Consider the following 72,089-nt stretch of genomic DNA (forward strand, 5'->3'; position numbering starts at 1 on the left):
TCGAATTATTACTTTAATTTCCTCCTCATTGGTGGTGAGTTCACCTTTTTTATTTATGATACTAGCAATTTGATTTTCTTCTTTCTTTTTTTAATCAAATTGACAAGAGGTTTATCGATTTTATTGGTTTGTTCATAATACCAACTTTTGGTTTTATTTATTAATTCAATAGTTTGTTTTGCTTTCAATTTTATCTCCTTTAATTTTTAGAATTTCTAATTTGGTCCTTAATTGGGGATTTTTGATTTGTTCTTTCTCTAACTTTTTTAGTTTCAAGTTTAGTTCATTGATTTCCTTTCTCCAATTTATTCATATAAGCATTTAGAGGTATAATATATCCCCTGAGAGTTGCTTTGAATGAATCCCATAGGTTTTGGTATGTTGTTTCATTATTATCATTATCTAGGATAAAATTGTTAATTCTTTCTATAATTTGTTTTTTGGTCCACTCATTTTTTAAAATGAGGTTATTCAGTTTCCAATTTGGTCTGGGTCTATATCTCCTTGGGCCTGTATTGCATATAACTTTTATTGCATTGTGATCTGAGAAAGATGTATTCACAATTTCTGCCTTTCTGCAGGTGATCATTAGGTTTTTTTGTCCTAGTACATGGTCAATTTTTGTATAAGTTCCAAGTATTGGAGAGAAAAAGGTATTTTCCTTCCTATCCCCTTTCAGTTTCCTCCATAAGTCTACCATATCTCATTTTTCTAACAATCTATTTACCTCCCTAATTTCTTTCTTGTTTGTTTTATGATTCTATTTATCTAGATCTGATAGTGGGAGGTTGAGGTCTCCCACTAGTAGAGTTTTGCTGTCTATGTCTTCCTGTAATTCTTTCAGCTTCTCCTCTAAGAATTTTGTTGCTGTCCCACTGGGTGCATATATATTCAATATTGAAATGACTTTATTGTCTATGGTACCTTTTAGGAGGATAAAGTTTCCTTTCTTATCTCTTTTAACTCTATCTATTTTTGCTGCTGCTTTGTCTGAGATAAGGATTGTTACTCCTGCTTTTTTTACTTCAGCTGAAGCAAAATATATTTTCTCCAACCTTTTACCTTTACTCTATATGTATCTCTCTGCTTCAAATGAGTTTCTTGTAAGCAGCATATTGTAGGATTCTGGTTTTTAATGCACTCTGCTATTTGCTTACGTTTTAAGGGAGAGTTCATCCCCTTCACATTCAAGGTTATGATTACTAATTCTTTATTGACCTCTGTGCTATCTTCCCTCTGTTTGTATTTTCCCCCTTTCCCCCCCTTTCTCCATATTCCCCAGTCTTTTGTTTCTGAAAACCACCCCCTTCAGTGTTTTTGCCCTCCTATATCACACCCTCCCCTTTCTTTCCCCCCTTTCCCTTTTTCCCTTTTCCATTCCCTTCCTTTTGTTATTTCCCCTTATTTCCCCCACTCCCCTTCCCTTTCTCCATCCCCCCTCCCCTTTTCCACTTTTAATACTTGAAAGGTTAAACGTTTTATAAGTTAACTGAGTATGTGTAGGTTGACTTTAAGCCAAATCTGATGAGAAGAAGATTCAGGTGTTTCTCCTCTGCTCCCTTCTTCCCCACTATTACCATAGGTTTTTTGTACCTCTTAGTGTAATGAGATTTTCCCCATTCAATCCCCTCCCTCCTCCCATCTCTTTCCTGTCCCCCTTTTTATGGAGGTAGTGTTTTTTTTTTAGATCCTTCTGTCTAAGTCATAGAAAATTCTGAGTGTCTGTCCCTTCTAGTTCTGTACATTCTGTCGAATAGAGTCAAAATTCCTGAGTTATTAGAGTCTTTCTCCCAAGTGGGATTAAAGCCAGTTACATCCTATTGGATAGTAGTCTCATGGATAGCTCATGAATGTCCATAATTTCTGGCTAGGTGTATTCTCTCTGTAAGAGTTACATTTCTCAAGGTTTATGAGAATCTTTTTTTTACCCCCATACTGGGGTTTAGCCAATTTCAACTTACTGTATTGCACTTTTTTCTTTTACCGCCACCCTGTTTTTTTTTAACCTTTCCATGTGTCTCTTGAACCTCCTGTTTGATGTCCAAATTTTCTGTTTAGCTCTGGTCTTTTCATCAGAAATTTTTGGAATTCTTTCATTTCATTAAATGTCCTTCTTTTTCCCTGGAAGAGGAGCCTCAGCTTTGCAGGAAAGTAGATTCTTGGCTGCATTCCAAGCTCCCATGCTCTTTGAAATATCTCCTTCCAGGCCCTTCCATACCTTAAAGTTGATGCAGCCAGGTCCTGCATGATCCTTACTGTGGCTCCTTGATATTTAAATTGTTTCTTTCTGGCTGCTTGCAGGATTTTCTTTTATCTGATAGTTCTTCAGTTTGGCCTCAACATTCCTTGGTGCTTTCATTTTAGGATCTTTTTCTGGTGGGGATTGATGTACTCTTTCAATAACTACTTTGCCCTCTGATTCCATGATATCAGGGCAGTTTTCCATCACTAGATCCTGTAATATTAAGTCCAGGCTTTTTTTTCTCTTCAATGTTTTCAGGAAGTCCTATAATTTTCAGGTTGCCCCTCCTCGATCTATTCTTGAGGTCAGTGGTTTTATTTATGAATTGTTTTACATTTGCTTCTATTCTTTCTATTTTTTCATTTTGTTTAACTGACTCTTGCTGTCTCATGGAGTCATTAGTTTCTGTAGCCTCCGTTCTTTTTTGGGGGGAGGAGTTTTCTTCATTAACCTTTTGCAACTCCTTTTCTAATTGGTCAGTTCTACTTTTGAAAGAGCTTTCCATTTGACCAATTGAGGTTTTGAGAGAATTAATTTCTTTTTGCATTTGTCCAATTGAGGATCTGAGAGAATTATTCTCATTTTGTAATTGTCCAATTGATGATCTGAGAGATTTTTTTCACCTTTTGTGTTTGTCCAATTGTACTTTCTAAGGTATTAATTGTCTCCCCCAAATTTTTAAGCTCCTTCCTTATTTCTTCAAGGAAGTCTTTCTGTGCTGGAGACCAGATTGTATTCTCCTCAGAGGTTCCAGGTATCTCTGAGTTGGGATCTTTCCCTTCCAGGAATTTTTATATGGATCTGCCTTTCCGCCGACCCTTCTTCATTATGCTAAGACCTTGAGTTGGGGGGACTGGTTCACCTGGGCTTGGGATCGCTAAGGCTTTACTGAGTGCAGTTTCTCTGACTGGCCAGTAGGAGGTGCTGGTTGTTTTCTCTGGAGTGTCTGTGACCTTGATTGAGGCCTTCTCCCTTTCCTTGAAGGCAGGAGTTGGAGCTATTGAATTCTTTTGCCTTCACTCAATGGTGGGCTTTACAATGGCCTGAGGTCATTCCTCAGCTGGGCTGGTTCTTCTGCTCACACACCTGGGCCTGAGGCAGTAGTTTGCCTTTGTTTGAGGAGAAGCCTCTGTGCAATGGAGATGTGCCCTCAGAGTTTCTCAGACCCGAGAAGCCGAGGGATGGTGCCTTCCGTTCTCCTGCACCAGAATACTTCCCCCAGCCTGGTCCTGGAGCTCCAGGGGGACAGCAACAACACCAGCGCCTCTGCTTCCCCTCGGACCCAAGCCCCTTTTGTCCAGCCCCACCGCTGATCCAGCAGGTCCTCTCTTGGGCCCTCAGACTCCCGGTTCCAATTCAGCTATTAATCTGGCTGATCAGGGCAGATCCTCCCTTGGAGCCCAGACTCACACGCTCGGATTCGTCCAAGGCTGCTCTGGGAGACAAATCCTGAGGTAGCTGTTCTTCTGGCTTTTCTTTCTGGGTTTTCTGGTTCGGAATTCTTTTAAGAGGTTTGTTTCATATGATAGATGGGGAAGAGATCAGGAAACTTTAGAACTGTGCCTGTCTTCTCTCCGCCATCTTGGCCGGAAGTCCACAATGTAATTGCTAATGCATATTTTTTTCTCTTGGTTCTGCTCCGTTCACTCAGCATCAGATCCTGTAAGTCATTCCATGCTTCTCTAGAGTCCAAAAATTTATAATTTCTTGTATAACAATAATATTACATAATATTCATGAACCATAACTTGTTTAGTAATTTCCTTAATTGATGGGCATCTCCTCAATTTACAGTTCTTTGCCACTACAAAAAGAGCTGCTCTGAATATTTTGGAACATGTGGGAATAAAAATTGTTATTGCTTTTTGGACATAGTTCCATATTGTTGTCCAGAAAGGTTGAATCCATTCACAATTTCACCAACAATGTATCAATGTGCCTGCTTCTGTTTCAAGTGAGTTTACTGTAAACATTTATTATATCATTCTGATTTTTAATCCATTTTCTTATTTATTTCTCTTTTATGGGAGAATTCATACCATTGCCATCCACACAAATTATTAGTATCTGTGTATTTCCCCCCTTATTTTATTTTTCATCCTGATTTCTCTCTCTGTCCTTTTACATTTTCTTCTTCATCAGTCTTCTTTCTACCCCTCGCTTACATTTCCCTCTCCTGACAATTTTCTCCCATCCCCTTTATTTAATCTTCTCTCCTATTACTTCCTTATTAGGTAAAATAGATTTCTATAGTCATCTGAATGTCTATATTAGTTCTTCTCTGAGTCAATACTGATGAGAGTAAGGTTCAAACACTGTCTGTACCCCATTCTACTTCTCCATTCCTTTCACACCCAGTGTATTCTTTCTCATTTCTAGTTATTTTTTGTCATTCCCTCAAATTTATCTTATATCATTTTTCTTTGTCTATATTTTTTCTTCTAACTGTAATTATTAGTGATGCAATCTTAAAGAATTATGAGTATCATGCCTTATGTTTTCTTTTTCCTCTTTAACCTGCTTATACTTATCTCAGATTTTGATTTTGGAGAGCAAATTTTGGTTTAATTCTAATCCTCTCTTCATGAAAACTTGAAGTTCTTCTACTTTATTGAGAAACCATTTTTCCCTTTTGATATATTATGCTTAATTTCACCGAGTAAATGATTCTTGGTTGAAGTCTTGCCTTCTGGAATATCATTTTCCATGACCTTTGATCCTGTAATGTTGTAGTTGCTAAGTCCTTTGCAATCCTGATTCTAAATTCCTGATATTTCAATTCTTTCTTTCTGGTCATTTGCAGTATTTTTTCCTTGATTGGATAGTTTTGAAATTTGGCTATAATGTTTTTTTGAATTTTTATTTTGGGATCTCTTTCCTGAGATGATCAGTGAATTATTTTATTGCCTCTGATTCAAGGATATCAGGGAAGTTTGCCTTGATAATTTCTTGAAAGATATTTCTTTTGATTGTGGCTTTCAGGTAATTCAATTATTCTGATATTGTCTCTCCCGGATCCTTTTCCAATTCACTTGTTTTTTTCAATGTTGTATTTTACATTTTCATCTTTTTTTCACTTTTTAATTTGTATGATTGACTTAATGTTTTATTGTGTCATTAACTTCCACTTACTCAGTTCTAACATTGAAAGTATTGTTTTCCTCAATCAGTCCTCTCATATGGGAGATTTACAATAATTTAGTGCTAATTCTGCCAGGAGTACTATTTTTTTAATATTTATTGATGTCATGGAATCTTTGGAGTCTGGTGGCTCTATGGACCCCCACTTATGAATCACATTTTTGATAATAAGGGAAATGTTTGCAAAAATAAGTTGTGTTTTTTTATCCAATTACATAGACTAAATCTTTTCATGAACCTCAGCTTAATTATCCCTCCTGTAGATTGGCTTCCTACCTTCAGTCTCTTCAACCCATTTTGCACACTGCTGCCAGACTAATATTCCCCAAAACACTGATATTTTCATCATATGCATCCCTCAACTTAACTTACTCTTCCTCAGTATGTCAATTTGTCTGGTTTTCACAATCTTTCTCATAATGTGAACTCAACTTACTGATATTATCTTAACTTTTTTACCGCCAAATATGTTTTTTTTTATCCAATTAGGTCTCCAATGATCTTAATACATATTATGTTTTTTCCTGTTCTTTAATCTTTGCTTATGCTGTTCTCCCTGCTTAGAATGATTTCCCTTCTTTCTCTTCCTAGATAAGTTCCATTAATTTTTCAAGATTCATCTTCAAACTGGTATCCTTTATGAAGTCTTCCTTTTTAAAAGATCCATTCCAAATTATATTGTACAGTTCCTGAATTCTTAGGATATTTTCTAGGAGCATTAAAAAGTTGAATATTTAATCAGTGTATAATTTTACATATTTGCCTCTATAAATAGACTGTAAGTCTTTTAATAGCAGGGGTCATGTGATACACATACTTTCATTAAATTAATTTCCATAGCACCTCTTACCTATCTCAGAATTAGTGGTAACATAACATAGAGGGAAACACTCCTAGAATTTTTTGAGTGAAATACCAGTCTCTTACTAATTATTTTAAAAAATTTAATTTTCTAAAGTATAAAATAAATTTGTTGATGAGATATTGTCTAAACTTCCTTCCAGCTATCAATGTGTGATCATAGTGGTTTCTGATAAAGATAGATGTGAGATGGCACAATGGATAGAGCACTGGACTTGGAGTCAGGAGAATGGGAGTTCAAATCTGGTCTCAGAAATTTGATTCTTGATTGCCTCACATCCAGGGTCATCTCCAGTAGTCTTTATTCATATATAATCATTGGACCTAAATGGTTTTGGAGGAGAAAGTGAGCCTGGTGACTTAGCACATCACTCCCTCTCTGAAATCACCTCCCTGATGTCATAGTCTTCTTTAAAAAGGAGTGACAAAATATTAGAACCTACTAAATCTTGCTATTCTAACTGTAGCTTCTGTGAAATTTGAATTATTCTTTGAAATATTTTGTTCTTAACCTGTGAGTTATAAAATTTGACTAAAATATTCCTGGAAATATTTATTTTGCAATTTATTTTAGGGGTGATCAATTGAGTCTTTTAATTTCCATTTTATACTCTGATTTTAAGATATCAGGGCAATTTTCCTTCATAATTTCTTTAAAAATAATATCTAGGCATTTTTGCTTTTTGATCAGCTTTCAGATGGAGGGAAATACAGCTAGTAACAGCTAGGGAAAATATGATGAAGCAATTTTGTGATGAACTCACAATAAAGAATGCTATCCAGTCCAAAAACAGAGCTAACAGTATCTGAATAAAAACTGAAGCATACTTTTTTCTCCTCTCACTTTATTTTTCTGGAGGTTTCTCTTTCTTTGTGTGTGTTGGGGGGGGGAGAGAATTATGTTTACTCTTTCAACAAGACTGTTGTAGAAATGTGGAAAAAATAAAAATAATAATAGTAAATTATCTCTCCTTAAACTATATCCAAATTAGTTGTTTTCCAATGAGATATTTAATTTTTCATTTTAAAAATTCATTCAAATTTGTTTTATAATTTCCTTTAGTGTCAAAAAATAATTTACTTCCCTCCTATTGTTATTTTTTAAGAAATTATTTTCTCCATTGATTGTTTATACAATTTTTTAAAATTGACCTATTTTACTTTTTTGAAGAATTTCTTTTCTTAAGTGAATTTTTGTACCTACTTTTACATTTATCCTGTTCTGCTTTTAAAAGAATTCTTTTCTTTAAAGAATTTGTGTGTCTCTTTTAGCATTAGGCCAATTCTGTGTTTTAATGTGTTATTTTCTTGAGTATGTCTGTGTCTCTTTTACCAAGCTGTTAATTTCCTTTTTAAACTTTCCTTGTACCAGTCTTCTTTCTTTACACTATTTTCTGCTACTATAATCCTTAAATTTTTCTGGAATTCTTACTGCCTTTGTGTTCAACTAGTATTTTCCTTTGAGACTTTGCTTGTAATTATTTTCCTATTTTTGTCTTGTTTTTTAAGTATATGTCTTGGTTTTTCCCTGCTACCAAAATTGTCTTTTTATGGCCAACTTACCTATTTTTCTGTTGTTTGTTCATTTTCCCAACCACTTTTTTGACTTTGCAATTTATATTAAAGTTGAGCTCTTCTCACTTGGAGTTGAGGAGACACTGTGCCAAGTTTCAGGATTTTGGGGTGGTTGTTTTCAGAGCTAATTCTGGATATCTGCAAATTATTATGCTCCCAAGGTAGTGTTAGCCTAGGAAAGGTGTGGGTTACTATTTTTCTGGTCTATGAACTGGTCTTCACACAGGAGTTACCCCTGCTCCCATGAAACCTCAATAACTAGTTTACCTTTTGTCCCTAGGACTATGACTGGAGCCCTTGCTCCTTTGTGACCATCTAGAAGCAAACTTCTCCTTCCTGGAAGATCAATGCAGAGTTGTTTATAAGCAATAGTTTCAAATCAGTACTGGCTGCACCTATGGCCAGTAAAGGGCCCCCTGTAAACTCTATCTGACCATTTGTCTGACTTCCTTATTATCTATAAACTTAGAACTCCTAAAGCTCTTTTGGCTGTTTATGCTGCTGCTGCTGCTGCTGTTGTCTTGGCTGCCCCCAAAGTCAACCACTGATGCTCTTGCTGCACTTTTGGCCTTAAGATGTTCTGTGGATCATCTAAATTGTCTTAAGCTGGATAAATATTAGCCTCTGACTTTTTGTTGGTTCTTTGGCTCCAAAATCTGATTTAAGGCCTGATTTTAATTTGTCAGAAGAGGAGTGTTTGGGTCATTCAGCTGGGTCCTAGCCTGTACCCTGACATATTGGCTATACTCCCATGTTCTGTTTTATAAGATATTATTTTCTTCACTATGTATTATGCCTCTTTTATCAAGCTGTTAATTTTGTTTTCATAATTTTCTTCTTTCATTCTCATTTATTTACCTATTTTTTTCTCTACCAATTTATTTTTTTTAAGTCCCAATCACTTCCTCCTACCCCCAAGGCTTTAAAAATGTTGATTTCATTGTTTTTTTTTTTCTGAATTTGTGTCTTGAAAACTACGATGTAGTGTTCATGATCCACATTGTTTGCTACTGCTTGCTCATTTTCTCATCCTAATTCTTGATTTTGAACTTTATTGTAAAAGTTTCCACCATGGATAGAGTGGGGTGAAGAAGAAATCCTGTCTCTAGCTTCTAACTTTTTTTCACATAGTTGTTTTCAGAGCTAGTTCTAGGAATTTAGAAATTTGCAGTGCTTCCAATGTGTGTGTAATCTGGGAAAAGATGTGGTTACTGTTCTGGTCTGTGCTCTGGTCCTGTGGATCTTTTGGGATTACAATCAATACTGCTCCTCAGCATCCCTGTTCACTTTTGGCCAGAAGTGTTACTCCTCCTGCTCTCCTGGGACTATTAGTGATACTGCTCATCAGGAACCCTGATTCCTTGTGATAGAAAGCAGTCCTGCTCCTGGGGTCTTTGTTTCTTGATTGAATGAGTTTCTTTCTGCTCTTGAACTGTGTCCCATAAGTGGATATAGGTAATAGAGTTCTGTTCACTTTACATTTTACACTTACACTGCAAATATTTTCATACATTTCTAAGGTCAATCAGTTCATTTCTATTAGCATTGTATACTCAATAAAAAACCATAAACCACAACTCATTTGGCTATTTCCCAATTTTTGAGGATCCCTGTAATTTCCAGTTCTTTGTCACCACAAAGAGATCAGCTATACTCTGCTATACTATATCACATTGTACCATACCATAATATACTATACTAGAATAATTTATAATCCTACTCTACTATTCTATTTTCATAGAAGAGCTGTGTCCCTGAAAAAGGCTACATTTTTGGCTCTAGATTTACCTTTGAAGAGTCAGGGATGATTCTTCTCTTACCTAATTAGCTTGAATTTCCTTTCTGTTGAGTATCATTTGACAGTTATTAGCATCCTGATTTCATTTTAAACAGGTAACATATATTATTTTTTTTTAAAAATGGGCATATAGAGAGGAGCTTTAGCAAGAATATAAATACAAACATTTTCCCCCAAACATTTGAGGGTAAATATTCTCTTTTATGCCACCTAGTATTCTCAACATGGCAACAGTATTCACTCAACTAAATTTATTTCCTTATTTGCCATTGCCTTTGTAATGACTTACTACTGCTACCTCTTAACCACATTTAGTCACGTTTCATGCTGAGTCAAACTGTAAGTTGAGGATCTCACTCTATGTTGGGCTTCGCTGTTTGCAAAATCTATCAAGCACTGTATCTCTCAAACCTTTTGGAAGTTTGTTTTCCCCAATATTTTTTTGAAGATTATAAGATTGCAGCTTACTTCACCTCATAGTAAAGATCAGACTCAGTGATGAAGAGAACAAAGACCTGCATTCTAGGGACTAAATGTTGGTAACTTGGAAGAAAATATAAACATATGACAGTCAGCAAGAGGCTGTTGTGATCACTCTACTACCTAACTTAACAGCAGCTACATATAATCTGGGCTTTATGGAAATTTTGGATTCAAGAGGGGTAAAGGCTTCTCTCCTATCCAGAAGAGATTAGTAGAAAGTCATCTTGTTTTATTCACTAATACAGGAAAAAATAGATTCTTCATTATTCTTTTACATCTATACCTATTCCTCCTTCTGACTCAACAGTCAATTAAATGTTTGTCTACTTACCATATGGTTAAGAGAATAGAAACATGGGGCAGCTAGGTGGTACAGTGGATAGAGCAGGAGAACCTGAGTTCAAATCCAGTCTCAGACACTGAATAATTACCTGGCTGTGTTACCTTGGGCAAGCTGCTTAACCCCATTGTCTTGTAAAAACCAGAAAAAGAAAAAAAATAGAGAGAATAGAAACAGAATTTTTGTGCATGTTCCAAAGTTCACATAGCTGATTATTTTAAACTGAACTCACTGTCTGCATTCAAAATATATCAGTTCTCATTAGTCAATATTTCTCAAAAATATAGATAAATATGAATATTTATTTATATATGTAAGAAAGTTGTAGTCCTTCTTAGAATATAAGCTTCTTGAGGGCATAATTTCTTTCACATTTGTCATAACTCCAACATTTAGTACATAATAAACTCAACTTTTTTAGATGATTGTTGATTGATTAGTTGGTTGAAGGAAAACTGGGACCCTAAGAGGTGGAAGTGAGAAGTTAGTGCTTGTATTTATTCATTAGTCATAGTAGTATGAAAGGAAAAGAAAGTTTAGATTTGGTACCAATTTCATGGGAAAAATAATATGGCCTTTTAGTTTTTCTGGATAAATCCTAAATTTTCTGATCTAGTAGACAGCTATATACTTTTGAGTGTTGTTCATGCCTTATTTTTGGGTCATATAAACTATAGGTACTATTCTATTGTATCACCAAAACTAAGATTGAACTCTAGGTTAGTGAAGATGTACTAAACCAGTAGTCAATAAGCTGTGACCCATAGACTAAATCTAGTCTACCACTTACTTTTTATGCTTATGAACTAAGAATTGGGATTATTTTTACATTTTTCTTGGTCCACAAATCATAGTTTGTAAAATACAAATGAAAGAAAACCTTTTTTGTACTAAATAAATAAATAATTGCCTGGAATATAGGAGATTCTTGGGAATGATATTCTTTGGTGACATCTATATACTCAGAGGAAATCAGAATGCAGAATAAATTTTAGCACTTTAGGTTTATAATGCAATTAATTACATAGTCCTCTGTTTTCAGTGTGACAGCATAGTGGTAAATAATTATCATACTCATTTACACTTGGAAATCAGGAAAATAATAATGATAACATATATTCATATATCATTTTAAGAATTACTGAGCAGTTTCCACACAATAACACTGGGAAAGAGATAATGTAATTATCTTCATTGTCCATACGGGGAGAGAAGGAGCCAAGGAGTAATTTCCTGTGTTCATGTTATAGTACTTGAACCCTGAATCTCAAAACTGGGTTATAACTTAGGTGTTCTGATTTTCAAACCAGACATTTTCCCCACTAACATAATAAGTTCTGTTTCCCAAAGAAAACTGTTTTAATCAGAACCTTCAACCTTTAAATAACTACATGATCTCAGTGTTGTGTCCTTGTTGCTCTTTCATCCAGAATATTGGTCTCCTGGCTCTTAAATCCTAAAATAAGAGAATGATTTAAGACTAGCAGTGAAGTTGATGCAACTAAGCTACAGGAATTGTAAAGGAACAGCTGTTGTCAATAGTCTAGATACTTCTTTAAATTTACAGACCCTAAATCTTAACAGAAGATGTTTGTAAACAGTATATAAAAGCCATAAGAAATCCAGAGGAAAAGACAATGCTAAGGATCAGGTATAAAGAGCAAAAGAAAACATGGTCCTTGCTCTAGAAGAGCATACATTCTAGAAGTGAAGGGATAATACATGTAGACAATTTCCAGGGCAAGTTAGATAAAAAGGTCTCATGATCCCTTGGATTTGGTGACAAAACTTATTGTAATGCCTCTTCTTCAGTGTTATTTCCATTGACAAAACCATGTCTATACCACTTTAAGATTAGCAAAGCACTTTATAGGCATCATCTTATTAGGATCTTCTCATAGCAGCCCTCTGAGATATAAGCTATAGGTTTTATCTCCTTTGCACATATGCAAAATTTAAAAGACTTGTTTATGACCTCCCAGATAATTGTCAGAAGCAGGATTTGAAGCTGAGTTTTCCTGATCCCTTATACCTCAATTTAAGGAACAGGAACTGTTAAGATTTGTGGGGATGGAATAATATGAAAACATCATACCTATCTCTATGGCAGTTTCTACAACATTGTTTTTCAATGTGCTCAATCTTTTGTCTTCACCCATGTTTTAGAGTGAAGTAGGAGCAACCATTGGTATTCTAGATCAATTTAAACTGTTATTTAAGACATAAACACAAATCATTTCATTAAAATCAATTAGGGTGATCTGTGTGCTTGTCCTGTTCTTCTCATGGAAGACATGCCTCCTAACTTTTTACTTTGTGATGCATAATTCCCAGGGAGTTCTTAGATACCCAAATCACAAGTTTTATACATCACAACAGTGATAATCCTAGGCATTTGGCAAAGAAAATAGGTATTGATAGTACACATCAGTTCTATCTGTTAATTATGGTATAAGCTCATATGACAAAGTTTTGATGGAATTTCTGATTCAATTTAATTCATTATAACAAACATTTAATAATACACATTTTTATTAGGATTATTACTAAGCACTAGAGACATAATGCCAAAATATACATACAACACAGGAGTTTACAGTCTGTTAGAGACAAATAAGTATAAGACATTTGAAGATATTGTGGGAAAGATCAAGAAAAGGTACAAGAGGTGACACCTATTCTCAAATTTAAAGAAAGGGAAAGATCCCAAATGGCAGAGATAAAAAGCTAATCAGTGGAAAAAGGAACAGAATTTCAAGTTCAAATATCAATCTTAGGCAAATCTAAATGGCACAATAGATAAAATACTGGTCTGGAGTCAGGAGAACTCAAGCTCAAATCCCAGCTTCAGACACTTACTAGCTATGTAACCTTATTTGCCTCAGTTTCACTACATATAAAATGAACTGGAAAAGGAAATGGCAAACTAATATCTTTGCCAAAATAAGAAAATCCCAGTTGAATCATACTTAACTAATTTACTCAACAACTGAGTAACAGTTCGGTTTGTTTAGATGACTATAGAACCTGAAAGGGGAAATGAAGTTTTTGGAAAATTGAATAGATGGCAGATGGTGGATGGCTTTAAATGTTCCATTTTGTATAGTGAGAATATTGATTTGATAACTTTGTAGAGAGTTTTAGAAAGCCTTGGTGTGTAATTCAGAATCTATTGCAATAGTCCACAGGTGATGGAAAATGGGGATAGACTGGGGATTATGACAATGGAGAGAAGCAAATACAGGAGATGTGAAAATAGAAACAATATTTGTAGGTGGTTGAATATAAAAGGAGACAGAGGGAGGGAAGAGGCAAGAGTGATTCTAATGTTTTCAAAGTGGAAGCATTTTGGAAATTTAGAGACTTTGACTGACATGACTGAATGAGAAATTCTGGAGGCCCTTGAGCAATTATTTGGAAAAGATGATAGAATCAAAGATTTGGAGTTCTAAGGGTACTCAAACTATTTTATAGATGAGACCAAAGACGTTAAGTGACTTGCTAAAGGTCACACTGACGATATATGATAGAGGCAGTAACTAAAGCCAGACCCTCTGATTTGAGACTAAATCTAGGGCTTTTTCCACTTTACTCAGAAGTCACTCATGATGAAGTCATTATGTACCCAATACTTAGTGGAACCCCTAGCCATTCTCCAAGCAAATTTTTAGAACAAAGTCTCTAAGTAATAGGTCTAATTGAAGAGACTAAGTCTAAGTAGAATATTATGATGAACTGGGAATTTTTTTCCCACTGCAACACCCCCTTCTCTCCTACTGCCCACACATATACTATCAAGAAAGTATATTCCTTAGAAGCTGGTTATCACATTTAATTTTGAATCACTTAACTGAATCAGACATTCTTCTTAGGCTATTTTGGGGGAAATGTGACACAGAAGGAATAGTGCTAGGAAATGGGGTGAATACAATTTTGAGTGACAGAGTATGACAGATTATTCAGCTATATAACCATTGAGAGAATGAGAAAGTGGGAAAGGCTTAAAATTGTGAAGAATACCTCCGAATCACAAGTATATTGAAGAAGTTAGAGGTTAATTGAAACTTTTTATTTGCCAGAATAACCCAAAATAATCCATGATAAGTGGTTTTATTTGTAATAAATATAAACTCTAGAGCTATTATCTGAATACCTATTCATGCTGGTATGTAGTTCATGTTCCTATATCTCAAGTGATGCAATTCCCTTTAGGATTTTAGATTACCCTTAGGGTTTGGGATAATATTTTCTTGTATTATAGCTCACAATCTCATATTTATTTTCTTCTTCAGATGTCACTGATCAGCAAAATATTGATTATTGTCTCATTATAAATTACAATTCCTTAAGATAATGGATAACCAATTAGATAAGGAATTCCTTTTTTTTAAGTTTTTTGTTTGGGTTTTTTTTTTTGCAAGGCAATGGGGTTAAGTGGCTTGCCCGAGGCCACACAGCTAGGAAATTATTAAGTGTCTGAGACCAGATTTGAACCCAGGTACTCCTGACTCCAAGGCCAGTGCTTTATCCACTACGCCACCTAGCCACCCCTAGATAAGGGATTCTTAAACTGAAGAGAAAATAATTTTCAGTAATCCATAAAATTTGATGCGAAATGTGAATCTTTATTTTCACTAAGCTCTAAATGAAATTTGACATTTCCTTTAATTATGACTTTTTAAGAAAATTTGAGGCAGTTAGATCTCACCAAGAATCTACCCTTGCAAAGAGAGGAGAATGTTAAGAGTAATAAGAATGATGTATGATACTGCAGATGAAGGAGATAACCTGTCCCCTCTTGTACTTTCTTTGAAAGTAGTATAAAAACACCAGTATCACACTAGTGAGACATTTCAAAAAGTGAAATAGATATAAGTTTGTCTTTGGGCCTGGTTTTGCATACCAGAAAAAGATCAAAAGCTGGGGAAATTTCACTCATGGAAGAACACTGAGTATATTAGGTGAAAGGAAGCAACTTTTCAAGGAGTTCTTTCTCTCTCTTGCTCATTGAAGGGACAAACTAGGAAAGAAAAAGAGAAAACTATCCTACTCTGTTGTAGCTAGAATGCTGGTCTTGGAGTTGGTCAAAGCGGTGTCCAGATCTTGTCTGATTTTTATTAACTCTGTGAACCTGATGAGTGACTTAGTCTCTCAATATTTCAGGCTTATCTCTAACACAACTTCAGAGTGGTTGCAAGTCTTCATTCCTCAACAACAGATTACTTTGCAAATAGTGAAGTACAATATGAATACTAACTCTTATCCATTTCTTTGTACTGGATCTATGATTTCATTGGTAGAAAAAGGAAGAAAATGAGCATTTATGACTTGGTGACAGGGTTGCAAAGAAAGGCAAAAGATAGACCCTGCCCTCAAAGAGCTCTTATTCTAAAGAAGGGGACAACATGAAAACAAAAAAAAATATTTACAGGATATATTGAAGATAATTGTTGGGGGAACAAATGAGGAAAATCTTCTTATCAAGGGGCAATTTTTGCTGAGATTTGAAGGAAGTCAGCGAAGGCAAGAGATAGAAATGAGAATGGAAAGTGTTCCAGTCTTGAGACCACCAATAAAAATGCTCTGAGTTTATGATGGAGTGTCTTGTGAAAGGAACAGGAAAGTGGCCAAAGTTGCTGGATCACCGACTATATAGAGGGAAATGCAGTTTAAGATGTTCGAAAAGGTAGGAAGGGACATTAAAATCCAAAGAAGTTTTTTTTTTTATTTGATCCAAGAAGTAGTAAGGAACCATTATAATTCTGAAAAAGGTATAGGGTCAGTATAACAAGACCTGCACTTTAGACAAATCAGTTTGAGTGGGGTAACACCTGAGGCAGAGAGACCAATTGGCAGGCTATTATAATAAGCCATGTGGGTAAAAGGCCTGAACCAGGATGACTGTGTTGGAGGAAAGGAGGAATGTGGAGGAGAGATGACAGTAAAATAGAGTAGAGAGGATGTGGTGATGTATTGATTGTGGGAGAGTGAGAGAGACTAAGAATGGCAAAATGACATCTAGATTTGGAGCTTAGATTACTGGGAGAATGGTAGTGCTCTCAGCAATAAAAAGAAAGTTCATAAGGGAGTTTAAGGGGGAAAGATAAATGAGTTCAGGTTTTAATATGTCTAAGATGTCTACAGGACAAATGTTTTGAGATATCCAATAGGCAGTTAGAGAATTCAATTGGAAAACTAAGAGAGAGTTTAGGGATAGATAAACACATTTGAGAATATCTCAAATTATAACTGAATCTTCCACATTAGCAAATCTACATGGGCCATATCAAGTTTCCTTGTGGTTAAATCTTAGTTGTTTCAGGTGCTTCTTCTTTGGCTACAGAAGCCTCAAAGCGTGAGAGTGATGGACTTATTGCTCAGAGCTGAACTAATTCTTTTCTTCCCTTGTAATCCTGCCATGCTCTGCTCTACAGGGAGACAGGGTTATAGGAAAAATACATTTCACTTTATAAGGGAATCCCAAAAGTCTTAGTGCACATTTAAATTCTAATAGCTTAAATCTGCACCAAGACTTTTGGAACAACCTGTCGAAAAGATATGCTCTCTTAAATTACCTGGAAATAGAATTTAGGAATATAGAATCCCATTTTCCTATTGACTTTCATTATGCAGTTGAAAATGTGCCACTAAAAATGGTTTCCAGTTTGTTTTTTTTTTCCTCCTCTTAACATAAAATCACATAGGAAAATGCATCAGACTTTTTAATAGTCTCTAGTTTAAAGGACAATTTGTAACTTTCTGATAAAATATTAATCACATTCAAAATAAGTCACAAAATACCAATGCAAAGGACAGAGGGTTATTTTTATTCAAGGCACAGTAGCTGGGGACAAATGGCAACAGTTTAGCTGAGCAGAATGCATTGGAGTGAATGTTCCTTAGCCACTTCAAGGAAACTTATTTCTTACAGCAGGTTTATGTGTTACTCTCTTGATGGTTTCAATACTATTTCCTGGAGTATAGTAGAACCAGTTTTTGATTTTTTCAAATGCACAAACTGATCTGGGTTTAAAGGGAATGAACACAGTAGAGGAATTTTTCAAAATATACTTAGATGCACACAAACTTGAATCACCGCTGAGCTACCTTGATGTGTCTTCTAGAACATTTTAAAGCCATTTTACTGCTCTTTATTGTGTTGCCTTATTGTCTATAGTTAGTAAAACCATGAAAGATGACTCTGCAGAAAGATATCAGAATAGCACATAAGAGGGACTTAGAGAAAAATGGTTCTTTTATGAGCAAAATAGGTAGTTAGGTGACTGGACCTGGAATCACAAAAAAGTGTATTTAAATCTGGTCTCAAACACTTTCCAGCGCTATGACCCTGAGTCAGTCATTTAACCACGTTTGCCTCAGTTTCCTGTAAAATGAGCAGGAAAAGGGAATGGCAAACAACTCCAGTATCTTTGCCAGGAAAACCCTAAAAAGGATCATGGTTTCAGAAACAATTGAAATTTGGTTGAAAAATCATTGGATTATATATGTCACCATTAGTCATACTGTTCACTTTTAATTGTAGACTCTATATTGAGAGAAAAGATGAACTTACCTAAACAATAACAACAAAATAAGAGCATCTCCCTAAATTTTGTGAGTTAAGATTGTTCATTCAATCACTGTCATATATGTAAGAAGCAATGAGTTTTAGCCTGAAGGTTAAGGGATCAGAACCAGGAAAGTTGGGTCAATTCTGGGAACACTTGAAAAGAGTAAGTTATTGGTATGGTACTAGGTCTAAGAAGGCCACAATAGAACCAAGTGAACATTCTAGTTTGGATCTACACACAAAGAACTATCAATGCCCAGAAGATTTGAACTCGTGTTCACTACTATTATTTAACAAAATGTGTCACCTGTCTCACCAGGTTTCTGTTCCCTAATTTGTAAAGTGATAGTCTTGTAATAAGTAATCTCAAAGGAGGTGGCTTTCACCTCTAATCTATAGCAAGAGCCTGTGTGATTCAAGGCCAGTTGAGTACTTTGGGGTCGGTGATCATTCAGCATAGCAGAAGTGGAAGCTCCACTTTGTCCTCATCACAAAGTTAGTTTGTTTTTACTTCATGTAGGAATGGGCTATTTCTCATTAATTTACATTTGTCCCCAAAAGTAGATTTTAAATGATCCAAATATATGTGAAAAGTAAATCATTTTTCCTGAATTTCATCTCACTGAAGATATTAGATCTTGCTTCAAATCATTAAAATACAATAGGATACATTTGCTACATATCTATTGGACTCATCCCCCTTACCTGCCACCCTCATTACACTCAACTGAAGTGCCATATAAAAGTTCCAAATATATAAACATATATACATGTATATATGTATACACACACACACACATACACACTCACATATATACATGTCAATGAAAGGGAATGTGAGTTCTTGAGTAGAAGATTTTGCTAGAAGAAGGTGACAGGGGAAGGTAGCTGATTAATTGCAACACTCACTATGAAAGATGAATGGGAACTCTGCAGAGACCATCTGGGTTTTATCAGTATGGATTAAAGTCGCTTCATTACCTTCATGCTGTGATAGAAACATCTTTGCTGCACCCACGGATTTTCCAGAATGAAAATGTTCCTGACATGTATGAATGTTATGATATCAAAGTTAGAATTTTTTGATGGGGGAGGGGTCAACTTTATACAATAACAAAAGAAATTAGATTAGTAAGGTTGCTGTTTGTCTAGGAAATAAACTTAGACTGATTTGTGTTCTGAATCTAGAGCCTAATTTTAAAAAAATAAAGAAATAAAATACATTTTTATCAGGCAGAAGGCAGCTGGGTTTGAATTAATTAATATCCCAGAATTAATAACAAGAGGATAATCAGCTTTTGTTAACTTAGAACCTCTTGGGATAGAAAAAAACAAATCTCAACAGTAAGTTGTCAGTAAGATGTCTTTAAACTAGTTCACACTGCTGCATTCATAATTTACTTTAAACATGCATTAGTTATCTAAATTTGAATCTGCTCAAGTGCCTCAACCAGGTTCTTTCTGAAGTTGGTGGCCCCTTTTTCTTCCCTGCTGTTCTTTGGACCCTTTTCTGTTCATAGCCTTCACCTAGCCCCACCCCATGTTTTTAACCGCATTGCCTCTGAACTCAGTCATCATTTCCTTTCTATATTCAGTAAAACTACTACTACATGGATGTTTTCCTTTGGAACTAGCAAATAACTTATTATTTGATCTCTTTATTGAGACCATGTTCTCCCTCTTTCCTGAAGCTTGATAACTCTACTATTTATCATATGCCAATCTATAGCCTTCTCTAGAAGCCCACAGAAGTATACATATACCCATGTTCTAAGAGAACACACTTTGTAGAAGTCTTTTTCATCAGATATGCATTGTCCCACATTGAGAAGCTAGCTAAAAGAATATAAAGTATTGGATTTGGATTTATTAATCCTTGAAGTAAAATACCATCCTAGACATTTGCATAGCTGTATGACCTTGAACAAGTCATTAATCTCTCTCAGTCTCAGTTTCTTGATCTGCAAAATGGAGTCACCTCCTACACAGGGTCATTTTGTTGATTAAATAACATAGCATATGTAAAAAGTTTTGTAAACTTAAAATACTGTTTAAATGCTATTTTTATTACAGTTGACTGTAAAAAGTATAACTATAAATAATATAAAATAAATTTAAGCAATTTTAATTTTAAATAACCATAAACAATATAAAATACTTGGAAGTTTACTCATCAAGACAACTCAGAAACTATTTCAACCCAATTATAAGCCACTTTTCACACAAAAAGTCAGATCTAAATAATTGGAAAAAATATCACTTGCTCATGACATATTGAGTAAATATAATAAAAATTATAATTCTGCCTAAGTTTATTTCAGTGCCATTCTAATCAAACTACTAATATATTACTTGATAGAGTTAAAAAATAACAACAAAATTCTTCTGAATGAACTAATGGCCAAGGATATCAAGCAAATTCATAAAAAGATATAAAGGCAGTATCCAATTTCAAAAAATACTATAAAGCAGAAATTAAAACTATCTGAACTTGACTAAGAAATAGATTAATGTATCAGTAGAACAGATTAGATACATAAGACACAGCAATAAATGACCTCAGTGTTAGATTAAATAAAAGACACCAGCTTTTGAATAAGAACACTATTTGAAAAGAGCTCCTAAGAAAGTTGGAAAATATAGTACACAAACCAGTATAGACAATATCTTACACTGTGTACCAAGATCAAAAGGGATACATTATTTAGATACAAAGAGTGACATGATAAGCAATTTAAAAGAGCAAAGAATAGTCAGATGGTGCAGTAGATAGAGGACAGGAGTTCAAATACAACCTCAGACATTTACTAGCTGTGTGACCTTGGGCAGGTCACTTAAAATTGCCTTGGACCTGGTCACTGGATATGGATAGCTCTGGAGAAGAAAGTGAGACTAGTGACTTAGCACAGCATCCCTCACTCAAATTCCATTCATGTGCTTGTCATGGCATCGCCTTCCTAATGTCATGGTCTTCTTCAAGAATGAAAGACAAACATTATTATCATGGAGGAGTTAAGAATCCATGTCCAAACAAGAGAATTGTGAAATACAAAGCAGATAATTTTGATTATATTTAATTTAAAAACATTTTTTTTTGCAAACAAAAACCAACGCAACCAAGATAAGAAGGAAAGAAGAAAGCTGGGAAACAATCTTAACAGCAAGTATCTCTGATAAAAGCATTTCTCAAATATAGAGAGAACGGAGTCAAATTTATAATAATACAAGCCATTTTCGAATTGATAAATGGTCAAAGGATATGATCAGGCAGTTTTCAGATGAAAAAATCAAAGTTATCACTAGGCATAGGAAGAAATGTGCCAAATCAATTTTGATTAGAGAAATACAAATTAAACAACTCTGAGATACCACCTCACACCTACCAAAGGCAAAAAAAGGAAAATGATCAATGTTGGGGAGGATGTGGGAAAACTAGAACATTAATGCATTGTGGGTAGAACTGCAAGTTGGTCCAATCATTCTGAAAAACAACTTGGAACTTCACCAAATATTTTTATAAAATATTTATAGCATCCCTTTTGGTGGTAAATGAATATAATGGAATACTATTGTGAAATAAGAAATAATGAACAAGAAGATTTCAGTTAAACCTGGAAAGACATAAATGAACTGATACAAAATGAAATGAGCTGAATCAGGAAAGCAATACACAGGATCACAAACGTGTGATGTTTAATTGTGAATGACCCAGCTCTTCTCAGCGACACCATGAGCCAAGACATTTACAAAGGAGCCACAAGGACAATGCTATACATTTCAAGATAAAGAACTGATAGACTCTGAATGTAAACCAAAGCTTTTTTTTTTTTTCCCAATTATTTATGTGTGTTCTTTTCCCCTTTGGAGTGGTTTTTTTCTTTCACAATTTATGATGATAGGGAAATATGTTTTATATGATAGTATATGTATAAACTATATCAAACTGCCTACCATTTTCAGAATGGTAGGAGGGCAAGGACAGTGGGATAAAAATTTGAAATTCAAAAATATTGTAAAAATGAATGCTAGAATTTTCATGATACGTAATTGGTGGAAAAATAAGTGCTATTAAAATAAAAGAAGTTATGTGCAATGGATAGGTCTGACTAGGACCCTATTAGTAAAATTAAATCACTTTTAATAAGCTAAATAAGTAATTAAATATATTATCGTGATCATCATCATCATCATTCTTTTATTATGTATGACTCCTTAATGGGGATATAATTTCTAAGAAATAGCCCATTATGAAGTGGAGAACTTAAATGGAAGCACTGAAATGCTATGTTGGAAAATTATACATTTTTTTCTCTTTTAAAAATTTATCTCAATGATATTTTTTAAAAAATATAAGTAGCCCCAAGAACTTATATCCATGAAATCATAACAACTTGATAGCTAAAGAATTCCTATGAACAAGCCTCATTCATTTGGGGTAAATGGATTGCTTTCAAATTTACATTTTCTGTCCTGCCCTACACTTCTCCAAACTCATTCACATTCATTAAAAGTAATGAAATTGAGTACTCTAGTCGAAAATGGGGGAAAGGAAGAAAACAGGGTTAGAAAGTTAAAAAATAGACTTTAATGATTTTATGACTACATCACTGACTTTTAGACACTCTTTTAACTTTATTTAAATTCAAACCAGTTTTTCAAAAGAAACCTTTGGAATCTAATTGGCACCAGATGCTAAAGTGCCTTGAGATTCTTATAAAGGTTCAGATAAAGAAAAATGGAATAGGGGTGGCTAGGTGGCATAGTGGATAAAGCACTGGCCCTGGAGTCAGGAGTACCTAGGTTCAAATCCGGTCTCAGACACTTAATAATTACCTAGCTGTGTGGCCTTGGGCAAGCCACTTAACCCCATTTGCCTTGCAAAAACCTAAAAAAAGGAATAGTATGAATTATTCTGTAATGAATAAGGGGAGTATTGAAGTGTAAGGGTAGTATTGAAGAGATAGGAAAAAAGAAGATTGTTAAAAAAAAAAAGAACACCACACTAAGCAATCTTGAGACTTGAATTCTATCCTTGGTTTTAACATTGAATGTCTGAGGAGACAAAATTCATTTTTTTTCAGTCCTTTCAGTCATATCTGATGTTTTGTGACCCCACTGGGGGGTTTTCCTGGCCAAGAAACTGTAGTGATTTGCCATTTACTTTGAAAGTTTATTTTATAGATGAGAAAACTAAGCCAAACATGGTTAAATGATTTGCCCCAGGGTCACACAGCTGGTAAGTATCTAAACACATTTGAAGTTGGGTCTTCCTAACTCTAGGTCTAGGCTGTATTCACTGGACCACTGAGCTATCTTTGAAATTCAATTTTAATAACCCTCTATTTTGTGAAAGACACAGCACTAGGCAATGGGATTATGAAGAGATAACGAAAAATAGTTGCTGACTTCAAGAAACTTATTGTTCTACTGGAATTCTGATAAGTCAGGTATATGTTTTTTAGAAGTCTCATTTCAGCTCTAGCATCTCTTACTCTGTGATCAAAGTAAGGAGAACCAATTCCATGTTTGTAAATGTGAACCTGATGAAACACTGAAAATATGTCAATGTTATAGCTGTGTCCCTAAGAACATGATTTGATACCCCCAATATATATTCTCTACTCAGATTCTTATTTGTGCTGAATCATAGAGATATCTACTAGAAGAGGTGGTACACTTCCTTGACAAAATATTGGTTTATTTTCTCTATTAAAGAAATTGAGGACTCTAAGGTCAACAATATAGTAACGTTGAGGAAAAGTTCATGATCTTGTCTGAATCTTGAAATTTCCTATTATACAAACTTCCTCATGAGACAATGTATTTTAATTTACTTGACTTCATATTTTTCATTTGACTTCTTTGATAATTTACAAGTTTACAAAAGAATTAGAATTGAAAAAAGTGACTAAGAAAAAAGACAACACAAAAAAGGAGATCTTTGCTAGTAACATATTGAACTCAGATTATCCCTCATCTACAAATCACTTACTAGTTTTGTAATTCCAGAGACAGTTGTCACCATAGATTTAAAAATGGAAGTGACCCCCAAGGTTAACTAACCCAATATCTTTACTTTTTCAAATGAGGGAATAAAGATAATAGTAATTAAGTGAGACCAAATAGGTTAAGTCTATGTTCAAAAAAGGAATACGTTACAGGATTTGACACAGTTTTACTGAGTCTAAACCTGGCCTTCTTTTACTAAACTTCACTGGATTTGTCTAAACTTGACAGTATTTGTGACAGCAAACTCCTGGCTTTTCTTAGATTGGTTGTAACACCAAAGAAGCTATTCTAACTTTAAATAAGAAGAGCTTTCTCAGGCGGAGCCAAGATGGCTACATGAAGGGATCAAGTCTTAGGAGCTCTCTGATAAAACTCATAAGCTAAGGACTCTAACTAAACTTTCGAGAGACAGAACCCACAAAGGGACCCAATGAGGCAGTTCTCCTACTCAAGGTAACCTGGAAAAGAGCAGAAAGGCTCTGCTCCCCAAGGTTGGAGGGGCGGCCCTCCAGAGGGGTGGCCAGAGCGAAAAGAACTTCTTCAGCCTCCCCGAGGCAGCCCCAGAGAGCTGGGAGCTGGGGCTCACAGCAGCAGGGAAGTCTCCTGAACTGCACTTCAGGGAGCACCACCGGGCACAAAGTGGGGGAACAGCAGGGGACCTCTGCCAGAGCAAGCACTTGGAGCCCAGCCCTCAGGGCATACAGCAAGCAGCATGGTCTTTCCCCAGCCCTGATCCAGGAAACAGAAGCAGGCTGAGCCAGTAAGCGTAGCCTCCAGGGCATGAGCCCATTGAGCTGAGGGAGGGGAATGAAGAGAGAGAGACTGCTGAGCTCAGTCCTCTGCCCCTGGAACAGTACTCTGGGGCTCTGACCACATTCAGATCCTGATCACAGTCTAGGCCCCCCCATAGAACAGCAGCACCCCCCCCAACTCGGCCCCATGGCAGAGGGGGGCACTTATGATCATTCACAGACCAGGAGGGAGGACAGAACCTCACACACTGAGACCCTTGTGGGAGTGCCCCAAAAGCTCAGAAAGCACCCCCAAACCAGGCCCAGACTGGGAAAATGAGCCAGGAGAGAAACAAAAGGAAGACTATTGAGAAATATTTTGCAAATGAGCCCAAAAAGGAACAAAATACTCAGTCTGAAGATGAGGAAGCACAAGCTCCTGCATCTAAAGACTCCAAGAAAAACAGAAATTGGGCTCAGGCTATCACAGAGCTCAAAAAAGACTTTGAAAATCAAATGAGGGAGTTGGAAGAAAAACTGGGAAAAGAAAGGAGAGAGATGTAGAAAAAACATGAAAATGAAGTCAACAGCTTAGTCAAGGAAATCCAAAAAATTGCTGAAGAAAGTAGCATGCTAAAAACCAGCTTAGGTCAAATGGATAAAACAGTTCAAAAAAGTTATTGAGGAGAAGAATGCTTTAAAAAGCAAAATTGGCCAGATGGAAAAAGAGATAAGAAAACTCTCTGAGGAGAACAAATCCTTCAGACAAAGAATAGAATTCAGGGAGAGTGATGAATTTACCAGAAATCAGGAATGAATCCTTCAAAACCAAAAAAATGAAAAATTAGAAGAAAATGTGAAATATCTCATTGAAAAAAACAACTGATATTAGAAAACAGACTTAGGAAAGATAATTTAAAAATTATTGGAATACCTGAAAGTCATGATCAGGAAAAGACCCTTGACATCATTTTCAAAGAATTACTACAGGAAAATTGCCCTGATATTCTAGAAGCAGAGGGCAAAATAGAAATGGAGAGAATCCACCGATCCCCCCGAGAAAGAGATCCCAAAAAACTAACCCCTAGGAATATCATAGCCAAGTTCCAGAACTCCCAAGTCAAAGAGAAAATATTACAAGCAGCCAGAAGGACACAGTTCAAATATCATTGAACTGCAGTCAGGATCACCCAGGACTTAGCAGCAACTACAATGGAAGCTCGTAGGGCCTGGAGTACAATATTCCAGAAGGCAAAAGAGCTTAGAATGCAGCCAAGAATGAACTACCCAGCAAGGCTGAATGTCCTCTTCCAGGGAAAAAGATGGGCTTTCAATGAACCAGGGAAATTTCAAATGTTCCTTTTGCAATGTCCAGACCTGAACAGAAGGTTTGATCTTTAGATACAGGACTCAGGTGAAGCATGGAGATTGGAGAAGAGGGGCGAAATATGAGGGACTTAATGAGGATGAACTGCATATATAGAAAAATCATGCTGATAATATTCATATGAACCTTCTCAGTTAATAGAGCAGGTAGAGGGAGCTTTTATAGTTGAAGCACAGAAGAAAGCTGAATTTGAAGATAAAATATGGTGTAAAAATGGAGTCAAAAGAAAAAAAAGGGAAATGGAATGGGAGAAAGAAAAAGGAGAGGGGGAATAGTCCAAGATATTTCACATAATAAGATTTTTTTTATTACAATGAGCTATTGCAATGATATGGAAGAGGGGAGGCAAGGGGTAGTGAGGGAACCTTTGCTCTCATCAGAGACGGCTAGGAGAGGAAACAGCAAATATACTCAATGGGGTATAGACATATGGAGTAAGAAGGAGCCGGGAGCAGGGGAAGGGGTGGGGATGTGAATAAGGGAGGAGAGGATGGACCATGGGGGGAGAGTGATCAGATATAATGCATTTTCTTTTTTACTTCTTGCAAGGGGCTGGGATTGGAAGGCCTGCCTAGGACCATAGGGCCAGGTGGATTCTGGGCCTAAGGGGTGGTATGGGGGCTCAGGGCTTCTTGGCCCCAGGACCAGGGATCTGTCTGCGGCGCCACTCAGCAACCCTACAGCAGAGTCAGAGTGAAAGGAGAGAGAAAATATAGTACATGGTAGTGGAAAAATAAGAAAGGAGGGAGTTGAGATCAGCAATGGCAACAGTGGAAAAATATGGAAGTAACTTTTGTGATGGACTTATCATAAAGAATGTGATCCACCCGTGACAGAGTTGTTGGTGTTGGAACAAAGACTGAAGCACATTTTTTGTTATTATTATTTGGGGGAGGGTGCAGGGCAAGTGGGGCTGGGTGGCCTGCCTGGGGCCACATAGCAGGGGGGATCTTTGGGTGTCTGGGGCCAGATTTGGACCCAGATGCTCCTGGCTCAAGGGCCAATGCTCTGTCTGCCACCCAGCCACCCCTACTATTATTACTATTTTATTTTATTTTGGGTCTTTTTTTCTCTTCTTTTTGGCTTTTGCAGGGCAGTGGGGATCAGGTGGCTTGCATGTCACATGGCTGGGTGATTGCTGGGTTTACGAGGCTGGATATGGACTCAGGTGTGCGTGGCTCCAGGGCTGGTGCTTCATCCATTGCACCACCTGGCCATACCTACAATTATTACTATTATTTTTTTTTATTTTAATTTTTTTTCTCTCCCCTTTACTTTTTTCACCCAAGCAAGTCTATCTATATTCATGGGGGGAGGGGTATTTTGTTTACTTGTAAACAAGAATATTTTATTAATATTAAAAAAATTTGTACAAAATGAGAATAAAATTTTTTTTAAAAAGAAGAGCTTTCTTTGATTATTGGAGGCAAAGTGCATTAAGTTCTTGATTTGTTTTAATTAATTAATTTATTATTCTAACTACCTGAGAAGATAATTATCAACATTCATTGTTTTTTAGGTTTTTGCAAGGCAAAGGGGGTTAAGTGGCTTGCCCAAGGCCACACAGCTAGGTAATTATTAAGTGTCTGAGACTGGATTTGAACCCAGGTACTCCTGACACCAGGGCCAGTGCTTTATCCTATGCCACCTAGCCACCCCCAACATTCATTTTTAATAAGATTTTGAGTTCCACATTTTTCTCCCTTCCTACCCTCCCTGCCATATCCCACTTATATCAGGTGATTTGATATAGGTGATGTACGTATAACTATATTAGTTATGCCATGAAAAATGAATCAGAAAAAAGGGGGAAAAAACCATGAGAGATCAAAAATACCTCAAACCATAAAGCATAAAACTAATTTTTGAAACAGAAGATATTATGCTGTGGTCTGCATTCAGACCTCATTTGTTTCTTTTCCTCTGGTTGTGGGTAATATTTTCCATTACAAGTTCTTTAGAATTGTTGTTGATTATTGTAATGTTGAGTAGAATAAATCCATCACAACTAATCATCATATAATGTGGCCAATAAAGTATGTAATGCTTCCTAGTGCTGCTCACTTCACTTCCCAGCAGTTCATGCAAGTCTTTCCAGAATTTTCTGAAGTCTGGCCAGTCACAATTTTTTTAAGAATTGTCTATCATACCACAATTTGCTCAACAATTTCCCAATTGATGGACATCCCCTCAATTTCCAATTCATTGCCACTACAAAGAGTGCTGCTATAAATATTTTTGTACATGTGGGTCTTTCCCCCTTTTTATGATCAATTTAAGATATAGCTGGAATAGTGGAATTGCTGGATCAAAGGTTATATGCATAGGCTTATAATGCTTTTTTCATAGTTTTAATTGCTCTCCCAAATGATTAGATTAGGTTACAACTCCACCAACAAATGCATAATAAATGTCTCAATTTTACCACATCCCCAGCAACACTGATCATTTTCTTTTTTGTTGCATTGACCAATATGCTAGCTGTTAGGTGGTTCCTCAGAATTATTTTAATTTACATTTTTCTAATCAATAATGATTTGAAACTTTTTATATGCCCTATTGATAGCTTTAATTTCTTCATGTGAAAACTGCCTGTTCGTATCCTTTGACCATCTATCGAATGGGGAATGATTGGTATTTTTATAAATTTGAATCATTACTCTAAATATTAAAGAAATGAATCCTTTATCAGAAATACTAGTTCTAAAAATTATTTCCCAAATTGTTGCTCCCCTTTCCATAGATCTGCCAGATAAACTATTCCTTGTTTTCCCAACTGATTTTAGGTATCATCTTTTATGTCTAAGCCTATGCTCATTTAGACATTATCTTGCTATGGAATGTGAAATGGTGGTCTTTGACAAGTTTCAGCTAAACAGTTTCTTGGTTTTCCCAGGAGTTTTTGTTCAAAAATGAATTCTTATCCCAGAAGCTGGAGTCTTTGGGTTTATCAAGCAGTAGATTTCAAAAGTCATTTATTACTGTTTCTTTTGTACCTAATTTATTCCATTGATCCACCACTCTGCTTCTTAGCCAGTAACAAACAGTTTTGATGGCTGCTGTTTTGTAATATAATTTTATATCTAATATGGCTAGATCACCTTCTTTTGCATTTTTCATTAATTCCCTTGATATACTTGTCCTTTTCTTTCTTCAGATGAATATTGTTACTATTTTTTCTAGCTCAATTAAATAATTTTTTGATATTTTAACTTCTATGGCATTGAGAACATAATTTAATTTAGGTACAATGATCATTTTCATTATATTAGTGTCGCATACCCATAAACAATTGACATTTGTCCAATTATTTATATCTTATTTTATTTGTGAGAAAAGTGTTTTGTAATTGTTTTCTTATAGTTTCTAGGTATGTCTTGGCAGGTAGACTTACAGGTATTTAGTGTTATCTGCAATTACTTTTTTTCTAAGGCAGTGGAGTTAAGTGACTTGCCCAAGGACACACAGCTAAGAAAGTATCAAGTATCAAGATTGGATTTGATCTCAGGTCATCCTGCCTCCAGGGATGATGTTCTATTCACTGTCCCATAACCCCCTGCAGTTACTTTAAATTGAATTTCTTTTTCTATCTCTTGTTGCTCTGCTTTGTTGGTAATATATAAAAATACTGATGACTTATATGATTATATTTTATATCTTGAAGTTTTGCTAAAGTTGTCAATGGCTTCAAGAACTTTTTTAAATGGATTTTTTATAACTCTCTAAGTATCCATCATATCATCAGCAAAGAGTGAGCTTTGTTTTTTCTTTGTTTATTCTAATTCCTTCAATTTTTTTCTGCTTTTATTGATGAAGTTAATATTGATTTTTTATTTTAAATAGTATTTTATTTTTCCCCAATTATTTGTTAAAATTATTTTACCTTTTTGTGCATTTTATTTTATTTTATTTTATGTTTTTGTCAGTTACATGCTAAATCAAGTTTCAAAATTCATTTTTAAAATCTTGAGCTCTGAATTCTCTCCCTTCCTCCCACTCCAGTCTTCCTCATTGAGAAGGAATTTATTAAAATATGTAGTCATGTAAAACATTATCACAATAGTCATGTTGTAATAGTAAACATAACCCTCTCCCCAAAAAAGAAATCTCAAGAAAAATAAAGTAAAAAATATGCTTCAAGCTGTATTCATACATCATCAGCACTGTCTTTTTGATGGATAGTATTCTTTAAAAGTCCTTCTGAGTTCTCTCTGGTCACAGCATTACTAAGAAAAGTTAAATCATTCAAGCTGATTATCCTACAAATTTGCTGTTACTTTGTATATGGTATATTTTCTCTTACATCTGCAAGCTTTTTTCTGAGAGCATCCTCCTCATTATTTTTTATAAGACAAAAGAATTTCATCTTAATCACATATCAAAATTTGTTCAGTCATTCCCCGACGAACATCCCCTCAGTTTCTAGTTCCTTGACAGAAGAAAAAAGGTCCTATAAATATGTCCTTTTCCTTCCTGTTTTTATCTTTTCTGAGAGTAACATTGCTAGGTCAGAGGGTAGAAATGGTTTTATAGCCCTTTGACCATAGTTCTGAATTGCTTATAGAAGTGTTGAATCCTTTCACAGCTCCTCCAAAAGTGCATTAATATCTCATTTTTGCTACATCCCCTCCAACATTTGCCATCTTCTCTTTCTGTCCTATTAGTCAGTCCAATAATTGTAAGGTAGTACCTCAGAAGTGTTCAAACCCACATTTTTCCTCTCAATAATAAGTTAGTCATTTCTTTTAAATGATATAATATCATTATTTATAACATCATTTGAAAACTTTTCATATATTTTGATCACTTATCAGGTGAAAATAATTTAGTTTTTATATATTTGACTCAGTTCTCTGTGTTTGAGAAATGAGATCTTTATCAGAGAAAATTGCTTCAATATTTTCTCCTCATAGTTGCTATTGCTAACTCTATTTATTTCTGTCTTATTCCCTTCACCCTCATTTATTCTATTCTTTCTCTCCTTCCACCCACTGCTTCCTCAAAAGTATGTTGATATTAATATCCCCTCCAATATTCTTCCCTCTCTTCTATCACCCACCCCCAACCCTTTCCTTTCCTCTCCCACTTTCCTCTAGGGTAAGATAGAGTTCTATACTCAATTGACTGTGTATATTATTCCCTCTTTGAGCCAATTCCAATAAGAATCACTCCCCATCAATGATGGCCCTTCTTTCACTCCACTGCAATTTTTTTTTCTTGCTTCTTTTATGTGAAATAACCTGCCCCATTCTACTGCCCCCTTTTCCTTTCTCCCAGTACATTTTTCCCTCAGCCATTAACTCCATTTTAAAATATATTATCCATTCAAATTCATCTCCTACCTATGCCTTGGCTATATGTGCTCCTTCTAATTGCTCTAATGAATGAAAAATTTCATTTGAGTTGTCAGTATCAGTTAGCAGGTCAACATCAATAAATCCCTTATGACTTGCCTTTCCTATTCATCTTTTTACACTTCACTTGAATCTTGTATTTGAAGATGAAATTTTCTGTTTTGTTCTGAATGTTTCATCAGGAAAATTTGAAAGCCCCTTATTTCCTTGACTGTCCAGCTTTTACCCTAAAAGAGTATGTTCAATTTTGCTGGGTAACTTGATCTTTGGTTATAATTCAAGCACTTTTTATTTTTGGAAAATTATATTTCAATCCTTTGACCCCTTATGTAAAAGTTGAGAGTCTTGTATTAACCTGACTGTGAGCTCTTCCACAGATTGAATCTAATTCATATTTTTCTCTTTTCTTTAATATTTATTCTCATTTTGTACAAATAATGTTTTTATACATTAATTTTATTATTTAAGAGTAAACAATATACCCCCCCCAAAAAATATAGACTTGCTTGAGTATAAAGTAAAAGGGAGAGAAAAAATTAAAATTAAAAAAATAATAGTAGGTATGGCCAGGTTGCACAGTGGATGGAGCACCAGCCCTGGAACCAGGAGCACCCGAGCCCAAATCTGGCCCCATACACCCAACAATCACCCATCCATGTGACATGCAAGCCATGCCAACCCCACTGCCTTGCAAAAACCAAAAAAAGAATAAAAGACACAAAATAAAATAAAATACTAAGAATAGTAGGGGTGGCTGGGTGGCAGACAGAGCACTGGCCCTTGAGCCAGGAACATCCATGTCCAAACCTGGCCTCAGATATCCAACAATCACCCTGTTATGCGTCCCCAGGCAGGCCACCCAGCCACATCTGCCATGCACCCCCCAAAAAAATAATAATAATAAAACATGTACTTCAGTCTGTATTCCAACACCACCAACTCTGTTGTAGGTGGATCACATTCTTTATGATAAATCCATCACAAAAGTTACTTCCATATTTTTCCACCTTTGCCATTGCTGATTGCAACTCCCTCTTTTTGCATTTCTCTACTACCATGAAATATATTGTCTCTCTCCTTTCACTCTGACTCTGCTGTAGGGTAGCTGAGTGGCACAGCAGACAGATCCCCAGCTCTGGGACCAAGAGGCACCGAGCCCCCATACCACCCCTTAGGCCCAGCATCCACCTGGCCCTATGGTCCTGGACAGGCCATCCAATCCCAGCCCCTTGCAAGAAGTTAAAAATAAAGTGTGTTATATCTGACCACTCTCTCACCCATGGCCCATCCTTTCCTCCATCATTCACATCCTCACCACTTCCCGCTGTCCTCCACCTCTCCTTCTTACTCCAGATGTCTATACCCCATTGAGTATATATGCTGTTTCCTCTTCTAGACACCTCTGATGAGAGCGAAGATTCCCTCATTCCCCCTTGCCTTCCCCCCTTCCATATCATTACAATAGTTCATTGTAATAAAGAAAAATCTTATTATATGAAATACCTTGCCCTATTCCCCTTCTCCTTTTTCTTTCTCCCATTAAATTTCCCTTTTTTTCTATTGACTCCATTTTACACCATATTTTATCTTCAAATTCAGCTTTCTCCTGTGCTTCATCTATAAAATATCCTTCTACCTGCTCTGTTAATTGAGAAGGTTCATATGAGTATTATCAGTGTCATTTTTCTATACAGGAATACATGCAGTTCATCATCATTAAGTCCCTCATATTTTCCCCTTCTCCAATCTCTATGCTTCACCTGAGTCCTGTACTTGAAGATCAAACCTTCTGTTCAGCTCTGTCCATTCCAACAGGAACATTTGAAATTCTCCTGGTTCATCAAAAGTCCATCTTTTTCCCTGGAAGAGGACATTCAGTTTTTCTGGGTAGTTGATTTTCAGTTGCATTCTAAGCTCTTTTGCCTTCTGGTATATTATATTCCAAGTCCTACAAGATTTTAATGTAGTTGCTGCTAAGCCATGTGAGATCCTGATTGCAGCTCCACTGTATTTGAATTGTGTCCTTCTGGCTGCTTGTAATATTTTCTCTTTGACTTGGGAGTTCTGGAACTTGGCTACAATATTACTGTGGGTTGTTTTTTTGGGATCTCTTTCTCGGAGAGATCAGTGGATTCTCTCGATTTTTATTTTTCCCTCTGATTCTAGGATATCAGGGAAATTTTCCTGTAGTAATTCTTTGAAAATGATGTCAAGGCTCTTTTCCTGATCATGACTTTCAGGTATTGTAATAATTTTTAAATTATTTTTCCTAAATCTGTTTTCCATGTCAGTTGTTTTTTCAATAAGACGATTCACATTTTCTTCTAATTGTTCATTCTTTTGGTTTTGAAGTATTGAGTCCTGGTTTCTCATAAATTCATCAATCTCCCTGAGTTCTCTTCTTTGTCTGAAGGATTTGTTTTCCTCAGAGAGCTTTCTTATCTCTTTTTCTATCTGGCCAATTCTGCTTTTTAAAGCATTCTTCTCCTCAATAACTTTTTTGAACTGTTTTATCCATTTGACCTAAGCTGGTTTTTAGCATGCTATTTTCTTCAGCATTTTTTTGCATTTCCTTGACTAAGCTGCTGACTTCATTTTCATGTTTTTTCTACATCTCTCTCCTTTCTTTTCCCAGTTTTTCTTCCAACTCCCTCATTTGATTTTCAAAGTCTTTTTTGAGCTCTGTGATAGCCTGAGCCCAATTTCTGTTTTTCTTGGAGTCTTTAGATGCAGGAGCTTGTGCTTCCTCATCTTCAGACTGAGTATTTTGTTCCTTTTTGGGCTCATTTGCAAAATATTTCTCAATAGTCTTCCTTTTGTTTCTCTCCTTGCTCATTTTCCCAGTCTGGGCCTGGTTTGGGGGTGCTTTCTGAGCTTTTGGGGCACTCCCACAAGGGTCTCAGTGTGTGAGGCTCTGTCCTCCCTCCTGGTCTGTGAATGATCATAAGTGCCCCCCTCTGCCATGGGGCCGAGTTGGGGGGGGTGCTGCTGTTCTATGGGGGGGCCTAGACTGTGATCAGGATCTGAATGTGGTCAGAGCCCCAGAGTACTGTTCCAGGGGCAGAGGACTGAGTTCAGCAGTCTCTCTCTCTTCATTCCCCTCCCTCAGCACAATGGGCTCATGCCCTGGAGGCTATGCTTACTGGCTCAGCCTGCTTCTGTTTCCTGGATCAGGGCTGGGGAAAGACCATGGTGCTTGCTGTATGCCCTGAGGGCTGGGCTCCAAGTGCTTGCTCTGGCAGAGGTCCCCTGCTGTTCCCCCACTTTGTGCCCGGTGGTGCTCCCTGAAGTGCAGTTCAGGAGACTTCCCTGCTGCTGTGAGCCCCAGCTCCCAGCTCTCTGGGGCTGCCTCCGGGAGGCTGAAGAAGTTCTTTTCGCTCTGGCCACCCCTCTGGAGGGCCGCCCCTCCAACCTCGGGGAGCAGAGCCTTTCTGCTCTTTTCCAGGTTACCTTGAGTAGGAGAACTGCCTCATTGGGTCCCTTTGTGGGTTCTGTCTCTCGAAAGTTTAGTTAGAGTCCTTAGCTTATGAGTTTTATCAGAGAGCTCCTAAGACTTGATCCCTTCATGTAGCCATCTTGGCTCCGCCTGAGAAAGCTCTTCTTATTTAAAGTTAGAAAAAGTCTTTTTTGAGCTCTGTGATAGCCTGAGCCCAATTTCTGTTTTTCTTGGAGTCATTAGATGCAGGAGCTTGTGTTTCCTCATCTTCAGACTGAGTATTTTGATCCTTCTTGGGCTCATATGCAAAATATTTCTCAATGGTTTTCCTCTTGTTTCTCTTCTTGCTCATTTTCCCAGCCTGAGCCTGGTTTTGGGGGTGCTTCTTGAGCTTTTGGGACACTCCCACAAGGATCTCAGTTTGTGAGGTTCTGTCCTCCCTCCTGGTTTGTGAACGACCACAAGGGCCACCCTCTGCCATGGGGCTGAGGTGGAGGGGGAGCCCTTCTGTTCTACTGGGGGGGCCTAGACTGAGATCAGGATATGAATGTGGTCAGATCTCCAGCATCCTGTCCCAGGGACAGAGGACAGAGCCCTAAGCTTTGTACCCATGCCCTGGGGGCTCCTGCTTATTGGCTTCTGTTTACTGTTCCTGGATCTGGATTGCTGTAGTCATGCTGCTTGCTGTGTTCCATGAGGGCTGGGCTTCACATGCTTGCTCTGGCAGAGGTCCCCCCACTCTTCCCGAAGTTGTGCCGGGTGCTCCCCAGGGGGTAAATCAGGAAACTCCCTTGCTCCTGTGAGCCGGGCTCCCAGCACCCTGGGACTGCCTCCAGGAGGCTGAAGTTCTTTCCTTCTGGCGGGCTACCCCTCTGGTGGGCTGCCTGTCCAACCCAAGCAGGAGAGCCTTTCTGCTCTTTTTCCAGGTTACCTTGAGTAGGAGAACTGCCTCACTGGGTCCTTCTTGGGTTATGTCTCTCGAAAATTTAGTTAGAGTCCTTACTTTATAAGTGAGAGAGTGCCTTAGAGACGATACTCTCTTGTCACCATCTTGGCTCAGCCCCCCCATTCATATTTTTCTGAGAGACTTTAGATGTAGAAGCTTTAACTTTGTTATCTTTTGGGTGGGTATTTTGATCTTACATATGATCATTGTAACTGTCTCTAGTCCCATTTTTTTTCTTTCTGTTGTTTCCCCAGTCTGTCACTTGATTTTAACTCTTTGTTAAGCTGGTGCTCCTCTTCCAAGGTGTAGGATGCATTGTCCCAAGGTTTTGAGGATTTTTTGCACATGTTTTCAGGGATACTTCTAGGGGTCTGCAAGCTTTCTATTCTTCCAAGGTCTTATGAGAAGTTATGACTATTCTTCTTGCTGTGTTCTGGTCTTTGGATGACCAGAACTATTCCTTTATTCCCTGGAATTGTGAAGAAGACATCTGCTCTGCTATTAACAGAAGCTCCTATTGTACTTTTCCTCCTCTTCCTGAGACTGGGTTCCAGACTGTGATCTAGATATATAAGTAAAGCAAGAGAATTGAGGTGGAGCCAAGATGGAGGCATGAGAACCAGCTTTTTCAGGAGCACTCTGCAAAATATTACAAAAACCTTGAAATTATGACTCTAACTAAATTTTCAAGACAGAGCCCATAGAAAATTTTCCAGTCCAAGGTGATATGGAAGATGGTGGGAAGACTCTGTTGGGGTTGGAGGAGGCGGCAGTGCAGCCAGGGTCACCTCAAAGAAGAAAAAGAGCTCCAGGCTTCTGAGAACAGCCTGAAGGGTACCTGGATCCTTGGGCTGGCTCCTGCAGTAGATGCATTTTCCTGACCTGCCTACCCAGGGAACACCAAGCACAATTTGAAAAATTAGTAGGGAAATCTCTTCATCACATCCCAGATCCCAGGAAACAGAAGCAGGCCCACAGAGCCACCCAGCAGGGAGTTGCCTGGCAGCTGCTTTCAAAGAGCTCCAGTCAGGAAGGTAAGGGGGTGGAGAGAGACTGTTGAGTCTTCCCTCTGTCCCTAGGATAGGATAATTTTGCTTTGTCCACATTCAGACCTTGGTCCCAGTCTGTAAGTCTGTACTACCATACTGCCATAATGGAGCAGATACCCACCTCACAACTCCAGAGCAAAGGGGTGTGCTTGTGGTCATCAACAAACCAAATCATAGACCAGGAAAGCAATCAAAGCTTCTCATAAGATTTTTTAAGGAACTGAGGTCTTTGTGGAGGTAACCCAATAATACTTAAAAACTTGGGAACCATCTTAAAACCAGAGCAAGGTTAAGGAAATGAGTAAACAGAAATAAAGGAAGCTGACCACAGACAATTACCTTAGTCCCATGGAGGATCAAAACACACACTCAGAAGATGACAAAGTCTAAGATTCTGCATCTAAAGTCTCTAAGAAAATTAACGGTTGGATTCAGGCTATGACAAAGCTCAAAAAAGAGTTTGAAAATGAAGTAATGGAGGTAGAGGGAAAAATTGGGAAGAGAAATGAGAGATACATGAAAAATAAGTCAGCAGCTTAGTCAAGGAGATTCATAAAATGCTGAAGAAGGCAACATGTTAAAAAATAATTTATGTCAAATGGAAAAAGCAGTCCAAAATGTTAATAAGGAGAATACCTTTAAAAGTAGAACTGGATAAATGGAAGAGGAGATAAGAAAACGTTCAGAAGAAAAGAACTCCTTCAAATGAAGAATAGAGCAAAAGGAAGACTTTTCAAGGAATCAAGAAACAATAAAACAAAACCAAAAGACTGTAAAACTAGAAGAAAACTTGAAATTGAGAAAACAAATGACTTGGAAAACAGATCCGGGAGAGATGATTTTACCTTGACTTAATTTTTAAAGAATTTTTATGGGAAAAGCATAAGTAAATTTCCCTTTTTCTCATCTAAGCCAATCTGATAGTTGTGATAGTTGTTTTAATTTGAATTTATCTAATCAATAATTATTTGGAGCATTTTTCATATGATTGTATATAGCTTTAATTTCTTAATTTGAAAACTGTCTGTTTAAATCCTTTGACCATTTATCAATTGGGGAATGACTTGTAATCTCATTCATTACACATAATTCTTTTTATATTTTAAACCTTTATCAGAAGTCCTAGTTATGAAGATTGTTTCTCAGCTTTCTGCTTTCCTTGTCATTTTGGCAGGCTTGATTTTATTAGTGCAAACACTTTTTAATTTAATATAGTCAAAGTCATTCCTTTTGCAGTTTGTCTTGTACTCTATTTCTTGTTTGTTCATAATTTTTCACCTTAACATAGACTGATAGAGTATTTCTTGGTTTACTAATTTATCTATGGTGTCTCCCTTTAGGTGTAAATTGTACCCATTTTAACCTTATTTTGGTATAGGGTGTAAGATGTGGGTCTATAACTAGTTTTTACCATACTGTTTTCCATATCTGCCAACAATTTTTGTCAATAATGAATTCTTATCCCAGAACTAACATCTCCTTCTACTTGCTCTATTAAACAAGAAGGTTCATTTTGGTATCATCAGTTTCATTTTTCTATTCAGGAATAAATGTAGTCCATCATCATTAAGTCTCTCATATTTTACCCTTCTCCTCCACCCTCTGTGCTACACCCGAGTCCTGTATTTGAAGATCAAACTTTCTGTTTAGCTCTGGCCATTTTAACAGGAACATTTGAAATTCCCTGGTTCATTGAAAGTCCATCTTTTTCCCGGAAGAGTACATTCAGTTTTGCTGGGTGGTTGATTCTTGATTGTGTTCCAAGCTTTTGCCTTCTGGAATATTATATTCCAAGCCATATGAGCCTTTAATGTAGTTGCTGCTAAGTCCTGTGTTATCCTGACTGCAGCTCCACAATATTTGAATTGTGTACTTCTGGGTGCTTGCAATATTTTCTCCTTGACTTGGGAGTTGTGAAACTTGGCCATAATATTCCTGGGGGTTGCTTATTTTGGATCTCTTTCTGGGGAGATTGGTAGATTATTTCAATTTCTATTTTTGTCCTCTGCTTCTAGGATATCTGGGCAATTTTCTTGTAGGATTTCTTTAAAAAATGATGTCAAGTTTCTTTTCCTGATCATGACTTTCAGGTATCCCAATAATTTTTAAATTGTCTTTTCTGAATCTGTTTTCCAGATCAGTTGTTTTTTTTTCAATGAGATGTTTCACGTTTTCTTCTAATTTTTCATTCTTTTGGTTTTGAAGTATTGTGTCTTGACTTCTCATAAAGTCAGCAGCTTCCTTTAGTTTCTTTCTACTTCTGAAGGATTTGTTTTCCTCAGAGAGCTTTCTTATCTCTTTTCCCATCTGGCCAGTTCTGCTTTTTATAGCATTCTTCTCCTCAATAACTTTTTGAACTCTTTTATCCTTTTGACCTATTCTGGGTTTTAATAAGTTATTTTTCTCCAGCATTTTTTTTTGGATCTCCTAGACTAAGCTGCTGACTTCTTCATGTTTTTTCCTGCATCTCTCATTTCTTTTCCCAATTTTTCTTCTATCTCCCTCACTTGATTTTTCAACATGATTTTTGAGCTCTGTCATAGCCTGAGGCCAATTTCCATTTTTCTTGCAGTCTTTAGATACAGGAATTTGTACTTCCTCATTTTAGACTGAATATTTTGATCCTTCTTGGAATCATAGACAATGTATTTTTCAATGGTGTTTCTCTTTTTTCTCTTTTTACTCATTTCGCCAGCCTGTGCCTGGTCTTGGGGTGCTTCCTGAGCTTTTGAGTATTATTGGGACACCTCCCCACAAGGATCTCAGTGTGAAGCTCTGTCTTCCCTCTTGGTCTATGAATAACCACAAGCACATCCCTCTGCCATGGGGCTGAGGTGGGGCTCTCTGCTTTTATATGGGGGGGCCTAGATTTTGATCAGGATCTGAATGTGGTCAGAGCCCGAGAGTCCTTTTTCCAGGTACAGAGGACAAATTTCAGAAGTCTCTCTCCACTCCCCTCCCTTTGATAAGTTGAGCATTCAAGGCTGAGTTGCCTGGGGGCTCCTGCTTACCAGCTCTGCCTACTTCCATTTCCTGGATCTGGGCTACTGCTGCCAAACTGCTTGCTGAGAGCCCTGAGGGCTGGGTTTCATGCTCTAACTCTGGCAGAGCCCCCCCCCCCATCTTTCAAGTTGTCCCAAGTGCTCTCTGGGGTGTAGATCAGGAAATTCTCCCCACTGCTGTGAGCCAGGGCTCCCAGGCACCCTGGGGCTGCCTCCAGGAGGCTGAAGTTCCTTCACTCTGGCACCCACCCCTCTAACCTCATGGAGTGGAACCTTTTCACAATTTTCCAGGTTACCTTGGGCTGGAGAACTGCCTTACTGGATCCCTCTGTGGGTTCTGTCTCTCAAAAATTTAGTTATTTTATGTGTTTTCAAATATTAAGAGAGAGAGAGAGAGAGAGAGAGAGAGAGAGAGAGAGAGAGAGCACTTAATAGATTCTTTTCTCCTGTCCCCATCTTGGCTCTGCCTAAAGTTAACATTTCTAACACAATATTGAGTAATAGTCCTTCTAATGGGCATTCTTTTTTCACTTCTGATCTTATTGGGAATACTTCCAGCTAATCAACATAACATGTAATAGTTACTGATGGAGTTAGATAGATACTTTATATCATTGTAAGTAAAGTTGCATTGATTCCCTTGTTCTTTGTATTTTTTAATAGAAATGTGTATTATATTTTGCCAAAAGCTTTTTCAGTATCTATTGAGGAACATATGATTAGTTTTTCTAGTTTTGTTATTGATATGGACAATTTTGCTCATGGTTTTCTTAATATTGAACCAATCCCATATTCTTGATACAAGTCCTATCTGATGATAAGTGTCTTATTCTAATGATAAGATGCTATGATTGCTTTGTTAATATTTTTGAAAATTTTTGCAACAATATTCATTAGGGAAATTGTTTGATAATTTTTTTTTCTCTGTATTGATTCTTCCTGATTTCAGTATCAACATCATATTGATTTCATAGAAATAATTTGGCAGAAATCCTTCTTTGTCCATCTTTTCAAATAGTTTGTATAGAAATGCAATCAATTGTGATTTAACTGTTGAATAAAATTCACTTGTAAATGCATCCAACCCTGGAAATGTTTCCTTACCATTGATGGCTTGTTCAATTTTTCTTCTGAAATGGGGGGTAATTTAAGTACTTAATTCAGTTAATCTTGGCAATTTTTTTGATAAATATTCATCCATTTCATTCAGATAGTCAAATTTTGACCATATCTCTGTATCAAAAGCAATTATGCTTTTTTGGAGTCTTTCATTTTCTTTACATAATCATTGTCACATTTATTCCTCATCTCTTTCTGGGAAAAAGTTGTTTTGAAGAATTTTGAAATATTTAGCTGCATTTTATTGTTCTTTTTATTTACATTAATGTATTTTTCATGGTTGTGCTTACTTTATTTTTCTACTTACTCCACTCTCCATTCTTTGAAACATGTCTATTTCTTAGGGTGGAATAATATCTTATTACATTTATATCCAGCACTTTTAAAAATCATTCCCCAGCCATTGAACCTCCCTGTCTTTTCAGTTATCTGCTGCTACAAAGAGTGCTACAATGATACTTTTATAGATATAGGACTTTCTTACCTATCTTTCATCTCCATGATGTATTCTCTTCCTTTATGTGATTTTGAATTTTTTTGTCTAGAATTGTACAATTAAATAACTTTACAGATTTCACTTTATATTAATTTTCCTGTCCTCTAGGCCCATTTTCTCCTGCCACAACTTGCAATTTCTCTCTTGTTATATTCTAAAGATCTACACTTTACACAGAGAGAGTAGAAATGAATGAGGGATAACAAATAAAATCAATTAATGTATATAAGAATAAAGAATAAAGAAACATGGGGAAGTGGAGTGGGTTGGGAAAAGAAGAAAAGAGGGCTAGAATAAAAGTTTGAAGTCAAGGAAGAACTTTTTTGAGAATGAAGGAGTTATGAGTACATTCAAAGATAAAGAGATTGAATATTGTGTAAAAGTTAAAGATTCTAGGTAGAAAAATGATAATTTTGTTAGTCTTAATTTCCACTTCATAAATTATTTATGTAATAATTTATTTTAGAAGCTACTCTTCTAATACACTGCTAAGGCATCAAAGAATATTTGTCATCCAAATTTCTTGGATCAAAATTTCTTGCTGTTCCATACAAATAAGTGGAGGGGAGTTGATAGTCATTGGAAAAAAAATTAAGTTCTGATGACAAGATCTTGTTTTACCTAAAATTTTATTGAATTTTCAAAGTTGTCAAATATTTTCAAGCTTTGAGTATATGCTACGTATATAACAGAATTCTTATCATATCAAGCTGGGATAAAATTTAAAAAGTTCTTTATGCTACCTATTTTAGAGATTTGAAAATTGAGTTCCAGAGAGGAGAAGTAATGTACCTCACAGTAAATTAGCAACATAGAGAGCTGACTCAGTGGATAGAGTGCTGGACATGGAGTTAAAAAGATATGAGTTTGTATCTAATCTCAGAAACTAACTGTGTGACCTTTGGCAAATTCCTTTACACAGTTTCTTCATATGTAAAATGATAATAATAGTACCTGCTAGAGTTGTTGTGAGGCAATATTTTTAAAGTGCTTAACATAATGCCTCACATATGGTAAATGCTCAACAAGTTCCTATTTACTTTTTCTCTTCTTGATTACCATTTCAAGAATATGAACATAAAAAAATTGGGCTCAGGCATTTCAGTGAAAACTTGAATCTTTATTTCTTTTTTTGTTTTTTTTTTACTTCTGCTGACATGATTTTTATGTCATTGAAATCCAGAGAAGTTCTACCTCCTTCCAGTGAAGTTGGGACCTCAGAAAATTGCAATTGAAAGTAAGCACAAATCATTTTTAACAATATATTTGTGAACATGTTTGTGAGTCTAGCCCTGAAAGAATGCTTCTTATCTTTGAAAAACATTCTCAATATTCCTCTGATCATCTCTTCTAATGACACAACATCAGCCTGTAATGTAAAACATTTTCACTATTATTGATTCAGAAATAACATCTTACATCAAGATCTTTTCTATAGTTGCTAGACTGGGGAAATGAGTAAACAGGAACAAAAGGGAACCTGACCTTTGACAATTACTTTGGTCCCATGGAAGACCAAACCACAAAATAAGAAGATGAGAAAGTCAAAGCTTCTGCATCTAAAGACACTAAGAAATATTGAAGTTGGGCTCAGGCTATGACAGAGATTGAAAAAAGATTTTTGAAAATCAAGTAAGGGAGATAGAACACAAATTGGGAAGAGAAGTGAGAGATACTGGAAAATCTTGAAAATGAAGTCACAGTAGCTTAGTCAAAGAGATCCAGAAAATGATGAAGAAAATAGCATGTTCAAAACCAGTTTAGGTCAAATGGATATTACAGGTCAAAAAGTTATTGGGGAGAAGAATGCTTTTAAAAGCAGAAAAGACCTGATGGAAAAGGAGATAAGAAAGCTCTATGACAAAAACAAATCTGTCAGATTTAGAATGGAGCTAAAGGAAGTTGATAACTTTGTGAGAAATCAAGACACAATAATTCAACACCAAAAGAATGAAAAATTAGAAGAAAATGTGAAATATCCTCCCCGCCTGTGTCCGCCGCCTGCCCTCAGCCTCGGCGCCACCCTCCCACCTCTGGGCCCCCACTCTCACCTTGCTTCGGCCCCTGAGGTCATCCCGTACAGGGCAGCAGGACGGAGGGGGTGGGCATGGTGGCAGGCCTGGCCCCCTGTGCACACACAGGTTTCAGGAATATCCCTACAGTTGAGCTGCCGATATAGTGACATGCCCCCTCTGACACTGGAGAGCATTAAGGACCGTGTCCTCTATGTCTTGAAACTATATGATAAGATTGACCCAGAAAAGCTTTCAGTATCTTCCCATTTCATGAAAGACCTGGGCTTGGATAGTTTGGACCAAGTAGAAATTATAATGGCCATGGAAGATTGAATTTGGGTTTGAAATTCCTGGCAAAGATGATGAAAAGTTAATGTGTCCACAAGAGATTGTAGATTACATTGCAGATAGGAAAGATGTGTACCAATAAAGTAATTTTTTTTTTAAATCAAAGAACTCAGATGGTCCCAGCCAGTGTCTGAATGTGAGAACACATTAAGAGACCATTGCTGCTTTTGTTGGGTTATTTCTGTTGGAACTATATATTTAATTCTCTCAATATGTGTTGACCTTTAAAAATAAAAATATAAAATAAAAAAAAATGTTAAATATCTCAATGAAAAAAAAAACTCATGTGGAAAAGCGAATCTAGGAAAGATAATTTCAAAATTATTGGGCAACCTGAAACTCATGGTCAGGAAAAGATCCTTGACTTCAATTTTAAAGACTTTCTACAGGAAAATTGCCCTGATATCCTAGAAGCAGAGGGAATAATAGAAATTGAGAGAATCCACCAACCTGCCCCAGAAATAGATATTAAAAACTCAACCCCCAGGAATATTATAGCCAAGATCCAGAACTCCCAAGTCAAAGAAAAAATATTACAAGCAGCCAGAAGGACACAATTCAAATATTGTTTAGCTGCAGTCAGGATCACACAGGACTTAGCAACAACTACATTAAAAGTTCATAGGGCTTGGAATATAATATTCCAGAAGGCAAAAAAGCTTGGAATGCAACTGAGAATCAACTACCCAACAAAACTGAACATCCTCTTCCAGGGGAAAAGATGGACTTTCAATGAACCAGGGGAATTTTAAATGTTCCTGTTGAAATGACCAGAGCTGAACAGAAAGTTTGATCTTCAAATATAGGACTCAGGTGAAGCATAGAGAAAGTGGACTAGAAGGGTAAATTATGAGGGACTTAATAATGATGAACTGTGTGTATTCCTGTATGTGAAGATTATACTGATAATACTCATATGAACCTTCTCATTTAATAGAGCAGGTAGAAGGAGCTTTTATAGATGAGGCAGAGGAGAGAGCTTAATTTGAAGATATAATGTATTGTAAAAATGGAATCAGTGGGTGAAAAGGGAAATGTACTGGGAGTAAGAGAAAAGGAGAGGTAGAAAATGCTAAGATATTTCATATAAAAATATTTCATGTAGCTTTTGCAATGGTATGGAAGCGGGGAAGGTGAAAGGGACTGAGGGAGCCTTCATTCTCATCAGAAATGGCTAAGAAGGGAAACAGCATATACATTCAATAGGGTATAGATATCCAAAAGAAAAAGGAGAGAAGGGGGTCAGGGGGGAGGAGGATATGGGACATAGAGGAGAGGGTAGATCAGATATAATAACATTTTCTTTTTTAGTTTTTTGCAAGGTGCTGGGATTGGGTGGTCTGTCTGGAACCATGGGCTGAATGGTTGCTGGGTCTCGGGTGGGATATGGGCTTGGGGTCTCTTGGCTCCATGGCTGGTGCTCTGTCTGCTCTGCCACTCAGCTGTCCCACAGCACATTTTTGAAGAGGGAGAGAATGAAAGGAGGAAGAAAATATTATAGATGGTAGTGGGGAGGAATGGATGGAGGAAATTACAATCAGCAATTGCACCTGCAAAAAAAAATATGGAAGTAACTTCTATGATGATCTTATGATAAAGAAAGTGATCCACCCAAGACAAAGCTGATAGTATCAGAACACAGAATGAAATACATTTTTTCTCTTTTAGTTTATTTCTCATGAGGTTTTATATTTTTTGTTGGGAGGGTGGTATTATGTTTACTCTTAAACAAGAATACTTTAGTGTATAAATAAACTAAATTAAATTAAAAAAAGAAACAGTTCTTACAAGACTTTCCAGGCTTTTCTGAACTCCTGTCCCTGATGATTTTTTAAATTTTATTTTATTTTCCCAATTATATGCAAAGGTAGTTCTCAACATTCATCCTTTAGTATGTTAATGAGTTCCACATTTTTCTACCACCCTCCCTTCCCTCCTCCCTCTCCACAGAAGCAAACAATCTCAAAAAGTTGTACATCAACAATATTGTTGAATATATTTCTATATTAGTCATGTTGTGAAAGAGGAATTAGTAAAAAGGGGGGAAAACATGAGAAAGAATGAAAAACATAATCCATTCACATTTATAGTAATGATTACTAACTCTGTATTTCTCTCCATGCTATTTTCTCCCATTTATACTTTTCTTTTTTCTTTCCCCTTATCCTTCCACACCAGTTTTACTTGTGATTAATGCCTCTTGATTAAAGTTTCTTACTACCAGTCCTATTCCCTCTCCTTCTTCCTTTCCCCTTTTATTTTAAAAAATTTTTAATTTAACTTTACTTTTACTTTCACCCTCTCTTTTGCCAGTCTCTTCTTCCTCTTTCTCCCCCCCCCTCCCAACCTCCATTTCCCTATAGGGTAGGAAAAAATTTAAATCTAATTAGGAATGTATGTTATTACCTCTTTTGGTCAAATTTGTTGAGAGTAAGATTTACTCAATGCTCATAAACTCCCTTCATTCTCTCTACTTTAATAGGTCTTTGAGTCTCTTCATGTGGTGTTATTTATACTCTCCTGCTTCACCTTCTAGGATAAATCTTTTCATGTCTTGATTGTTTTAAACCTGTTACAAAGTCTATCAGTATATCCTCCTTTCATCTGTTCTGATAGAAGTATAGTTCTGAAGAGCTGACTAATTTTCAAGGGTTGTTTAATTTTCAAGCAACTTTACCACACAGTCCCTTCATACACACAGCCTCTTTCCAAGTATAATCCCCTCAACTGTTCCTCTAGAAATATAATTTTCAAGAGCGAAAAGCAACATCAAATTATAATCGAATTATTCCAAACCCACTTTCCAAGTACCCTCCAAAGAAATATTCTTGAGCCAAAGTACCATGTACAGCAAAATCACTCAAAAGGTAAAAGTTTGATCACATCACAGTCAATTTAAAAATACAGCTTTTGTCCTAATATGTTTCCTTCATTTGTCCTAAGTGAAATTTATTTTGTAAGACTTAACCACCATCTTCCTCCCTTCTGTTTATCTTTTTTACATATCACTTGAGTCTTGTATATGAAGATGAAATTTTCTGTTCATTTCTATTATTTTTATAAGGTAAATTTTAAAGTCCTCTATTTTGTTGAAAGATGTTTTTCCCACTGAAATAGTATGCAGAATTGTGCAAGAAAGTTGATTTTTTCATATTCCAAGCTCCTTTGCCCTTTGGAATTCTTTCCAATTCTTTAATGTTGCAGTTGATAAGCCCTGTAAAACCCTAACTTGATTCCTTGTTATTTAAATTGCTTTTGTTTTGGCTGCTTTCAGTATATTCTCCTTTAGCTGAGAATTCTGAAATTTGGCTACAATACTTCTTGGAGTTTTTATTTTGGGATCTCTTTCTGGGGCTGATTAATGAATTCTTTTAGTGACTATGTTATCTTTTTATTCTAGGATATCAGGATATCAAGTTTTCCATGATTGTTTCCCACATGATATTGTCCAAGCTCTTTTTCTGATCATGGCTTTCAGGTAGACCAATAATTTGCAAATTATCTATTTTTGGTCATTTTTTTCTAAGAGATACTTTGCATTTTCTTCTGTTTTTTTATCCTTTTGCTTTTGATGATGGCATTTCTACATCTCACAAGAGTCATTCATTTCCTTTTGCTTAATGCTAGTTTTTAAAGTTATATTTTCTTCAAATTGGTCAATTTCATTTTCCAGCTGGTCAAAATTACTTTTAAAATTTTTGTTTTCTTCAGTTGATTTTATTATAAATCAGAGGAAGAAGAGCCAAGATGATTGAGTAAGGACAGAAACTCACCTGAGTTCTCAACCAAACCATTTCAAATACCTTTAAATAATGGCTTTATCCAAATTCTGGAATGAAAAAACCTACAATAAAACTGAGTGAAACAAACTTACAGCCCAAGACAACTTGGAAGATTGGTAGGAAGATTGCTGCACTGGTGTGAGACAAGAGCATGGAGTCAAAGGATCTGTCCCACAGCAAACTGGCCCCAGCTGTCCAGGAATGGGAAGCTCAGTGACTGGGTCAATGGTGGTGGTGGTTTCCAGACCTTTCAGTCCAGAAACTGCTAAAGACAAATTGGAGAGTCAACTGTAAAACTTTGCCACACCAGAGTGAGAGAGGAGCACAACCCAGCAGACCTCAGACCTCAGGAGTCCTGAATCATCAGGGGCAGCTGCTTCCAGAAGTCTCAACTCAGGACTGGTAAGGAGTTCAGTTGGAGATTTCAGGAGTTTCTTTGCTTTCATTGAGGCAGGGATCATGTTCCTTTGTCCATATTTGGCTCACATTCTGGGATCCTAGTCACAGAAAATGAAGGAGCAGTACCACAACAGAGCTTACTGACCAAAGGATCAGGGATTCTCTTCACAGTTCCAGGATAGAAAGAAGTTCTTGCTTACCCATAGACCAGAATACAGACAAGAACAGTCATAAAAACCTCTCACAAAAACTTGGAAGAACTGAAAACTTACAAATCCCTAGAAGTATTTCTGAAAACATATGCAAAACCCCACAAAAGTTTGTGATAATGCATTCTCCATCATGGAAGTAGAGCTTCTCTTTCAGAAAGAATTAAACTCAAGTCATAGGCTGGGGGAAATAAGCAACAGAAGAAAATAATGTGATTTGAGACAATTACAATGGTCCTATGGAAGATCAAAATGCACACTCAGGAGAAGATAACAAAGTCAAAGCTTTTGCATCCAAATCCTCCAAGAAAAATAGAAATTGGGCTCAGGTTATAGAAGAATTCAAATAGGAATTAGAAAATCAAGTAAAGGAAGTAGAGAAAAAATTTGAAAGCAGTTTGGCAGTTTGGTGAAGGAGATACTAAAAAAAATGAAATCAATATCATCTTAAAAATCAGACTGGGCCAAATGGGAAAAAAGGTTCAAAAAGCCAAATGAGGAGAAGAATGCCTTAAAAAGCAGAACTGACAAAGCGGAAAAAATGAGATTAAAAAAGTTCACTAAAGAAAATAATTTCTTAACATAAAGAATGAAGCAAAAGGAAATTGATAAATTTGTAAGAAATCAAGAAATAATAAAACAAAACTAAAAGAATGAAAATCTAGAAGAAAATTGAAAACAGATCCAAATGAGATTTTTTAAAATTATTGAATTAGTACAAAAACCATGACCAAAAAAGAGCCTAGACATCATTTTTCAAGAAATTATCCAGGAAAACTGCTGTGAAATATTAGAAACATAGGATAAAATAGAACTTACTCAACATCTCAGCAGCTTTCTAGCACTCTAAACCTTATTCTCCAAATTGGTGATGGGACCTTTAATGCTAGTAGAGTTGCCACATGACATTAGCTGCACTATAACTAAAAGCCTATTGCTGGCTTCTCAACTCTCCCAACAACACTGGGCTAGGCTCCCCTTTTCCTATGCAACCAACCTTTTTCTGAAGTTCCTCCAAGATATCTCACTGAAATATTGTTTCACTGCTTTTTTTGGTGAGTTCTCTTGCTTTAGGATCTGTTCAGAGGATACATTAAAAGTTGATTTTGGAAAAGGTTGTGAAGACTTCTAGCTTTGTACTATCATCTTGGCTCTGCCTTGAAAATGCCCCTAGACACTGCATTATTATCATCATCTCAAAGATCAGATTTTGTCATGTATTTTAATTCTGTGCCAAAAATCAAGAATATTTGATGGTGATGATGATAACTAGCATAATGTACCTCTAAAACTTGCACAGTTTGACATATTTCATATATTTGAGCTATTACTATAGGCAACAAAAGGTCAGATTTTGATAATATTCCAATTCAAGACCATGTAGAGGATCAAAAAGATCTGTTATGGAACATGAAGTTATGCAGATGAAACATCAATGGTGGGATTAGATAGTAGTAACAGAAGTAATAGCAAATTCAAGAGATCTCAAGCCAGAGATGGTAGTTCTATCACCTATACTTTCTTATGTAATAGTACAAGGGCAAGTGAAGAGGAAGTGGTAATCATGAGGAGCAACATTGATTGTAATTCTAAGTGATCAGAGCTCTCTGGATAAGGAAGAGTACAGACATAGAGGTCAGTGACGAAACTAAACTTTCTTCAGTTCACACCATTTTGGAAGCTGTACAAACTCTCAATTACCTGAAAATTTTGGTGCAAAAAAAGTCTGAAGTCTGAGACAATATCCCTAAAACTCCATGCCTGCAACAGATCTTAAATTAGCATAAAGTTGAAAATCAAGAAAACAGATGTGGAAAAAAAAAATGAACAAATTAAACAAAAATGAAACTTGCCATTAAAATTTTCTATGATGGCATGGAAAATTAAGATGAAAACTCGGAAGTTAATAAAAGCAAATTTAAGCAAAAATTACCGCCAAATTTGAATTAAACACAAACCAACAAGAATTCTTGTAAGACCTAGAAAATTATTTCCAAAATCAAATTACACAAAACAGAAAAAAATTATATAAACAATTAATAGGTTGGTAAAACCACTTAAAATAGATTTGATCAAATGGAAAAAATATTAAAAATCATTTATGAAAATAACTCTTAAAAATAGAAGTGGACATATGGAAAAAGTAGTACAATATCAAACTAAAGAAACTAATTCCTAAAAAAATTAGAACTGGGTAAGTGAAAGCTAATGACTCCATGGAACATGAAGAAATAATAAGGCAAAATAAAAAATGCATTAAAATTTCAAAATGTGAAATATATAATTTGGAAATAAACCACCATGGAAAATAAATTTAGAGAAGGTAATTTAAGAATTTCTCAGCTGTCTAAATAATCATGGTGAAAGAAATAGCCTAGATATCATGTTTCAAGAAATTATCAAGGAAAAAACTGCCCTGAAATCCTAGAATCAAAAGGTAAAATAGAAAGTAAAAGCATCTACTAATCACCTCCAGAAAGAGATTCAAGAATATTATGGCCAAAAACAACCAAAAATAAAACACTGAAATACCATGGAATCACAGTAAGGGGTCACACAAGATTTAGTAACCACCATCTTAAAGAAGCAGAGGTTTGGAATATCATTCAAAAGTATTGCAACAAAGAATAATCTATTCAAAAACCTAAGTAAAATTCTTCAATGAAAAAAATGGATATGAATGGAACACATGTTTTTTTTTGTGATGAAAAAACAGTTGAAATAGAAAACTTGACTTTCAAATACTATAGTCAAGAAAAACATAAAAAGGGAGGAATAAAAGAGAAATCATAATGGGTTCATCTTTCTATATGGAAAGATGATACATGCAACTTCTAAAAACTTTATTTTAATCAGAATTATAACTCTATATAGAAAGGTGGCTCAAGAGTGAGTTGATTATAGTTGAGAAATGCAAAATGTGTATAGATGAATGAAATTGCTTAGCAGAAGGGAGAAGAATGGGGAAAATTATATATATATATATATATATATATATATATATATATATATATATATATATATGTAAAGATATATTAAGGAAGGTGGCCAAGCATTTCTAGATTTTAAACAGTAGTACAAAGTTTTAACTGTAAAAACAATCTGATACTGGTAAGAAATAGAGTGATGGATTAGTGGAATATATCAGGTACACAAAAACAGTCATAAATAATCTAGTGACTAAAAAACCCAAAGATTAAAGAACTCACCATGTGCCACAAATTACTGTAAAAACCAAAAAATACTTTGTCAGAAATTAGACATAGACCATCTCATATTGTAAATCATGATAAGTTCAAAATGGATAAATATTTAAGATATAAAGAATGACATGATAAGCAAATTAATGAGACCATGGAAAAAGAAACTGTTCTATGGAAAAGGGAAGATTTTTATGACCAAGCAAGAGTTAGAGGATTACAGTTAGTAAAATAGGCAATTTTCATTACCTGAAACTAAAAAAACTTTTGCACAACACAAAACTGAGTTTTTCTAATAAAGTTCTCATTTCTCAAATATATAAAGAACTCAGTCAAATCTATATGATTAGCATCCATTCCTCAGTTGATAAACAGTCAAAGGATATGAACAAGCAGTATTCAGAAGAAGAAATTAAAGTTATCAACAGTTACATGAAAAAATTCTCTAAATCACTACTGAATAGAGAAATAAACATTAAAACAATTGTTAGATTTCACCTTGCAACTATCAGATCAGTTGATGACAGAAAAGGCAATTGGTAGATGCAAAATGGGATGTGAACAACTGGAACACTAATTTCACTGATGGTGGAGTTATGGACTAGGCCAACCATTTTGAAGTAAGACCAGAGGGTTATAAAACTATACATAATCTTTGAACCAGCAATACAACTAAAAAGTCTATATTCTAAAGAGATCAAAGTACAAAAATATTTATAATAATTCTTTTTGGGTTGACAAATAACTGGAAATCAAAAAGATTGCTAATGGGTCTCTCAGAATCCAAGTCAGTTGTTTATCCATTGCATTGCACTCACTCATTAATGAGCTATTATTATAAGAAGATAAATGAGTAATTAAAAACAATAAAAACACTCAATGTTGCAACTATGTAATGATATACCTTTTTGTCCAAGAGCATGTGACATATAATTGGGATGACAAAAGCATTTAATTTTTGCAACCAAACAAGGAAAGGAATTATTTGGATGATTTTTAAGTTTTATTATTTCCCACCCTTTTCAAAAACAACCTCTTTCTCATTCTTCTTTTCTCCATCTCTATTGAGAAGAAATAGACTTTTCTGGAGGGCAGACCCATGGTCTGGATCTGGGCATTTGAGAGCCTTGAATTCCTAGTGAGTTGCATGAAAGTACTTTTAACATCAGAACAAAGAGTTCTGACACCTAAAGAGAAGAAAGAATAGTAAGAATAGGTTAGCTAATGGGAACAATTCCAAACAATAGATGACTTTGATGCTGTCCATATGATCCTCAATATTAAAAGGATCTGAAAACACATCACAGAGAGAGCAAAGAGGGTCAGGAAAATATAAACTTGGCAACTAGTTTATCTTACAGGTCTGTATATGGCCCAGATTCTAATTCCTAAAAGAACAGGAAATTAAAGATTAAAAATATAGGACCTTAGTCCTAAATGAACTAAGAGAAAATGCTTTGAACCAAGACAGGAATTTAGAAACAAAGAGAGACAAAACAACATCTTGATTATGAGAACTGAGATTTAAAGTGGTGACAGCATAAGAAGAAGAAAGCTAAACAAAACAAGAGGAAGATTTTTAAAACTAGGGCCATTTGGTCAGAGTATTACCAGAAGGAATTATGACTTAAACATGAACCAGTGACATTCCAATTTTAGGCTCTTCATTCTCCAGTAAAAAGACTTATTCTAGAGTCTGGCAAGGGTTTGAACCTAACTATAGAGACTAAGTGGCTCCAGCTAAGAAGATTAGGGAGATACCAGAAAAGAGGGTGCGATAGATAAATATAGTCCTTTTTGTAAGGATGCTAAATAAATCTATAACATTCCTCCTGTGCTGATAGTAGAAAGAATAATATTATAATGTTCTCCCTTATACAGTTTTCTCCTATTCTTGACTAGTCACAATCACAGCAGCCACATTCTACTCTCTATGGTTTTGGAGTATTGGTTGTCTGTATGCTATTTTATATTTCAAAACCTCAGAAAAAAATCAATGAACCTAATTCTATTCTTAGATAAGGGGTAAATTGCTCTCCAGTTAGGAACTATCTCTTTTAAGTGTTTAAGGTTCTTTTCTAAAGCAAACATACTGTGTAAATTGGCCTAGAGAAAGAAACAAAGAATGAATGAATGCACCATGAAATGGGCAACCATTTATACCTCCTCACAATGAAGTAGTTAATCCTAATGATATCCCCATGAGGGATCTCAGTGTAATCATCCCCATTTTTCATATGAGAGCACCAAAGCACTTATTTCTGAAATTAAATTCACTGTTGTCTAAGAAATGTGAGGACATTGGCTCCATAGGAAGAGATTGCTTTCTAGGTGATATAGATAAATACTTTCAATTATATGGTGTGGTGTCCACACAGAGACAGAGGTAGCCTTTCCCCTTTGACATCAGCTAAATATTGTAGGCAGTTAAAACACAATAAAGATGAAAGAAATACAAGGGATTAGTACCTGGAAGATAAAGCTGTTAGCAGAGAATTGTGATGTTTAATTGGAGAATGTCTTTGAGTTTTCCTCTTAATTTATGTTTGATATTTTGTATTGATTAGTAATGACTTTATAGCTTGGAGGTCAGAGTTATAAGGTGATGATGGGGAGAGTATGTAAAGTAATAGATTCTGAGAGTAGTAATAAAGATAAAAAAAATAAAAAGGTCATCAAGAAAGCATTGACAATGCATAGAAAAAAAGCATTTTCATAAGGGGGATACAAAAGGGGCAATTTTGTTACCATTTTTTTCCAATTTAAATGCACTTTGTAAATAAAGTTTACATGATAGAACTTTAGTTTTATAAAGAATCATTTTCCCCTTTTTGTATGTTGAAGAATTAGTGTTTATGATTAATAACTTCATAATTAAAAAATCCTTTAAATGTCTAAATTGATTTTATTAACTTAAGAGTTATAAGAGAAAGTCAGCCCAATTCCAGCAATATTAATAGTATTTAAAAAAGTAGAGCGATGAGGCGGCTAGGTGGCCTAGTGGATAAAGCACCGCCCTGGAGTCAGGAGTACCTGGGTTCAAATCCAGTCTCAGACACTAATAATTACCTAGCTGTGTGGCCTTGGGCAAGCCACTTAACCCCATTTGCCTTGCAAAAACCTAAAAACAATAGTGATTCAGCATAAAAGAATATAAGAATATTTTATATGATTCTATTCAGTGAAAAAGAGAAGAGACAGCATGGCATATAGATAGAGACTGTCTTTAAAATCTTTAATATGGGGGACATCTAGGTGACACAGTAGATAGAGTAATGGCCTTGGAGTCAGGAAGACCTGAGTTCAAATCTGATCTCAGACATTTAATAACTGCCTAACTGTATGACCTTGGACAAGTCACTTAATCCCATTGTCTTGAATAAAAAAAAAAATTAAAAACCCTTTAACATTTACTGTCTGTTTCTTAGCAAGTCTCAATTCTCATTCCTGCCAAAACATTGTGATGGATTGCCACTTGACATCATAGAACAACAAAACAACCATTCTAGGTTCACAATTTTTATTTTCTCTAAAAATAAAATAAACTAATCTTTTGATCTCTTTATTGGCTGCTTATGATCTCATAAAATTTAATTTGCAATTTAGGTGATTTATTTACTCTCTGCTATCTTTGCTTTGTCACCTACTCAACTTCTTTCCTGGGGATTAATGATTTGCAATACATCTCACCATACCTCACTCCCACCTTTTTCTATGGTGTTTAATGGGGAGAATTGTCCATTGATAGCATAACTCAGGTGCCACCTTAACATATATGGCAACTAAGTGATGGTGTGGATAGAGTATTAGGCCTGAAATCAGAACGACTAATCAGAACTTCTAAAAGAAGTTGGAGAAGGAAATAGCAAACCATTCTGGTATCTTTGTCAAAAAAAAAATCCCAAATAGTTTCACAGAGTAAGACATGACGGAAATGACAGAACACTAACTTCTTACATATGTACTCTCATTTGGTAGTATTCTCTATCTTAAAATTGTCTTAAAATTAGTCAATTGAATTGAAATTTTGCATCTTTATTTTCCTTCTTCCTTTCGTGCTCAGGTATAGAACTTAGTGAAGATGATTGAAATAAATACTTCCTTAAATTATAACTATTGACAACATAATTGTTATCGGACTTTGACTTCTGTTTTTTCTGGGTTATATTACTGTTGATGGAATTGAAAACATGTTTTGCCCTGTGTTTTGCTCTTTCTCCAAACATGAACTCATAGCAGCAATATTTACCCAAATCTGTCCTTCCCTGAGACAGTGATTTATGGCCCATCATCTCTTTGTCTTCTGGCTGCCAAGGGCATCCTATCGCTCAAAGCAGAACTCAACTAAATGACTTATGACAGGACTCTTATTTAAGTGGGGGGAAGGAGAAGTCAAAAGGTTGCATTCTAACAGAGATGCTATGAATTACCAAGTCATTTGTTTCTAAGTATGCAGTGTCTGCAAGTCTTTTAGATCTATGGGGTGAAAATAAAAGGTTTATAAGACTTAATATATAAAAGAAAAGACAATTTTGTTTTTCTCTCAGTCAAGCTAAACTCTTTTCACCAGTCACAGGTAGAGTAAATACCTAGAATCCCTAGCAGCCATATACTATTTCTTTGGGTTGAAATAATCTTTATGAAATCATGCAATACTGAGATATCTTAAACTGAAATTATAAATTAATTTCCCTCTGAAAAAAAGGAATTTAAAATTAGGGAATGCTGTATAATTCAACTTCCTCTTACATGTGAATAAGCCTTTTTAATTTTGTTCCCAGATTATAAATGTCCTCATTTTCCCATTAACCTTTGTGTTTTTCTTTTGACCAAATTCACATTTTCCTTACAAGTGATTATGTGGGAGAATGGTGTAAAGAAAGATATGGATTTAGCCAATTATGTTTTTCATGATCTGTCAAGATTGATTCATTTTAATATGCCTGTGTTAGTTCTTCCTGAACTTAGGGCAGTGTTCTTTCATTTCCAGCAGCAAAGTTATTTTTTGCAAATACAAACTCTTATGACTACCCCCCTCTCCCCATCTTTTCTATCTATCAAATACTTATCTTTGGGGATTAATCTTAGCTTCACTTTCAAAGGATGAGAGTATCTAGAACTAGATTTTAATTTCAGCTTTGCTCCTATTTAGTGTGGTGATTAATTTCTTTGGGCTTTAGTTTAATTATTGGTAAGATGAGAAGGGACAGACAAGCTGATCCCCAAGGCTTTTTTACCATTCTTCAATTTTAAAACCCCAATGTAGGAATGGTACTCTTCTTTCTCTTTCCTAGCAAAAATAAGTATAAGTTCTGAAATCTCAGTTTTTTTTTATTCAATTGTCCTAAAAAAAACCCTTTAATTTCATTTTACTTGTGAAGGAATTTAATCCTTAAAGGTGATGCTATGATTTAAGAGATTCTAAGAGAAATCTCACTGTTTAAAGAGGCAAATTTTATCAGTTGATTGCAAATACTGTGATCCTTATAGATCATTTAATCTTTGGTATTATCAGTGCAGGACTTTATTGCTATTGATACATTTTTCAGTTGATCAGTTTGTTTGATTTTTTGGTTTTTTCAAGGCAATAGGGGTTAAGTGGCTTACCCAAGGCCACACAACTAGGTAATTATTAAGTGTCTGAGGCGGATTTTAACTCAGGTACTCCTGACTCCAGGGCTGGTGCTCTATCCACTGCACCACCTAGCTGCCCAATCAGTTTTCATAATACTATTTTTATATCGACTGTATATAACTCATCAATAGTAATATACTGCCTCCTACTGATGAGAGCAGATAGAATGGTACAGTGTATAGAATGTTGAATCCAAAGTCTCGAAGACTCATATCCCTGAATTACAATCTGATCACAGACATTTGCTAACCATTTGACCCTGGGCAAGTCACTTTACCCTGTTTCCCTTTCTTCAGCTTATCCATTTTAAAAGTGAGCTGAAAGCTCAGCTAGATGGTGCAGTGGATAGAGCACCAGCCCTGCAGTCAAGAGGACCTGAGTTCAAATCCAACTTCAGACACTTAATAATTGCCTAGCTATATGACCCTGGGTAACTCACTTAATCCCATTGCCTTAAATAAATAAAAATTAAAAATAGTGAGCTGGGGGGGGGGGGGCAAAGCCATAATTGGTGTCTTAGGCACTCTCTCATAAAACTTATAAGCTAAGGACTCTAACTAAATTTTAGAGAGAAAGAGCCCACAGAGGGACCCAATGAGGCAGTTCACCTACTCAAGGTAACCTGGAAAAGAGCATAAAGGCTCTGCTCCCCGGGGTTGGAGGGGCGGCCCGCCAGAGGGGTGGCCCACGAGAGCGAAAGAACTTCAGCTTCCCGGAGGCAGCCCCAGGGTGCTGGAAGCTGCAGCTCACAGCAGCAGTGGAGTTTCCTGACCTATGCCCCGGGGAGCATCGGGCATAACCTGGGGAACTTCAGGAGTACCTCTGCCAGAGCAAGCACGTGAAGCCCAGCCCTCAGGGCACACAGAGAGCAGCATAGCCAGCTCAGCAGAGTCCCAGGAAACAGAAGCTGGCAGAGAAGGTAAGCAAAAACCCCTAGGGCATGAGTCCATTAAACCTAGGAAGGGGAGTGAAGAGAGAGAGACTGCAGAGCTCTGTCCTCTACCCCTGGAACAGGACTCTGGTGTTCTGACCACATTCAGATCCTGATCACAGTCTAGGCACCCCCAATAGAACAGAAGGGGCCCCCTCCACTTCAGCCCCATGGCAGAGGGGGACACATATGGTCATTCACAGACCAAGAGGGAGGACAGAGCCTCACACACTGAGACCCTTGTGGGAGTGTCACAAAAGCTCAGGAAGCACCCCAAAACCAGGCTCAGGCTGGCAAAATGAGCAAGCAGAGAAATAAAAGGAACACCATTGAGAAATATTTTGCATATGAGCCCAAGAAGGATCAAAATACTCAGTCTGAAGATGAGGAAGCACAAGCTCCTGTATCTAAAGACTCCAAGAAAAACAGAAATTGGGCTCAGGCTATGACAGAGCTCAAAAAAGACTTTGAAAATCAAATGAGGGAGTTAGAAGAAAAAGTGGGAAAAGAAATGAGAGAGATGTAGGAAAAACATGAAAATGAAGTAAGCAGCCTAGTCAAGGAAATCCAAAAAAAAATGCTGAAGAGAATAGCATGCTAAAAACCAGATTAGGTCAAATGGATATAACAGTTCAAAAAGTTATTGAGGGGAAGAATGCTTTAAAAAGCAGAATTGGCCAGATGGAAAAAGAGTTGAGAAAGCTCTCTGAGTTAAACAAATCCTTCAGACAAAGAAGAGAACTCAGGGAGATTGATGAATTTATGAGAAACCAGGACTCAATACTTCAAAACTAAAAAAATGAAGAATTAAAAGAAAATGTGAAACATCACATTGAAAAAACAACTGATATAGAAAACAGATTTAGGAAAGATAATTTAAAAATTATTGGAATACCTGAAAGTCATGATCAGGAAAAGAGCCTTGACATCATTTTCAAAGAATTACTACAGGAAAATATCCCTGATATTCTAGAAGCAGAGGGAAAAATAGAAATGGAGAGAATCCACTGATTCCCCCAAGAAAGAGATCCCAAAAAACCAACCCCCAGGAATATTATAGCCAAGTTCCAGAACTCCCAAGTCAAAGAGAAAATATTACAAGCAGCCAGAAGGGCACAGTTCAAATATCATTGAGCTGCAGTCAGGATCACACAGGATTTAGCAGCAACTACATTGGAAGCTCATAGAGCTTGAAATATAATATACCCGAAGGCAAAGGAGCTTACAATGCAGCCAAAAATCAACTACCCAGCAAGGGTGAATGTCATCTTCCAGGGGAAAAGATGGACTTTCAATGGACCAGGGGAATTTCAAATGTTCCTGTTGGAATAGCCAGAGCTGAACAGAAGGTTTGATCTTCAGACACAGGACTCAGGTGAAGCATGGAGACTGGAGGAGAGGGGGGGAAATATGAGAGACTTAATGAGGATGAACTGCATGTATTCCTGCATAGAAAAATGACACTGATAATACTCATATGAACCTTCTCAGTTAATAGAGCAGGTAGAGGGAGCTTTTATAGTTGAAGCACAGGAGAAAGCTGAATTTGAAGATAAAACATGGTATAAAAATGGAGTCAATGGAAAAAAGGGAAATGTAATGGGAGAAAGCCAAAGGAGAGGGGAAATAGGCCAAGATATTTCATATAATAAGATTTTTCTTTATTACAATGAGCTATTGCAATGATATTGAAGGGGGGAAGGCAAGGGGAAATGAGAGAATCTTTGCTCTCATCAGAGGTGGCTAGGAGAGGAAACAGCATATATACTCAATGGGGTATAGACATCTGGAGGAAGAAGGGGGGAGACAGGGGGAAGGGGGGGGATGTGAGTGATGGAGGAGAGGATGGACCATCGGGGGAGAGTGATCAGATATAACACATTTCCTTTTTTTTCTTCTTGCAAGTTCCTGGGATTGGAAGGCCTGTCTGGGACCATAGGGCCAGGTGGATGCTGGGCCTAAGGGGTGGTATGGGGGCTCAGGGCCTCTTGGCCCCAGAGCCAGGGATCTGTGTGCTGTTCCACTCAGCTACCCTACAGCAGAGTTAGAGTGAAAGGAGAGAGAAAATATAGTACATGGTAATGGAGAAATATGAAAGGAGGGAGTTGTGATCAGCAGTGGCAACAGTGGAAAAATATGGAAATAACTTTTGTGATGGACTTATCATAAAGAATGTGATCCACCCATGTCAGACTTGTTAGTATTAGAACAAAGACTCACATTTATTATTATTATTATTTGGGGGGGGGGTGCAGGGCAAATGGGGCTGGGTGGCTTGCCTGGGGCTGCATAGTGGGGTGATCATTGGGTGTCTGAGATTGGATTTGGACCTGGGTGCTCCTGGCTCAAAGGCCAATGCTCTGTCTGCCACCAAGCCACCCCTACTATTATTACTATTTTATTTTATTTTGGTTCTTTTTATCTTTTTTTTTTTTTTTTGGTTTTTGCAGGGCAGTGAGGTTCGGGTGGCTTGCATGTCACACTGCTGGGTGATTGTTGGGCGTACAGGGCTGGATGTGGGCTCAGGTGCTCATGGCTCCAGAGCTGGTGCTCCATTCATTGTGCCACCTGTCCATGCCTACAATTATTACTATTATTTTTAATTTTAATTTTTTTCTCTCCCCTTTATTGCTCAAGTGATTCTATATTTATCGGGGGAGGTGGTATTTCATTTACTCTTAAGCAGGAATATTTTATTAATGTATAAAAATTATTTGTACAAAATGAGAATAAATGTTGAATAAAAAAAATAATGAGTTGGAGAATAAATTAGCAAACTACTCCAGCATTTTGAGAAAGAAATTGCTAGTCACTCCAATATCTTTGCCAAGGAAACTCAAAAAAGGGATTAAAAAAAATTAAACATAACTGAAAATGGGATCACAAAGTCAGATATGAATGGGAAATGACGGAACAACAAGCACCCTACTGATATATATACTATCTATCTTTATCCTTCTTTTATCCTTTGTGTGTTTCCAAGTTTTCTGCAATATAAACATCTTTCCCATAACAGTAATATATTGCAGAGAACCTAGAGATTCTTTTACAAAGAATTGTAACAATATGACTATAAGTTATATTTATTTTTTAATATATTTTAAAAAGTAATTAAGGAAAAAAGGGACCTTATTATGTGTGTGTATATGTGTTTTTGTGTGTGTGTGTGTGTGTGTGTGTGTATGTGGAGATTTAAAAATTGTAATGATGAGGGAGAAAGTGGTTGAGTTTCTATTCTGACTGGATCAAATTTATATAAGCCAAGAGCTTGTAGTCTATGAACTTATTAGGAGACTTTAATGTAATATTTAATGTTGTGATATTTATTTTGTTTTGTAATTAACAAAAAGAATATTATTTTATATGCTCAAACCTCAGTGAATTATATCACTTTTATAATAACCCCCAAAATCTGGAAAACTATTTTCTTTTCACATTTTTGCTACAAAATAACTTGGATAGAGCACTTTCATAAGTAGTTTTAGGTATGCTGAGTGGTAGTTCTGATAATATTTTCTTGGTCACTTTTTTTGGATCATAAAATTATCTGTGATAATTTTTCTCATTCTTTCTGCATGTCCCCTCTGAAATTTATTGAAAAGTAATTCTTGCATCCCTTCAAAAATTTCATCTAAAGAATAGATTTCTTCTGTACTTAATCATGTCTAGTTACTGTTTTTCCCTTCAGATTGTGTCAGAGAGAACCAGGAACTTCCCTTATTTCTTCTATGCTTCCCTTAATTAACAACATTAAATCAAGCCTCTAAATGAATTCTCTACTTGATTGGAGTATAGCCAAACTAGGACTGGGCATGGGGAAGTCAGCAGAAGATTCTTAATTGCAGCAAAAATCAGCAACCAAGGCCCCTCAATCTTGGTTCAGCAGGCCAAGTGCACACAAGTCATCTGTGAGGATTCTGCTCCAGGGTTAAAGCATATTGGGGGCCCTGGAATGCCAATGCAGCTGTTATGACAAGCCTCTAGCAGCTGAGGTCCCAATGTGAAAAGTCAGTGAGTATATCACTGTCCACCAGCACAGCAAACTTGGGATAATGCCCCTTCTGCCTCAGGAGCAGAGCTCTACTTTTAAAAAGCATAAACTAGGCTAAACAATGAATAAAAAATAGAATAAAAGCCCTGACTATACAGAGCTACTATGTGACTAAGTAAGATCAAAACACTAATTCAGAAGAGGACATTGGAAAAAGGTCTACATGTGAACCCCAAGAGAGAAATATGAATTTGTTAGAAGATCTAAAAGTCCTCTTGGAAGAACTCAAAAAGGATTTTTAAAACTCAATTAAGAGAGATAGAAGAAAAATTATGAAAAGAAATGTGTGGTATAAAAGAGAATAGCAGCTTAAAAAAAGAACAAAAATGACTGAAGAAAACAAGTCCTTTAAAATAGAATTAGCCAAATGGAAAACATGAAAGCTAAATTTAAATTTAATTCCTTATATATAAGAATTAGGCTAGAGGGAGTTGATGATTCTATAAGACATCAAGAAACAATCAAGAAAATTGTAAAATAAAAAATATAAGAAAATGCAAAATACTTCATTGGAATGAGACAAGTAACCTGGAAACTAGATTGAGAAGAGATAATTTAATAATTACTGTACTACCTGAAATCCATAAGAACAATCTGGAAAAATATCCTACAAGGAAATTATCAAGGAAAATTACCCTGACTCCCTAAAACCAGAGGGTAAAATACTCTTTGAAAGAATCCTTTGATCACCTACTGAAAGAGATCCCAAAATGAAACCTGCAAGGAATATTCCAACCAAATTCCAGAATCAAGTCAAAGAAAAAATACTGCAAGCAGTCAATAAAGGAAAAATTTAAATGCTAAAGAGTTACATGAGAATTACACAGAATTTAGTAGCTTCAACATTAAAGGTTCAGTAACTTAGATTACAACCAAGAATCAACTGCCCATCAAAATTGAGAAAAGATAGATATTCAATAATATATATGACTTTAAAACTTTCCTTATGAGAAACACAGAGCCAATCAGAAAATATGATATCCTCATATAAGTTTCAGGAGATGCATAAAATGGTGAATATAAAAGAAAATAAATATTATTCAATAAGATTAAGCTGTTTACATCCCACAATGTGAAGTTGACTCTTGAGAACCGTATTTCTATTAGAAGCAGTATACTTAAAAATAGGATAGAGACAAAAGTTGACTTTGATGTGATGTCATAAAAATAATTAGGCATTAAAAAAAGAATTATGTTGAAAAAAAGAAGAAAGGGAGGCAGAATAGGGTAATTTACATCACAAGAAAGGATTCAAAGTACCTGTTACAGTAAAGAGAAAGTAGGGAGGGGATGAGAATTACTTGAATCTTAATCTCATAAGATTTGGTTCAAAGAGCAAATATCACATGGACTGGCAGTTAGAAATTTATCTTACTTTAGAGGAAATTAGGAGAGGAAATGAGACTAAACAAGGAAAGAGGTGTTGAAAAAATGGAATGCAGAAAAGAAGATAGAAATAGGAAAGGAAAGGGGAAAGAAGATGGAGCACAAGGGAGGACAAATTGAGGGAGTGGTCAGAAGAAAAGCACTGGTGAGAAGGAATAGGGTTGAAAGGAGAGAGAGAAGTAGAAATAGGAGGAAAATAAGATGGAGGATAATTCAGAATTAGTAATCATAACTGTGATTGTAAATGGGATGAAATCTCCCATAACAAAAGCAGATAGCAAAGTGAACTAAAAACCAGTGTCCTACAATGCTGTTTATAAGAAAAACATTTGAAACAGAGAGATTCATGCAGAGTAAAGGTAAAAGGTGGGAGCAGAATCTATTTTACCTCAGCTGACCAATTACAACAAATAAGAGGAGGGGTAGAAAACCTGATCTTCAGACAAACCAAAAGGAAAAATTGATCTCATTAAAAGAAATAAGGAATGAAACTACATCTTGGTAAAAAGTTGCCATAGACAGTTACAAAATTAATAGCAATACTAAACATACATGCATCAGGTGGTATAGCATCCAAATTCTTAGGAGAGAAGTTAAATGAGTTACATGATATAGACAGTAAAAATATACTAGTGGAGGACTTCAACTTCCTTGTCTCAGAATTAGATAAATCTAACCACAACACAAACAAACAAAAAAAGGAATTAAGGATGTGAATAGAATTTTAGAAAACTTTGACATGATAAATCTCTTGAGAAAACTGAATAGCAATGGAAATGAATATACCTTTTCTCAACAGTACTTACAAAGACTCAACAAATACCAACAGAAAAATTTACTATGGATTTGGGCATAAAAATCTTCACAATCAAGTGCAGAAAGGCAGAAATATTAAATACATCCTTTCTTCATATCATGATGCAATAAAAATTACATGTAATAAATGGCCAGGGAAAAATAGACTAAAAATTTATTAGAAATTAAATAATCCAGGGTGGCTAGGTGGCGCAGTGGATAGAGCACTGGCCCTGGAGTCAGAAGTACCTGAGTTCAAATCCACCCTCAGACACTTAATAATTACCTAGCTATGTGGCCTTGGGCAAGCCACTTAAACCCATTGTCTTGCAAAAACTAAAACAAAATAACACAAAAAAATAAAACTTAAATAACCCAATCCTAAAGAGTGAATGGGTTACACAACAAATCATAGAAACAACCAATATTTGCATTCAAAAGAATGATAATAATAAGACAACATAAAACAATTTCTGGGATGTAGCCAAAGCAATTCTTAGTAGAAAATTTATATTTATAATGCCTATATGAATAAAATAGAAAAAGAAGAGATAAATAAATAGCATGTGCAATTTTTATGAAGCTAGAAAAAGAGCAGATTGAAAATATCCAATTAAATAGAATATTGGATATTATGAAAATGAAAAGAGAGATTAATAAAATTGATATTTAAAAGTATTAAATTAATAAATAAAATTAAGTTTGTTTTGTGAAAAAATCAATATAATAGAGAAACCTTTGATTAATTAGATTTTAAAAAAGACAGAAGAAAATCAGATTACCATGATCAAAAATGAAAAGGGTGATTTCACCACCAATGAAGAGAAAATTAAATAATTTAGAGCAATTTTTGCCTAACTGTATGCCAATCAATCTGAAAATCTAAGTGAAATGGATGAATTATTACTAAAAATATAAATTGTCTAAATTAGGAAAAGAAATTAAACATGCATCAACGAATTTCCTAAGAAAAGATTAAGCAAACTCTATCAAACATTTTAAGAACAATTAATTCCAATTCTATATAAACTATTTTGAAAAAATATGGAAGGAGTCTTATCAAAATTGGACAAAAACCAAAATATAGAAAAAATTTATCGAATAATTTCCCAAATGAAAGTATTTACAAAAATTTCAAATAAAATATTAACAATGAGATTATAGCAGTTTATCGTGAGTATAATACACTATGACCACATGGGAGACAAACCAGGAGTGAAGGAATTATTCAGTATTAAGATACAATCAGCATAACTGACCATAACTATCAAAACTAAGAGAAAACATGATTATCTCAATAGATGCTAAAAAAGCTTTTAACAAAATGCAGTACCCAATCCTTTTAAAAACACTAGGGAGCTTGGAAATAAATGGAATTTTCTTTGAAATGGTAAGTAGTATCTATCTAAAATCATCAGAAAGCCTTATATGTAGTGAGGAAAAGCTAGAACCCTTCACAATAAGCAGTATTGAAGCAAGGATCCCCATATCTAATATTTTACTTGCTTTGAAACTATAATCAAAGGACAATAAAATTGCACATACCTTTTGATCCAGCAATACTACTACTATGTCTGTATCCCAAAGATATCATAAGAAAGGGTAAAAAAAGCCAAATGTTCAAAAATATTCATAGTAGCTCTTTTTGAAGTTGCAGAGAATTGGAAACTGAAAGGGATTTCCCTCCATTGGAAGGTAACTGAACAAACTGTGGTATGTAAATGTAATGGAGTACTATTCTATAAGAAATCATGTATGGTCAGACGTCAGAAAAGTCTAGAAAGACTTGCATGAACTGAAGCTAAGTAAAGTGAGAAGAATCAGAAGAACATTGTACACATAAATAGCAATATTATGTGATAATCAATTATGATGGACTTAATTTTCTCGGTAGTCCAATATTCACAGATAATTCTAAGGGATGTATGATGGAAAATATCATTCATATCCAGAGACAGAATCATATAGTCTGAATGCAGACCCAAAGAATACTATTTTCAACTTTTAAAATTTGTTTTATGTTTTATGATTGTCCCCTCTCATGTTTTTCCTCCTTTTTGTTATGGTTATTCTTTCACAACATGATTAATAAGGAAATGTTTAACATAGTTATACATGTATAATCTATATGAAATTACTCTCTGTCAAGGGGGAAAGTAGTGGGGAAGGAGAGAAACAAAAATGTGGAACTCAAACCCTTACAAAAAAATGATTGTTGGGGGCTGTTAGGTGGTGCAGTAGATAAAGCACTGGCCCTGGAGTTAGGAGAGCCTGTGTTCAAATTCTACCTCATTCACTTGATACTTAATTGTGTAACTGTGGGCAAGTCATTTAAACTCATTGTCTTGCAAAAATAAAAAAAAAATTATTGAAAATTATCTTCACATGTAGTTGGAAAAATAAATTTATTGATATTGTACTAGAACTGTTTGCTTTAGTAATGAGACAAAAAAGAAATTGAAGAAATTAAAGTAAGCAATGAGCAAACAAAACCGTTCCTTTTTATAAATGAATTGGAGTGTATACTTAGAGAATCCTAGATAATCAACTTATAAAACAACTCTTTGGAATAATCAACAATTTTAGCAATGCTACAGGATATAAAATAAACTCACATAAATCATAGACATTTTTATATATTAACATCAAAGCACAGTAGCAAGAAAAAGAAAGAGAAATTCCATTTAAAGTAACTGAAACAATATAAAATCCTTGGGAAGCCACCTGCCAAGATAAACTCAGAAACTCTATGAACCCAATTACAGAAATTATGATAGATCTAATATAATTGTACAAATGTCAATTGCTTGTGGATAGAGTGAGCTAATATAATAAAAATGACAATGCTACCTAAATTGAATTATTCATTCAATGCCTTATCAATCAAATCACCCAAAAAATTTATTGAACTAGAAAAAATGGCATAAAATTCATCTAGAGGAACAAAATCTCTATAATATGAAGGGAATTAATGAAAAATTATAAGGAAGGTGGCCTAGTCTTACCAGATCTAAAACTATATTAAAACTATATTTGATACTGCCTAAGAAATTAAGCTGTGGATCAGTGCAATAGTTTAAATACATAAGACACAATGGTAAAGGTCTAGGGTGATCTACTGTTTGATAAACCCAGAATAAAATAAGAACTCACTATTCAACAAAAACTTCTGAGAAAACTTGAAAATAGTATGGCAGAAATTAGACATAGATAAACATCTCATAAGAAATATAACAAAATAAGGTTGAAATGGGTACATGAGTTAACCATAAGCCAATTAGGAGAATATCTGTCAGATTATGAAGAAGGGAATGTTTTTTAACTAAAAAAGTGAGAACATATTAAAAACAAAAAGAGATAATTTTGATTATATTTAAATAAAAAGCATTTGCACAAACAAAACCAACACAACAAAGGTTAGAAGGAAAGCAAGATGGTTGGAAACAATTTTTATAAACAGTGGTTTTGATAAAAGGCCTTTTTAAAAAAATATATAGAGATCTGAATTAAATGTATAAGAATATGTCTTTCCCTAACTGATAAATGACCAACAGATATGAATAGATAGTTTTCAAGAAATTAAAGTTATCCATAGTCATATGAAACAATGCTCTAATTCACTATTGGAGAAATTCAAATTAAAACAACTCTAAGGTCCCATCTCACATCTATCACAATATGACAAAAAATAAATTAATAAATGTTGGCGATAATGGGGAAAAACTAGGACACTAATGCATTTCTGGTGGAATTGTGAACTGATCCAATCATTCTCAAGAGCAATTTGAAACTATGCCCAAAAGGTTGCAAAAACTGTGCATACTGTTTGATCTACCAATATCACTTCTAGGTTTATATCCTAAAGAGATCATTTAAAAAGGGAAAAAGATCCAAATATATAATATATAATATATATTATATATTTATATATTATATAATTGGATATGATATATTTATAGCAGCTTTTTGTGATGGCAAAGAAATGGTAAAAGAGGGGATGGCTATAAATTGAGGAATAATTGAAAACCTTGTAGTATATGAAACTGGAATATAATTGTTCTATAAGAAATGATGAGGATTTCAGAGAAACCTAGACTTATATGAATTGATACTAAATGAACCAGGAGAACATTTTCTAAAACAAGAGTAACTTTGTGTGATAATCAACTATGATACACTTAGTTTTTCTAAGTTTTTCAGTGATTGAGAAGAAAGCCTGGGATTCCCTAAAGGAGGGAAAAAACCGGTAGCTAGGCAACACCATAGGCAATTGAACAATACAGTCATCAAAGATAATTCCAAATGATTTGTGATGCAAAATGCCATCCATGTTCAGAAAAATAACTATGGAGTCTGAATATAGAACAAATCATGCTATTTTCATTTTTAAATTTGTTTCCTTTTTTCTTTCTTGTTTTTCCACTTTTTTCCTGATTCTTCTGTCACACATGAGTAAGATGGATATTTGTTAGCATGACTATACACATATAACCTCTATCAGATTGCTCAATCTTGGGAAAGGGAGAGGCAAGGGAGGGTAGGAAAATGTGCAACTTAAAATCTTACAATAAAAAAAAAGTTGAAAACTATTTTTTTGCATGTAATTGGGGAAAAATACAAAAAGAAAAGAAAAGAAAAGAAAAGAAAAGTAAAGAAACCCAACCAGACTGTCTTAGTCTCTTACTCAGACTTGAAGTAAAAAGATTATCATGTGCCCTGTACCACTTTTAATCAGATGGAAGTTTCAGTCTGCTTTGTTTCTTCTTTTCTTTTTTTTTTTAGTTTTTTCAAGGCAATGGGGGTTAAGTGGCTTGCCCATGGCCACACAACTAGGTAATTCTTATGTGTCTGAGGCCAAATTTGAACTCAGGTACTCCTGAATCCAGAGTGGGTGCTCTATCCACTGCACCACCTAGCCACCCCTCTGCTTTGTTTTTAATCCAACACAATTCATTCTTCTTTAAGCAGTGCCTTTTCTCGATATTTCACTCCCCGGTGGACTATTATTAATGCCATATTTTGGCATATTAATGCCAAACTTTATGCACAATCAATCGATTTAGTAGATTAAGCAGCTAAATGATGTAGTGGATAGTTATCCTGATCCTGGTGCTAAGTTGTTACCCGAAGGACTCAGGTAAGTCATTTACCTGTTTTCTTCAATTTCCTCCCTGTTAAATAGTGCCTAAATCTGAAGGTAGTTGTGAAAATAAAATTAGATATCCATAAAGTGTTATTATTAGTTATTATTAGTGTCTGAAAGCCAGAACTCCTGAGCTGATGGGATCCCAACAACTTTCATTTTCTTGCTAAATGAGATTAAATACGTTCAGCATCCAGTCGAGCCACTCTTTATGATATGAATCTCTTTTAGTACCTTAGCCACTTTCATGGGTAAATACTTAAGGATATAAAATTCAAATGAAGTGAGTCCACATATTATACACCATTATTAGCTATGAGAAAAGACAACCACAAAAATGGTAGCAAAAATTTTGCATCTATTTCTTGTCCTAATTTGATTCATTATTGCTTTGGGAATAATCTGACTTATTTTAGGCTTTTCTCCCCTTAACTGCTTTTCTCTAATTTCTCAGAGTGACACTATTTGTAATCCCCTGTCACTTTCTATAATGTTTTGTAAATGAGTTCATATTCTGGATGGAAAGTTCTCAAACAGGAGTGCATTGACTACATTGAATCTGTATATCTTCCTTTATTATAATTTTAATCTACATACTTTAATTTGCTCTTAGCGATTTTTAAAGATATTAGATAATTAATTGCTAATGTGAATTTAAAATATTGGATTCCAAATTCTATCCCTCCCTTCAGACTTTGCCACATTCACTGTATTTTCAAAAGACAAACTAGTATTTTCAAAGACAAAAATAAGAAAAGGTTCAAAATTTGGCATAGCTCATTTTATATTAACAAACCTGAAATTCTGTGCAATGTATAATCCTTGTGGTTCTCACCATCTTACCAGTGAATAAGATGTTTTCCTTTATCTCTTCTTTAAAACCATATATATGTATATATGCATATTTATCATATTTAGTTTATTTCTCCTTTTAATATCCTTTATTTGATGACTTTATAATTTTTGAAAAGCTATTCAATTCCTGAAGCCTCTTCTCTTCCAATTATAAATGCATTTTATAGAAAAGAATTTCCCTTCTGAAGACTATTTTACCTGTATCCCCAAAAGGTTGGTATTTAATTTCATCATCAATTTACATACTATTATTAATTGCAAATTATGTTTTGTTCTTTTATTCTCTTATTATTTAAACTTTCTTTGTTAAACTGTTATCTTTTGCCAAAAAAAAGAATTGGTTGAAATTTTTAGTTTTTGAAATATGATCTATTAAAATGTATTTACTATTTCTGAAATTTTACACTTTTGCACTATGAGCATGCATGGTGTAAAGTTAATTTTTTGTCATCCAATTTAGAAAGTAACACATCACTTTTGATTTGGTTTCTCCAGCAATTTGTTCAATTCTATATTTTTATTTGTTTACTTAATTTGTCTATAACTGAGACAAATTTTGCCACCTTTTTATTATTATCAATTTTTTGGAACTGTAATTTTTCCATTATTAATTTAAAAGCTAAGACATTGGAACATATATATATATATATATATATATATATATATATATATATACACATATATGTATGTGTGTGTGTATTATATATACATACATATTTAACATTGGTACTGTTTGTTGTCAAGAGTTCATTCATTATCAATTTTTATGTTGTGAACTTTTGTTTTAGTTTTGTCTTACAACATTATAATTTTTGGGTTTTTTGGATTTATCTGATGCATGATAACTTTTGTGTTTGCCACTCATTTCATCCTGTCTTTGTTTTACAAATGTGTTTGTTGTGTCAATTGTTTGTTTTCATTTTACTATCCAATCTAGCATTTTTTTTTCAGTTTTAGACAATTTAATTTATTAGTATTTAAAGATATAATTTGGTTTTATATTTTGTTTTCTTTCACAAATTGGGATTGCTCCTTTCTTGCTTTCTAAAGATCGTACTTGGTCTCTTCCATTCTTTTAACTTACTCTATTTTGATAATTCTTCTTCAATTAGCTGTCTCTCCCTCACACTCTTTATTGACCTTTTTTTAGCTTTCAGTATTTATTTAATTTGATAGTTTTTTTATCTGATTATTAAAATCTTCCAGTTTTTCTCCTTTCAGGTGCTTAGTATCTCCCTTTTCTCCTTCTCTCCAATATATTTTATTCAGTAATTTTTACTATTTTATTCTTTTTTTTAAAAAAAGAAAATTTTTCTCTCTTTCTCTTCATTTCTAATGTCTTTCTTTCAATGCTAGACCCTTATTCTTTGATCATGGTCCTTATAGAATCTTTCTTTACTCTCTGTATTCTATGCAGAATTAAAACGCCTAAGATGCCTGCTTTGGGTTACTTTTTCCCTAACTGTTTTCTCTTATTCACCAGTAGATCTTGTTCCTCTATCCCCCTTTCTGTATGACTCTTTGTGTAAGTCCCTATAAGTAATAGAAAGGATATTGCCAGAGGGTAAGAATTTTCCTTTATCCTTTATTTTGGAGCTCATTATTAGCCTTTATCCTCTCCATGGTCATTTTCCCCATGTGCTATGAAATCTTCTCTGGGTGGATAATCTCGCACTCTTCAGAATGTCATTTATCCCCAGGAACACTGATTCCCTTTATTCTGAAGCAAGATAAGTGATATCTATAAGCAACAAATCACTGCTGATTATATGTCTTGTACGGTTCTCAGCTTCCTTTTTAG

General features: G+C 35.4%; 1 pseudogene; it reads left to right on the forward strand.

Moving 5' to 3' along the window:
* Nucleotides 1-43,522: 43,522 nt before the first annotated feature.
* LOC141523836 (acyl carrier protein, mitochondrial pseudogene) lies at nucleotides 43,523-43,984 on the forward strand (annotated as a pseudogene).
* Nucleotides 43,985-72,089: the final 28,105 nt, after the last annotated feature.

The sequence above is a fragment of the Macrotis lagotis genome, chromosome 1 (assembly GCF_037893015.1).
Source record: "Macrotis lagotis isolate mMagLag1 chromosome 1, bilby.v1.9.chrom.fasta, whole genome shotgun sequence".
Lineage (NCBI taxonomy): Eukaryota > Metazoa > Chordata > Mammalia > Peramelemorphia > Peramelidae > Macrotis > Macrotis lagotis.